Genomic DNA, 72,089 nt, shown 5'->3' with positions numbered 1-72,089 from the left:
GGGCCCGGGGCAGAGCTGAACTCTTTTTGCAGCTGCTCCTCCTGACAATCTAGGCTTCCTGTGGTGTTAGGGTCTAAATATGGTGGCACGGAGACTCTCTTCTGTGCTGCCAGGGACTCCTTCCTCAGTGAAGTAATGCAACTAGAATGTAAAGTATCTTTAGATTGTATGGAGACCAAAACAGGAGCCAGGGGCTAAAATGGAGATCGGGAGATTTGAGAGGAGGGGCTTGGACTGCAAGACAAAAGGATTCACCTCCAGGATCCAGGACAACTAAATTTCAACATTCCCAAAAATACTTGTAAAATTCACAGAAAGTCTGTTTCTGATTTTGCTCGCATGATTGTTCCACACAGAAAATAACAACCTATGACTGCAAGCAGAAATCAGAATTCTGATAACCTATTAATAGGAATAACAGAATAGGTGTTATTCTGCTGTTATTCCTTATTCTCTGTGTTTTTACCTCTTCAATTGTGATTCTTTATGTGGACCAGTCATGAGAGAAGAATAAGAAGTGTAGTAAAAAGACGTTAGCCCCCATAATTTTGCAGTAATGCTTGAGCAACAACCATATGATAGAAGTGTCTTATGACCATCTTATGACCCTTTTGTGTAAAGATCAGGAGGTCTAATGTCCAAGCTGTGGTCTGTGGTTCTTACTGCTTGCCTTGCATTTTGAAATCATCTCTGTCCAGTGCCTCAAGGTTACATTAAGATAGGAAGTTACTAAAGTTTAACTAACTTTGTTGAAATTGCTCTTTTCTTCTGAACGTGCTGCAATTCTACCTTTGAGTGTGCACGTACTAACCCTGATAAGTCACATTAACCAATAATTAGTTAAGTACAGCCTACAAGATAAGACGTCACAATTAGGAACTGGTACTGCAGCCAATAAACTTCTAATACGTCAAGACTCTGTTGAATGTAAGCTATAAAAATGTAATTCCAGGCCGGACTCATTGTCGGCCCTGATTTGAGCTCTCTGCTCCCCAGTCAAACTGTTTGCAAACAATAAACCTAAATGGACCCAGCCTGTATGTGTGACTCTCTCCTTGAGGGTAATTGAACAAGCCTCCAGGGGAACGAAACTAGCCGTTTTGGCAACAGAAGCACTTGCTGTAGGTTTTACGTATATTTTCCAATAATCATCAGAGTAATGTTGAGACATTCTATTATCACTTAACTTGAGCATCACTGGTCTATGCTTTAGATATAAAGAATTTGCTCTCTGTGACCACTGTTCCACATGATTTATTTTTCTCCAATAAAAGTACTATTTGTAATGGAAACTTAAGATTGCAAGACAAGGACCTTAAAGATAGAAAATGCCAGAATTAAGAATTCTATTGCATATCTACAGTGTCTTCTCTCAGTAGATCTCAAAGCACTTTGTATTACTCTCCCAATCACTGAGTTGAGGTAGAGGTGTTAAGTGTCATTTTAGAGACAGAGAAACTGAAGTGAAGTGATTGTTGAAGTTCAAATAACAAGACACTGGTAGAACTGGGAATGATACCTAAAAATCTTCTGTTCCCAGTCATGTACATCTCTCCTGAGACCAATATAGAACGAGATCAATACAAATTCTTCCAGTCACATGGCAATTTTTTTAAAGCTGAATTTTAAAAAGGAGGAAAATGTGTCAATAAATGTATCTAAGGGGAAAAGAGGAGCGGGCAACCCTAATGTAAAGCCAAGGCCCTTGGAAACTCCCATAGATCATATTCAGGGGATAATGTACCACTACGGTGGCTATTCAAGCAAGTTAGAGCTGCCGCTGCCGCCGCTGCCTTTTGCAAAGTTTCATTTATTGTAAACTACTGTCTAAAAAGTGAATATTTGAGTTAGCAGCCTATATGGAAAAAGTGTGGGTTGACTAGGCACAGACTTCTTCAGTGTCTTTGTTAGAGGCTATTTGTTTCTTCAGTATCTGATTGGTTGGAACCCTTCTCTTGTACATTCCACTTTAGCCCAGTGACCCACAAACAATTTGACCACAGTGACCCATAATTCATATTTACAATACATACTGAATCCTGACCTACTTTACCATATTGGATTCCAGCTGAGTTGTCCTAAGCAGCATATTTGTTTCAATACCCTCCTTATTTTCCTTTCCCAGACCAACTCTTTTATGAAATAATTACCATACATAGCATACCCAGATCCAAAGTTCAGTTAGCTACTCTACATTCCAGCTTTGCAGGATATAAAACTTGTAGTTGCCAAGTATGCTAGCTGAACACCAGTCACGGTACACAAAATTATTGAGCTGGTTAGCCCATACTTACATAATAGAAATGCACTGGATTTGGTGAAATGTGTTATACAGAAGAAGAATTAAATGGCACAATGAAGTTGTAACTAGCTTTGTAAAGTGTGCAAAAAGAGAATGGAAGAAGTCAATAAGAGGTATAAAATATTAAGTCAAAGTGGTGAAATAGTTGTATGAACAGTAACTCAAAAGTCCCTAAGGTTAGTTTTTAATAAGAAAATCTCAGAAACTGCATGGCCAATTTATTTGACAGCATGGGTTTAAATTACCTTAGCAGCTGGGTTAATAACTGTTCTTTTCTGAGAGAGAGAGAGAGAGAGAGAGATCAAGACAGCAATGAAGACAGCTGCATTTCTTCTTGAACGCTGACCACAGAGGAGGCCATGGTTTATGCAGATTTAACAATACAAACTGAAGAGGGAAAGTGACTATCTGGGCCTGGATCCTGTACTCCCTATTCAGTTCTAGCGAGCATTTACCCCTGCTATAGACCACAGGAAATAAGAATTATAGAGCAAGATATGGTTGGCACATCAGTGTATAATAATGTTTGCTATTTATATTGATATGCTTTATATTGTCAGACTTTTTTCAGCTTCATTCAACTTCTTCTGAAGCCAGGGATAATTGATTTCAATCGGAGTAAGAGCATGCCCCGTCTAAATCCTAGGGAGGATTTGGTCCCTGACCTGTCTATGAGGCATGCAGTAGAGCAGGAATTGGCCACCTACAGTCTGGATTTGTCCTAGCAAGTGATTATCTCCAGCCCACAAGGCCAGGACTTCAGGAACAATTTGGTGGTTAGAGGTGGTTAGGGGAGAAAATGAGGGCTCGCCTTTAGAGAGAGCTATGTTAATTTGCCTTGTTGCTCCTATAACACGGCCAAACCCTGTAGTGTACAAAGAAGATGCCTCTCATGTGCTCCCTACCCCCTCATAAGAGTAGGCAACACTCAATCTAACCTCCATCTTGCATGTGGAGGAACACGAGGACTGATCTCTCCTCAGGTTCTGCAGGACACAGACTTCTAAGGGGTTGGTGAACAGGAGAAGGCAAGGCCTAGACTTCAACCCTTTCCACATCCAGACGGTGGAGCTGGCAAAGTGGATAGAAGGAAACAGGATGCACCATGCTACAACACAGTGAAGAGCATGCATATTCTCCCTGCTGCCAGGCAGCTCCAAAATGGCTGCAGAAGGGTCAGTCTCTTCTGATGTGCCCCATTTAAGCTGGAGGGTTGTGCCATGCTTTCTTCATGATGCAGGTCAGTCTGCTTGGGGCTGAGTTTAGCTCCACTAAGATGGCTCTCTTCCCTGAGCATTTAAAAGCAGTTGCTAATTAAAATAACATGTAGCTCAAAATCTTGCTTTAATTCATGCTGGAGATATTTGATACAGTGGGTGCATGCATCTACATATACACTTTAATGTGCATTAGCCGATTTTAATGCACATTAAAGCATCACAAAAACAGTGCACTTTTGCTAACGTGCATTAAAATAGGCCAGCGGTTCTCAATCCCCAGGCTGCAGCGGGTTGGCTGCAGGTCTGCAGCACGGTCAGCTGCCGGACAGGAGGTGGCTGCAAACTGGCAAACCGCGGCCCACCAGAGCCAAGCAGAGAGGCTCAACTCCTTCTGCAGGGCCTGCAGCAGCCCAGGGTTTGGTAACCTAAGGGTATCCTTGGACCTGTCTTCCAGCTGGAAATTCTGGCCACGGTTGGCTGTGACTGCAGGACTGCAGTTTGCCAGGCCATGTCCACTTCTAGGCTGCGGTTTGCTGGACCGCAGCATAAAAACTTTGGGAACCTCTGAAATAAGCTGGGCGCCTTTTTCTAGTACCTCACAATGGAGGTACTAAATTTAATGCACATTGGCAAAAGCACATCAATGAACATGTAGATATGCCCAAGTGAATTCAAAATGCTAACCCTGGTGGCAAGTGTGTGGAAAAAACAGATCTCCTACATTTAATTGTTGATGAGTAAGAAGCTGTATCTTAATATTAAATAAAAATAGACTATTAGAAAAAAATCACAATACAACTGCTTTTCTTATGTGCCATTGCAAATTTGAAATCAAAATGGGGGGGAGGGGTGGGGGCAGGGGAGAGGTATAATTAATCTACCAGGATGCTGTAGCTCTCCTTTCACTTTACCACAGCAATAGCTAAATGAGAATCCAGATTGCCTATGAGCGCATGAAGAAATAAACATTTCCTGTATACTTCAGAGAACCAAGAATGCATTTAATGTTGCTTTGGGAGTTGATCATTACCTGGTTTTCCCAGTGATTGTCTTTGTCTTTAGAATAATACATTCTTGGAAGAGGAATTAGGCCTTGTAGTTTTTGCTGACGTTATTTTTTTTTAAATGACATGCCTTGATTATTATTATCCAAACAAGATTCTTACTAAAGGCTTTTTTTTTTTTTAGTATTCTACAATAAAGACAATAGCAGGACAATTGTTTAAACAAGTGAATGGTATCCTTGAGGTTGTACGCTAGTAACCAAGCATTGTATTTAGGTCACAAAGGATTTGTTGTATAGGAATGTATGGAATGGAGTTTACAACTTAGTGGGCTCCGTAAGAACTTATTGGAATCTGTGTGAATGCTGTTTAATCAACAAGTTTGTTACAACTTCAAAATGGTTTAAAAAAGATGTACAATGTCAATGGCAACTGATCCTTTCTGTTGATGGAATTCCCTGGGCACTTCCAAGAGGCAGTTACTTTGGTACTGAATATTCTGCTGTCCTAAATTCCACTCCATCTGAGACTGTACTTACCAGTAGTGGGTCTCTGGAGATAGGAATGAGTGTCTTGCACAAGCCAGCAGTGTGCCGCTTCTCATGAAATCCAATGGAAAAATGAGATTTGAAAAAGGTATTATCGATTCCAGAGGCCTTCTCCAATTCCTCTTTAGAATCTTAATCTTTTCAGTGCAAGTTTTCTGTCATTGCCTGTTACAGATATACTGGATCCTGACCTGCCCAAGTGCAGGTGGATTTCTTGCACTAAACCCAAATTACTGAAAATGATCAGTAGGAAAAGAACAGCAGAAAAGGTATAGGAGTTACCTATAGCTTTCTGGAACAAATGTTTTGTGAAATCCTAAACACTGCTTGCTTCCTTCATCTTTCACTGACTTGCCAGCGCTGGCATAGTAATAGGAGTACTAAGCACTTTTCCCTTTAAACTTACAAACTTGTATGTTAAAAAATGCATGGCTGTAGAAGATTTGGACTACTTCCTGCTTACCTTCACACACAGTAATTGAAAACATAAACAACTGATGTTTTGTTAAAGTCAGTATTCTTTAAGCTATAAATATATTAGCTGATAACATTTTTCTATATGCTTAAAAATACACCATGTTAAATTTTTTTGCATCTGAATTTTAATAAGGAAGCATATCCCTTGCTCCCTTCAAACATGTACTGCTAGGCTTTTGGCTGTTGGCTTGAAGACTAGGACTGCAAGTATAAATGCTTTAGTATTTTATCAAGGCTACTGACTGACCAGAATTTTGTTCATCTCTAATTCTAATTTTTGAGGAAATACTTGCTAAAAAGAGTTTCCCAATCATTTTATGTAGGTACATAATTCACACTTTGAGAGTATTTCTTGAAGGAAAGAGAACAACGCATATACTAAGGCTAAGTGTTCATGTCTAAGACAAATTTAACATGTAATTTATTTTCAGCCTGTTTAATAACAAAACATTTATTATACTGCACCTGAATAACTTGGTGTAGTGTGTCTGTGTGAGACCTTGTGTGTCAGTTATGTCTGTGGAAACCCAGGGTAAGGATGCATCTGCATATACTAGTGAAACAGCTATGCCATAGTGTTTGTTTTTTCATATTAAACTCTTGACATCCATTTTACAACCACTATCATATATCATGTATCTGAAGTTTACCAATTATAATCCATGCACTGTATTTTACAGAGAATGCATGAGCACTACACATAAATGTGTGAAATGTTGACAAAGTTTGGACTATCCAGGCCCTGTGCTCAAATACACATGTGCAAAATGTGCGTGTGTGGAGCAGGCTGCTGAGATGTTTCCATAAAAAAGTGTTTGTAATGGGAAACAATCTCCATAGCTGCAGTACAAGCAAACATATTCTGAAATCTGGCATATTGTTAATAGAGTCCATTTAGTTAAATTTGGGGGATGTAGTTCAGCTTTTCTGGGGCCACTAGAAATATAACTGCAATCCTGTTGTGTTCTTGGCCCTGTACTTGGCAACATTTTCTTTTCTTAAAATGGAATTAGCTTCTAAACGGAATTAAGCCTCTTAAAATTTATAGGTACTGCAGATATTGTACATTCATGCCAAATCATTACTTAGGGCTTTTGATGAAGAAGTGTCATTTTTAGTGTCATTAACACTAAATTTCCCACCTTTTACTGGGTTTGTTTGGGCCCCTCGAATTATATATAATCATAATTAATACAATAAGAGTTTACAGTGTCTTTCTTTCCCGTGGAATAAAAAAGCCTTTAAAAAACTATCAACATACTGTATTTTGAAATACAAGTACATTTTAGGACCTTGGGTTCACTCGCAAAATCTGACTATAGAAGGACTTGTCACTGTTTGTGTTAACGATCATAAAAATACAACATAGATCCCCATAGCAGCTTGCTATCCATCCATGCCACACGAGTGTCTACAGAACCAGTAATATTACAGGACTGCACCTGCTATTATTCAACCTATTTTATCTTGCATTGTTGTAGAGCCAGCAGGGTATTTAAACGGAGCTTAATTTTAATTGAGCACATGCTTACATTTCTTTGAAGGGAACCCCTGAGGTTGTTTCTAAAATGATTGCTTTTAATTGTGAGGTAAAGCATTCAAGATGACCAAAATTGCTTAACAGGCTTTAGGAGAACAATTTTCAGATGAGGTGGTCCGGGTGAATACCAATGGAGCTTCTCAGTGTGTGTAAGCATCTCAGCTCATACAGTCAGTTGAGGGATGTATGGCTATGAAAACTTGCAATGGATTTGTCCCTAAGTTATAAAAACAAATAAAAGTTCCTCATGGGTTTCTTCTGTGATCAGTCTTGCCTCTGGTTTTGTGTTCCTCTTCTCATTTATTTTTTTTGGTACTTTGTTAAGCTGCCTGCCTTAACCCATCCTATTCTAATGCTGGCTATTAGCCAGCCCAGACTAAGCTACAAAATCTGGTTATCCTGTGGTATAGTTCAGGATTGATTTAAAATCTCTCTAACACTCATAGCTGGACTGAGAGAAATTTACAGAGGAGCTGTCTGACATCTGGCCAACAGAGGAGCAAGAGAACTCATTTTTATCACCTTCCTCACTCCATGCATCTTACAGGCCAGATATTTAAAATTCCTTCATTGGTGGAACACCTGCCAATCAAAGTCTCTTCCAATCAAAGCTGTCACTTAAGCTGGAGGGAGAATCCATTACTTTATTTCATCCCAAACCTTGCAACTGAATTGATTCCCTGACTCCTTTGACTTGGCAACGTGGGCAGCAGCTGGTAATCCTGAATTCTCTATTGCGATGGTGGGACGTTCTCCTGAAACCCTCTCTGCAGGTATTAGTTGCTAGCTCCAATCTTGAGGTGTTTGGAAAAGTGGTGGCAATTTTTCCTTTTTGAGATACACCCTGGAAGTATGACTCATTAGTCATTACAATACCTTTCACTGATAGAATCATAGAAAATTAAAGTTGGAAGGGACCTCAGGATGTCATCTAGTCCAATCCATTGCTCAAAGCAGGATCATCCCCAACTAGATCATCCCAGCCAAGGCTTCGTCTAGCTAGGTCTTAATAATCTCCAGCAATGGCAATTCCATAAGAACCTCTCTGGGTAGCCTATTCCAGTGCTTTACTACCCTCCTAGTGGCAAAGTCTCCATAATATCTCACTTAAACGTCCCTTGCTGCAACTTGAGAAATTGTTTCTTGTTCTGTCATCTGTCACCACTGAGAACAGTCTAGCTCTATCTTCTTTGTCACTACCCTTCAGGTAGTTGCAGGCTACTATTAAATCCTGCCTCAGTCTTCTCTTCTCCAGACTAAATAAGCCCAGTTCCCTTAGCCTCTCCTCAGAAGTCATGTGCCCCAGACCTCTAACCATTTTCTCTGATGGACTCTCTCCAGTCTGTCCACATCTTTCTGTAGTGGGAGGGGGCCCAAAACTGGACACAATATTCCAGATGTGGCCTCACCTGTGCTGAATAGAGGGGAAGAATCTGCTGACAACATTCCTACTAATGCAGCTCAGTATGGCTTTAGCCTTCTTCTCAGCAAGGGCACACTGTTGGCTTATATTAAGTTTATTGTCCACTGTAATCCCCAGGTCCTTTTCTGAAGAGCTGCTGCTTAGGCAGTCAGTACCTAGCCTGTACCAGTGCATGGGATTGTTCTGTCCTCAGTACAGGACTTTGCATTTGTCCCTATTGAGCTTCACGAGATTTCTTTTGGTTCAATCCTCCAATTTGTTTAGGTCTTTCTGAATCCTAGCCCTACTCTCTAGTGTATCTACTACTCCCCACAGCTTGGTTTCATCAGCAGAATTGCTGAGGGTGTGGTTCATCCCATCTTCCAGAACACTGAAGAAGAAATTGAACAAAACCGACCCTTGGGGCACTCCATTTGACACCAGCTGCCAATTAGACGTTGAGCCATTGATTATACTGCCTTTTGCGCCCAGGGATCTTAGGACACTTGTACATGTGATAAAACTGGCCTTTAAAGTTGTTTAATTGCCCTTTTGCACTGCTTTAATAGTGTCACTGTTTACACCTGTGGCGGTATATTTTGTTTTAATTTCATCATGCTGTACATGTGCAGTGGTGTATTTTGCTTTAAAAGACCTTGTTATGTAGCAAGTAAAATGCATCCATTGTGTTTTTGTTTGCTACCTAACAAATTGCAGTGGTGCACAGGGCCCTGGAAGCCCAGATGTGCTCAGGGAAGCTCAGGCTTGGTGGGTTTCCAGTGTCCCATGCACCATCCTCCCTATCTTTTCCAGTTGCCAGTCCACCCAGCCATCCTCCTGCTGCCTTGCTGCACTTCCCCGGGGCAAGCAAGCCCATTCTGGGGCTGTCCCAGGCAGTGGGAGAGGTGGTGGGGATGGTGCACAGGGTGCTGGAGCCTACCTGCCTCTCCCACGGCCAGGGGGTGAGCTGCCAGCGGCCCCTGAGCTGCGAGGGGGGGGGGGTCTGGTCCTTCCCTCTGCAGCGGTGATGCCCTCTGGGCAGCACCTGCTCTCTAGCAGCCCACCCAGGTGGTCCCAGGGTATGCTACTGTGGTAAAGAGAAGGACTGAGGCCCGCCACAGCTCAGGGACCACTTGGCCCAGTTCCCTTCTTGGTGCTAGCCACCCCCAGGACTGCCAGGTGGGGTGCTAGTGGGAGGGTGCTGCCCAGGGGACACTGCCACTGCAGAGGGAAGGGCCAGGCCCCCCTGCAGCTCAGAGGCTGCGCGACCTGGTGGCAGCTTGTGTGGGCAGGCTCCACTGAGAATAAAAACCAAAAATGTGGTGAGGGGCCTTAAAATTTTTCTTTTCTTTCCTCCTGTGGCTAGGGGATGAGCTGCCAGTGGGTTGAGTGGTCCCTGAGCTTTGTAGGGGAGGGGGCGGTCCTTCCCTCTGCAGCGGCAGTGTCCCCTGGGACCACGCAGGTGGGCTGCTAGCAGGCAGGTGCTGCCCAGGGGGCGCCACTGCTGCAGAGGGAAGAACTGGGCCCCCCACCCCTCAGGGCAGGCTCTGGGGAAAAAAAAGGATTAGGCCCCTCATGCCTTTTTTTTTTCTTCGTGGAGCCTTCCTACAAGAGCAGAGGTGGAGGGGGGAGGTGGGTGAGCTGACGAGAGGGGAACCACAGTGACATGATGGAAGTCTCTAAATTGAAATGGTGGATTTTTAATCAACACAATTAAAAACCCACTAATTAAAAACCCACCATTTCAATTTAGGGACAACTAAACCCCCGTCACTTGTACAAGCAGCCTCACGGTCCATTTGTTCAATTAGCTCACTGGTGAGAATATTGTGGGAAACCGTATCAAAAGCCTTGCAAAAATCAAGTAATACTGTATCCACTGCTCTCCCTGCATCCACAGAGCCAGTTATCTCATCATCAAAGACAATCAGGCTGGTCAGGCTTGACTTGCCCCTGGTGAATCCATGCTGACTGTTCCCAATCACTTTCTCCTCTAAGTGCTTAGAAATGGATTCCTTAAGGAACTGCTCCATGATTTTTCCAGGGACTGAAGTGAGGCTGACTGGTCTGTAGTTCTCTGGATCCTCCTTCTTCCCTTTCTTAAAGATGGGCATTAATTTGCCCTTTTCTGATCATCTAGGACCTCTCCTGATCACCATGAGTTTTCAAAGATAAAGGCTAGCAGCTCTGCAGTGACATTGGCCAACTCCCTCAGCACCCTTGGGTGCATCTCATCCAGTCTCTCAGATTTGTACACATCCAACTTTTCTAACTAGTCCCTAACCTGTCTTTTTTTGCTACTGTTGGTTGCTTGTCTCCTCCCCAGACTGCTGCCAAGTGCAGTAGTCTGGGAGCTGACCATGCCTGTGAAGACTGGTGTAAAAAAGGCATTGAATACTTTAGCATTTTCTGTATTATCTGTCACCAGGTTGCCTCCCCCATTTAGTAAGGAACCCACATTTTCTCTGATCTTCCTCTTGTTGCTAACATTCTTGTAGAAACCCTTCTTGTTACCTTTCATGTCCCTTGGTAACTACAACTCTAATTGCATTTTGGCTTTCCTGATTTCATCCTTGCATGCCTGGGCAATACTTTTATACTCTTCCCTAGTCATTTGTCTGAATTACCACTTCTTGTGAGCTTCCTTTTTGTGTTTTAGCTCACTGAAGAGTTCCCTGCTAAACCAAGCTGATCTTCTGCTGTACTTGTACCATCTGCACATCAGGATGCTTCATCCCTGCACACTCAATAAGATTTCTTTAAAGCACAACCAGCTCTTCTGGATCCCTTTCCTCCTCAGACTGGCCTCCCAGGGGATGCTGCCCATCAGTTACCTGAGTGAGTTCAAGTCTGCTTTTCTGAAATCCAGGGTCCTTACTCTGCTGCTCTCCTTTCTTCCTTTCCTCAGGATCCTAAAGTCAAACATCTTGTGGTTGCTGCTTCCCAAGTTGCCATCCACTACTATGTTCCCCACCAATTCTTCCCTGTTTGTGAGCAGCAGGTCAAGAAGAGCATGGCTCCTAGTTGGCCTTTCCAACAGTTGCACCAGCAAGTTGTCCCCAACACTCTCCAAAAACTTCCTGCATTGTCTGGGTACTGTCATATTGCCCTCCCAGCCAAAGTCAGGGTGATTGAAGTCCCAAATGAGAACCAGGGCCTGTGATTGGGAAACTTCCACTAGCTGTTTGAAGAAAGCCTCATCTACCACTTCCTCCTGGTCTGGGTGGTCTATAGTAGTGCTTCTCAAAGTGGTGGTCCACGGACCGCTGCTGGTCCATGAGCCACTGGTCACCAGTCCGTAGTGAGTTGCCAGGAAAGAAAAATATATTCTCCGGTCTGCAGCAAGTTGCCAGGAAAGAAAGAAATATATTTTCAGAAGCATAACATTGATATGTCATAGTGCCACAGTTTTTACATTCCAACACTCCAGGTGACGTCACGTTGTGCAAGGTGAGGAAAGAAAAAGAAACAGCCGATCGCGCATTTTTGTAGCACTGTTACATGCAGTTGCTGCCACCAGCTGAACCGGGCACCGGTCCCTGGCCCACTGGAAAAAAAATTGCTGGTCCGCCACATCAAATAGTTTGAGAAGCACTGGTCTATAGCACACACCTACCATGACGTCACCCTTGTTGCTCTCCCCTCTGACCCTAACCCAGAGACTTTCAACAGGCCTGTCTCCAGTTTCATAGTGGAGCTCTGAGCAATCATACAGCTTTTTTACATAAAAAGCAACTTCTCCTCTTCTCTCCTGCCTGTCCTTCCTGAACAGTTTTTACCCATCCATGACAGTGCCTCAGTCATGTGAGCTCCCACCAGGTCACTGTTATTTTGATCACATCATAGTTCCAGGATGGTGCAAGGACTCCCAATTCTTCCTGTTGGTTTCCCAAATTCTGTGTATTCATGTACAGACACCTGAGATAACTAGCCAATTGCCCTACTTTCTCAGGAAAAATGAGAAGGCCTCCCCCTTTGCCCTCTCCTGCTTGTACTTCCTTCAGGTCATCCGCTTCCCCACTTACCTCAGGGCTTTGGTTTCCATCCCCTGGCAAACCTAGTTTAAAGCCCTCCTCACTAGGTTAGATGGTCTTCCCTCTTTTTGTCAGGTGGACCCTGTCTCTTCCTAGCAATCCTTCTTCCTGGAACACCATCCCATGGTTCAAGAAGCCAAAGCCCTGCTGCAACACCATCTGTGCAGCCATGCGCTGATCTGCAGGATGTGTCTTCTTCTGTCTGGGCCCTTCGCCTTGGCTATGATTAAGAAGACACCACCTGAACCTCTGTCCCCTTCAGCTTTGTACCCAGAGCCCTGTAATCATTTTTGATCTGCTCAGTCACCCCTGGCAGTATCATTGGTGCACACATGGATAAGCAGCATGGGGTAGTAGTCAGAGGGCCAGATGTGTCTTGGTAATCCTTCTGTGATGTCTCAGATCTGGGCTTTAGGCAAGCAGAAGACCTCTCGAGACAAGTCAGGTCAGCAAATGGATGCCTCTGTTCCCTGCAGAAGAGAGTCTCCAACTACGACCACCCGTCACTTCCTCTTGGTGGCAGTGGTCTCAATCCTTCCAACTTTGGGGATGCCTGGCCTGGCCTCTTCCACCAATGGAACGTGCAGCAGGGAGTCTAAGTATTTATGTGAATAATAATGGGAGGAAAGTTGGTTTGAACATGGATTACCAAAGGCATTTAGATGTAGCAAATTCCAGACAGCTTTTTAAAAGATAGCCAGGCAATGGTCAGACATTTATTTATTTATTTGTAGAAAAGATACTTGATACAAAAAATTCATCAGACTCTGACCAGATATTGTTAAATTGTGGTAAGAAGAATAAGAATCTCCTGATTCAAAATATTACTGTACCTTGAAAGGGACCAATCTAGGACAAACATAACTGTGTACCACTTATAATTTATAAATAGGTAGGTATACAAATAGTGATCATTTGGCAATTTGCAGGTTGTTTGTATAATAATCCAAGAAAAGAAAAAAGGGAACAAGAAATGCAGCATTTCAGAAGGGAACTAACTCATTCAAACCAGTTACTGCATAGAAGAAAAATACTAAAATAAATTAGGAGAAAACTTATACTTTTGTGGCTAATGTTCAGGATTCCAGGGAAAGACCTGGGTTACATGCCTAGCTGTACCAAAGACTTTGCATGAGGCCTTAGCAAGTCATTTAAATACAAGTTTTCAAAAGTGTGTGCTGATTTTGGATGGCTAACTTAAAGCACTAAGGGCTTGATTTTAGATGCTGAGCACCTATATTTCACTGCAAGATATATAACGGGGCATTCAAAATAAATGGATACTTGTAAGTAGGCCTGTGCAAAGTGGCTAGTATTCACTTCGGATTCGGCTGATTCGGGGGAGTGATTCGAATCACTGTCCCGAATTGATTTGACCAAATCTGATTGGGAGATTCGGCTGCTGCTCAGTCTCTGAATCACACAGGCCCATCCCCTCCCTGGGTCTTGCAGCCCTGGCAATGGCTGCCCCACCCACACCAGCTCCCAGCACTTTGAAGAAAAAGCCCGACTCACTGACTGCTGCCCAGCAGGGGGACAATCCCTGCAGCCCCCCACCGTCCCACGCTGCACTGGGGGCTCTGCATGAACCCCCTGACCCCCCCACTGTCCCAGCCCCAACATGGCTGCTCCGCCTACCCCAGCTCCGGCACCTTTATGGAACGCCCGCCCGCCAAGACTCCAGACTCACTGGTTCCTGCCCGGTGGGGGATGATCCCTGCTGCCCCCTGTCATGTAGAGGGCTCATCCACAAGACCCCCGAAGCTCTGAGGCCACTGCAGGAGCTGGTGAGTTCAGGGATTTTTTTCAGGGGTTTTTTTCTTAAAGGGCCAAAGCTGGGGCTGGCAGGGCAGCAATGGGGGGTGGGGCTGGGACAGCAGGGGAGGTCGGGGGGAATCATGCACAACCCCCCACGCAGCATGGGGCACTGGGGGGCAGTGGGAATCGCTCCCCTTCCTGGCAGCACCCAGTGAAGTGGGGCTTTTTTTTTTTTTAAAGCACCAGGAGCTGGGGCTGGCGGGGCAGCCATGGGGGGGGGGCGGGCTGGAAGAGCGGGCAGGGGTTGGGGGGCACTCAGGCATGTGGGGAAGCAGGCAGGGGATGGGACCTGGTGGGGGTCCCCCCATGGTTGCCTCCCCCCTCCTCCTGCCCCACTATTTACCAGCTCCAAGTCTGTCTCCAGCTCCCTGCTGCAGCGGGCAGGGACTGCCCGAATCATCAAAGCTTTCCAAATCTTTTCCAAAGATTCGGAGAGCTTCGAATTGATTTGGACCTTTTTATTGGTCCCCTGATTCAATTCGGATTTGGAGTTTCAGCCTCCGAATGAGGCCAAATCTCCTCCAAATCGAATTGGCACCTGAAGCTTCGCACAGCCCTACTTGTAAGGCTTTGATACTTGTTGAAGATGCTTGATGTCTTAAGGTAGCCTGAATTTTTCAAGAGGAAGGTGTGGAGTATATGAACACTGTCCCTAAATATATTTAGTTCCAATTTATATAAAGAACCATAAGATAAGCCCTGCCAATCTCATGGTTGAATGAGCACAGTTAAATGGTCACTGACCATATTATGTGGCTGCAGTTTCCTGTAAAATAATGGCATACAAGTGGCATTTGTCCAGTTCCTGCTGATGTCTTCAGCTTTGTCTTGAGTTTCTCCTTTCAGTTGCTCTTTATGAGAGGGGTTTGTGCATCTCTCTCTTTGTCAGGGTTTCATTTTGGTAAGGAGGGCTGTTGATTGGCCCAAAACACTGTCCAGAGAACCAAAGAGATGGAAAAATACATGTCTACTGTTGATTTGATACACCAAAAGGTAGCAGAATATCAAAATATGAAATTTCACACCTCTACAGCTTTAAGAAAGGAGGGACTGAAAATGGGACTTGAAGGTCTGGTTGAAGTGTCACCAGATAAAACGGTGCATGATAGAGCTCTAAGCTGTATCAAGTCTTAAAGTAGAATTATTATCTCAGGAATCAGGTTGAGTAGACCAAGCTGGCAGGGGAGGAGGTGGGGAATGTAGAAAGGGCAGGGAAGTTCTATAGCTCTTAATCCTGCTTCCCTCTACGCGTGGGTAATTTTTTGCACTAGCTCTGGCAAGTTGGAATTTGTAGCTGTGCCAGATTTGAAGAAACCCCCAGAGGTATAGCTATGACGTTTGGTGTGCTTGGAAAAACCCTATCAGAAGTTTGCGGGGGTGGGGAGGTCAGTTTTAGCTGCCCCAGGAACCCAGAGTTGAGTCCTCAGCTTCATCTGCCAGGGTGTGGTCTGCCTCCCTGCAATTGCTGCTGCTGCTTTCCTGGCATGAACTCCCTGGGCACGTCCAGACAAGTGCGCATGTGCCTCTTGCAGCATCTCAACCCCCTTTGAGATGCTACAAGAGGCACATGCAAGAATAAAAAAATGTTCCCTGTGCTGCAGATTTGCAGCGCAAAGGCAAAATTAGACCTTTGGATATCCAAGGGTCAAAAAATACCCCAGGGGAAAAAAGAGGGGAGAAAAAACCTGAGGCAACTGGAGGCACGGTCCTTCACAGAAATGCTCTGGTAGCTAGCCAGAGCATCTCTATGGCTGGCCCTCACCCCAATGCTGAAGCACACTGCCTGCTCTTGCAGGGCAGACAGCAGTGCAAGCTGCAGGGACATGGTTCTGGCTTCGTGCCAGGTAAGTAGGGGGCTGGGGGGAGGGAGGAGGCGGGCAAGGGAACCATGGTGGGGTCCGCCCAGCCCCAGCCCCCATTCATTTCCCCAATTCCCTGCTCGCTCTCCTGGCTGGCCCCAGCCCTTCCACATTCACTGGTAGCAGCAGCAGTCAGGGCTGCTTGGGGATTCATGGCACAGCCCCCCTGTGCAAGGGGCAGCGGGTCTTGGCCCTGGCTGCCCAGCACCCCTTCTGCCACATTGCATGGGTATGCCCAGCTTGGCAGGGTGCCCCATGCTATCTCAGAGCTCTGGGCCACTCGATGAGTGGGGCTGAGCCCCAGGTGACAGCCACAGCACCCCTGAGCTGACAAACAGTGCGTGGCACCCTGCTGACCCAGGCCACACCCACATAATGCAGCAGCTGCAGCACAGGTGCCAGGCGGTCGGGGCCAAGCCCCCTGCCCTGCACCATGAGGCCCCGAGCGGCCCCGCCTGCTGCTGCTGCTGGTAAGTTGTGGGTGGTGTGGGAGGCTGGAGCCAGGTGGGGGAGCAAGGTGGGAGCAGGAGCCAAGAGGGGGAGCAATTAGGAGTCTGGAGCCAACCAGGGGAATCCCTGAATTATCCCTAGCCTCCTGATCACTCCCCCACTCATCTCCAGCCTCCTGCTCATTTTCCTGCTCATCTCCAGCCTCCGGAGGACTGGAGACAGAGCAGGAGAATGAGCAGGGGGCTGGAGACTAGTGGGGGAATGAGCAGGGGGCTGAAGACAAGCCCCTGGAGAGGAACTGGAGACTTCCCCTGCTGTTTCCAGCCTCCTGTTTGTTCTCCTGCTTGTCTGAGGCTGGAGACAAGAAGGGGAATGAGCAGGCAGCTGGAGGTGAGCAGGAGAACAAGCTGGGGGGCTGGAGACGGGGCAGAGTTTTTTTTGGGGGGGTTGGGACCCTTTAGGCAGGGCAGTCCATGTGCTTGGGGGGGGGGGGGGCTTTGCCCTGTGGAGGGCTGGGGACCCACTCCTCCTAAGCAGCCCTCACACCCACAGTCCCCACACGCTGACCCACATCCCTCCACACCCACCCACACACCAACCCACATTCCCCTACCCCTGTCCTGCAAACCCCACATCTCCCCATCACACACCCACCATGTGATAAGGAAAACAAAAGCAAACATTAAAACATATAGATATTTAGGACTTATTTTATTATGATTCTAGAGACACTGGTAGGCTTTCAAATTGCTTTAATATTGTAAATATAGCAATAAAACATTGCCCATCTGATCAGTCGGTCTCCCCCCCCCCCTTCTCTCCCTTTTGTTCTAACTGTGGAAGAACATGGATTTTGGGGTATTTTAAAAAGTGAATTTGGGATGCTGCTTCAGCAGTCCATTTGGCACAAGGAGTAGTGTTCCCAGATATTAATTGACCAGGCTCCTGAGGACAAGTAGCCCTGAGCTGCTGGCCAGGGCAGGTTTTTATACTGATGGGGCTAGCACAGGTGCTGGCCCCAGGCTCTAGCTCTCCTTGGCTGCAGATCTGGGAGGAATCGGGCAGGGTTATTTTGCCCCAAGGGGCACAATTTGCTTCACAACAAAGTGCATGTCCAGGCATGTGCACTGAGGCAAAAAGCCCTGTCTCAAATTGGCACCACTTCTATTTGAGCTGCTGCAAGTATACATGCTTGAATGGGTGGATATGCCCCCTGTGGGCAGGGCTGCCATTCTGGCACCTCCTCTAAGTCAGCACTGCTACCCCACTTGCCTACTGCAAGTTATGCTACTGGAAACTACTGCATTCTGCACTATGCTATCCTCTCATTCCCAAGATGTTAGATTTTTAATTAAAGTTTGCAGGAACACAAACTACTACAGAATGCCTTCCCCTGCTTAAATTAAATAGCTGGTCTTGAAAGGAGTGCTTATGGGGAGCCATACCTTGGGGGGATAGAAACCAAATGCCCCGAGAATGGGGCAGGCTATCTATATAATCTACTCTAGGATTTGTAGTGTGGGGCTCTTCCTACAAGTCCTCTGTACTTAGGAAGGAAAGAACTGGGAGGCAATGCTGAGTTCTGTTACTAAATTTCCCATCCTCATATTCATTTCCATGAGCCATTTCTTTGCTGCCCAGCTTGTGGCTCTAAAAAAAGAACATGTTCATGCTAACTGAACGTACTTACAAGAATGGATTTAACTAAGAGTGAGTTATGACACTTTTCCTCATTTCTGTGAGCCTGGCTTAGGAAGTCAGTGTTTTGGAACAATATCTCCTCTAGAATGGGATTAATTAGAAGTCTTTGGAGTCTCTGACTGTTTGGACGAAACAAATCCATAGCTGGGGCGGTGTAACGGGAGCACTGCAAAATAATACAAAAATAATACATCTCTGAGTAGTGTTAGTTTAAGGCACTAAATGGACTTTTAGAGCGGCGGGCAATCCCAGGTCATGCAAGCACAACCGCAGTTGCGTCGGTGTAAACGGGAAATATTGTTCAGTCTACACACACCCTAGGTCACTAACTTAAATTGTAATTTTGCCCTTTCCTGGCCCCCACCTTCATATTTTTCTGTCTGTACAATGAAGGATTATAAATCGGCTGTGTATAGTTGAAAAGAGAGAAGCCCAGATATATCATGCCTACTTAAGCAGAGCACAGTGGCTCCATCTTGTTTAGATATGTTTTAACAGGTGCCATATAGCCATGTGTGACTACTAGTGATCAGAAATTCTATTGCATATGTCATCTGAAAGATGAACATTCTTCTCCCAGTATCTTTATTCACTTCAGATGTTTCAGTTTTGCTACCTGAATTTTTCTTTCAACCTTTTATTAATATAATCCTATTTTTCCAGAAGCATCTTTCATACTTTCCAGTAAAGTCATGAGCAGGAACTCTTTTCCAAAATTCAGACTGTAACATTGAATGATACAGACTAGCCCCATGTTACGATTAACTCAAACAACATGTTCTTGGCTGAAACAGTACTGTATTTCTCCACTTGATATTCCAATGCCTTTTTTTACATTACTTGTTAGTGCTTCCAAATTACTTGGTTAGACTGGAAGAGAGGAGTCCATTTTTGTGGATTATGGATAGTGAATAGCGTTTTCCAATTTGTTTCCTGGAGATAAAGTGCTCACTCAGGTATTAAGCCTAGGATAATTCAAACAGGTAGAAGTCTGTTTAAAGTGCAATTTGTATTGTGGTTATCAGTTTGGAAATAGGCTCCATCATTTAGCCATTCCCTGTTTGAAAACTGAGCCCTGAAGTAAGTTCTCTCTCTCAACATTCCATTGGCCATAAAGCTTGGAGGTTACAGAGGCCGACTGAGGAAATATGGATTGTTCTTCTAAGGGATGGGTAGTTCTTTCTAGTGCTTGCTTTGCTAAAAAAGATTAGATAAACACTTATCCAGGATGATTTAGTTGGGAGCAGGGGGCTGGATTTGATGACCTCCTGAATTCCCTTCCTGCCCTGTTTTTCTATTATTATAAGTTGGTTGTTTGACAGTAATGGAGTTCAGCTTTCCTCACTGATGATGGCCAAATGCTTTCCTGGAATCAGCACATTTTAATTTTCTGGTAAACTATATTTGACCTTGAGCCTTGTATCACAGGAAACAAGACGACTGTGAGGCAGTGGGGAGGAAGGAAGGAAGCACCTCTAGACTATATTTTGATTTCCAAGGATCAGTATGTGAAAGTCTGAAGGAGGTTGGATAGCAACAGCCTTAGTTGTATGTAATCTGGCAATAACTAGAATGGGTATGTTAATGTCCCAATAATGGCAGCTAGAGTTAGAACACAATTTTATTCTTGAACTTGATTTTATTCAAATTTAGTGCAGGCCACAACTTTCATTGGAGTGATTTGTGCAGAAATCCTAAATGACATCCTGTTGCGTGTCATCCTAAAAGGGGCAAAAGAGAACCGCACTGGAGCAATGTTGGTCTTGGGTACATTCAGCTATTTCCAAAATATTTTACCAACAATTTCTTTTTCTCCATTGTTCTGATTGTTGCAGGATTTTGGCATGCATTTTAGATAGTCAAAGTCATTGTGTTCAGTTAATGAGATTATGATTTTTACCAGGAAAAATTCATTATTTTGCACAGAGAGTGAATTGTCTCCTTTATAGGATGGACAAGGGAGAAGTGACTATAGCTATTCCAGTAAGAGACTGGCAGCATTTCAGAAAAGCATTCCAGGACACTTTCCTTTTTAGAAAAGGAGTTGGGAAAATGCCTATAAATTCAAAATGAGTAAATGCTCCTATGCAAAACAAATATAACTTGTGTGTGTCAACCTGCTGTGCACACAACATACAGGCTGGAGGGGGAAATGGGGCCAAACTGCTCAATTCTGTGTGTGCATATTTAAGTTGTCAACAGTATGCAATCACAGCTCCAGTGCACTGTTCATTTTATAAGCTGTCCCCTTAAAGCCAGTTATTAACTTACTAATGTGAAAAGGAAGAAAATGGATAGGAACCTGGATAAGGCACAGAAGACCAGGTAAGAAATTGAGTATCAGTGAAGAATGCAAAGTGGGGGTAGTAGAAAGGGGAACTAGTTAACTGACATAAGAAAAACCTGGTAAACTACTGTTTGCCTCTTTTACTGAGAAGAGGATGATTGTTAGAATGACTAGAGGCATGAGAAGACTTGATTAGTACCTTTTGTGCTGCCAGAGTAGAAGACTGTGGAGTATAAAAGATGATGAAAAAAATATTTGATATTTCCTAACAAGCACTCAGCTAGAGGAGGATTAGGTGGCAGGTAAAATTAGGATCCAAGCAATAAAGATAGGGTGGAGTCATTTCTTGAAGAGTTTGAATCACAGGGATGCAATTTTGCATCAGGTTGAAAGTCTGATAGGCATCCAGTGAAACAACAAAGGATGTTCCTTCTACTTGTCCCCACAAGCAAAAACAACAGACCAACTACAGCTTTCTGGACTGGCGTTAGAATGTAAGAAAGTGGTGAAATGGAACCTTGAAATGGCTGGCACAAAACTATATGTAACGATTCAGCATAAGTAAGATTACACAAAAGAATGCAATACAGGATAGAGAGGACTTCTTGGGAGGAAAACCAATCTTCAAAATGCAGTAAGTGGTAAAGAAGTATCAGGAAGTGACAGGCGGGAATCTGAAACCAATGGGAAGTAGAGGGGTAGGTAGAATTGCCTCTCAAAGTAATGATGTTCAAGGTAGCAAAGGAAAAACAATATAGAGATATAAAGATAGCAAAAGATAAAATTCTGGGGCATGCTGTAGTCAAGTGAATATGCTAAAAACCTTGCTAGAAGTTTTAAAAATACAAGCTAAGGAATACTGAGGTTAGAAATGGAAAGTAATCTGTTGTAATCTTGAGGCACTTGATTGCTACTGCTAACAAAATCCAGTTCTAGTGGCTTGTGGCTTCTACAAGGTTGATCCTGTAAATCTTTTTTCTCCTACCCAAACTTCCCTTTCTGACTATTCCAGGATTCACGGATCCTTTTTTCCTAGCAATTTATATAAGGATGCAAAAAATTAATTGCTCATTATTTGTTAGAAATAGCTAAGATTATGTCATGTAAGAAAACTTCTGATTGATGTGTTTAGATCAAATAGGTCTTCCTGTTGTAGTGTTCATGGAACAAAGACATACTTAGAGTTAAGTTTAAAATCTGACTTTTCTGAAAACCAGGAAAGAATTTTATATAAAAGGGTTATGAGCAAGATTTAACAACCCCCACCCCCTCAAAAAAGACCCACACATCCCAAATAAGGTATTTAATCTTTCTGAGGATAGAATAAACAATGCACTTGGGATATTCAGGCATGTTTACATTGGTTAACTTTTCACTTAGTACAATAAAGCATTATATAGGGATAATGTTCTTGGAGAGTCAAAAGGACATGAAAACAAAAGGTTTGGGTCATAAAGAGACAGGGGCTGCTAAAACCAGGCACAATGGTACTATTTAAAACCCCAGATAATCTGAGATGTACCCTACCCTGCCAGTTGCTTCTAGTGTTTTGGATAGCTTGAAAATCAAAGAAAATTATGAAGTGGTATGGGAGATGGCAAACAACCTGCCAATATAAAGTGGCCAAGAATGGTACTTTCTCATCATATCCTCTGCATATTGTGAACTTTGTAGAAGGAATCCCAAAATGTACTTTCTTTTTAGACATGCGATTTGGGTTCTTACCTTTATTTACTCTAAAGTATTGAAATCTTGAAAGAGAACATGTTACGGTGACCTCTGAACAAACAGTGCAGTGCTATGCATACTTACCAGATTCATAGCTGGTAATTACCCTTTTTACCATGTATCTTCCTGTAATTTCTGTTTCATGGCATTATGAAGTGGCATGCATGACCTAAAGCGATATAGTGTCTGTCTGTTATGGGTTTGGAATAGATATTGTGTGCCAACTCATATGGATGGTTCTGTTCCACACTAAAAGTTGCTTTATGTGGTTTAGCACAATACACTTAATTCAAATATTGGTGTATTTCATGACAATTTCCTTATGGAGACAAGTCTTCCATATCCCATGGTCAGTACATTAATGATACCAATCATTATACACAGACAATCACAATATGTTATGTTCAGGCCACCCTGCAAAACCCCACCAAAATAATTCACCCTAGGGGGAAATTAGCACTACCACATGGAAAAGGGTTTTCTGAAGACCACAGTACAACCTGATAAATACCAATCAATTGGATAGTCGCGCCTCCCTGATACCAAAGGCTTTTGGAATAACAAAACTATATATGCCAGCTTTTAGTAAGCAAATGACCAAAATGACAGATGAGTCTTATTTCCATCCATTGCACTCAGGCTGCCAGTTTAAATATTTACTCCCCTTTGAACTGGGCAAGCAGGAATGCAATAGTAGAATGAGCATGAACCATGTATGTACTGCTACTGATCCAGTGTATGTACTACTTTTTGGAAAAAATACAAAGGGAATTTTGAAATTGCAAAGAACATAGTGTAGTTCCATTACTAGAAAAACTTTTAAGCTGATCACACTCCAAGAAAAATTGTTGGAATATTTGAGACTAGTGTACAGAACATTGTTTGAGTAATGTCTCGGAGAAATGTCCTCTTACTACCATTCCACATGGAGACTCATCATTGTCTGGGTCTATAACTGAAGGGCTGGAAACTATAAACGCATTTAAAACTTTATTCCATTAAAAGTGTCTTCCAGGAACTTCAGTAAATGTAAAAGGAGACGCTACAAAGGAAGTGCAGAAACTGACTAAATAGAAAGCACTTTAAATGCCTACAGTAAACAAATTCAAATCCAAGAAAGTTGATTTCCTTTAATCTTTTAGTTGTCTGCAATGTTTGCACAAGAACATTGCACAAGAAAATTTCAGTAGCTTGACTCAAATTTTGTCTTTTTAATGTAAACTTTCCTCTGAATTTGTATCATCCAGTTTAGAACATGAATTTTCTCCAGACCCTGTTTGGTATATGAGAAGCCTACTGTATTTATATACAATTTTTGTAGTACTCTGAGTGTTAGAATATAATGGTCAGAAAGATGCCAGAAAAAGAAAAAAGGAAATGATCATATAGGAAATGTCATGACAAATGCCAAGCAAAAGTTATCTGCAATAAAAAGTTTCATCATAGAGCAGCAGAGAACCTCATTGTAAGTAAGGTATGACGTTTTGTTCTATACAATTAAAGTGCAGCAATTTCTAGATTTCATTTTATGCTGATCAGGACTCTTGAATACAATAAATTATTATTCTGTATTAAAATCCAAATCCAGCCTCCCTGTAACAGCATTTGGCTGGGTGTTAGGGAGATATACAAGGGAAAAGAGAACGGAATTCATATAATTCTTGTCTGCCACCCCCCAGTTCAGGAGACATCCCAGGCCTTAGCAGCAGCAGCCCCCCAAAATACATGCCTTTCTGAGGTGCTTGTGAGAAAATTAGAGGATACTTGTAACCACATGATCTTACCCTGACTCTCCTCTGCCAAGTGTGAGTACATATTGAACAGTGCAGATCATACCTCCTTCCCTTGTTCTGCACAGCAGGTTTGCACTGATTCCAACTTTCTAGCAGTGGAGAAATTGGAGTAGCCAGGAGTACAGCAGAATTGTCAAGATGCTCACGCTCACCTGCTTTCCCAGTTCATAACTTGTTTTCAGTTAAGCAGAACCTTCCATTTCCCTCTGCAGTTGCCTTGAGTGAACTGCCTTTATCCTTTCTCTCTAGTCTCAACACACACACACACACACACACACACACACACAAAATTACACTAAATCCAAAAATCTTGAATTAAGTTTTTAAATCATGTTTCTATGTCTGCATTTGTGCAGCTTTCTTTCATTGCTTTTCTTATATGGCTTGTGGTTCTCTCTAGGAATGACAGGTCTACACTTTCCTCTGGTAAACCGTGCCTACCTCCCTCCCCCAATGGTCATTATTGAGGAAAAGAAAATAGCATGAGAGTTGGGATGGAGAGATGGGAAAAGCCCAGTAGAGATCATGAATTCCTGCTTTATCCTTGCTTCATTCTGAGAATAATCCACCCCTTTCTTCTGCTGAGTGTGTTAATATTTGTAGTTCCCTATCTACTGTGGCTTTCTTTGCTCAGATTCCTTATGTTTATTTCACTCAGTCTCTCTTTACATCATGATTCCCAACTCCATGATCATTTGTGTTGCCCCGCTTTGATTCTGTTCCAATGTATTAATACTCTTTACATAGCATAGCATTTAAACTCCTCAGTATGCTAACAGTGGCCTCAATTGCTGTATATATGCTGCAGCAATGGTTCCCTTATTGCTCTTTTAATACTTACATTGAGAAAATTCAATGTAGAATAGTTTTATGACAATAGCAGTGCCCTGCAGACACATTATCTAACATCCCAAATCAAGTAACATGCTAAGGGGGTATCTTACAGCTCCCGTGTGGCTCTACAGGAAGGTTTTCTGGGTCCATTCCAAGTACGAAAGACAGGTGTCACAGTTGTCACTCCTAGTCTTTCCTAGCGTGGTCTTCTTAGCTGTTTTCTCCCCACCCTATAGCCAAACATTAGTTTTCTTTCTTTACTGTACAAACCAAGTTGCATTTGGCCTTAGGAATTAATACAGTGAAATTCATTATTTTCTGTCCTCTATTCTTCCTGTGTAAGGAACTTTGAAATCTAGCCCTGAGGAGTGCCACAAAAAGCTACCTTATCATTACCTCTTCTAGCTACTTTCTATTTATGTTCTCCATTGCATTCCCCCTAGGTTTCAAATCACTGGCTAATTAAAGTAACAAGCTGCAGCTTTCTATAGATTGTTGAATATATTGTACTTTAAATGCCAAAAGAGGTAGTGTTATGCAAAAATTTACTTTGACATAACATCATTAATAATTAAGCCCCTCCTCTCACCTTCCCTGTGTTTCTGTTAGTTCAACCAGTACAGCAAAAAATACTCCCATCACTCCCATTCAATGGCTACATAAAGCAGGAACTAGGTTTAAAAAAAACAAAAACAAAAACGAGAGCAATGTAGAAAGTTCACCATAGCTGACATTTTTGCTTGGTGTCAGCTAGTATTCTAGTAAGACCACAGACAGCATGAGTGAACGTAGGAGGAAACAATACATCTGCAGACGCTGGCAGACAGCGCTGCCTGCCAGATTTGGCCACAGTTCCCTTAGATAAATAATTTCTCAGTGACGTGCTGTGCTGAAATTACATAAACAGCAGAAATTACTAAGACCTGGGCCCCAGGGTTTTGTGGGTTTCAAAATTTTCTGCAATCAATATTCTGACATCTGCAAACATTTTTCTCTTAATAGTTGATGCCAGAAACTGTAGGAGATTACCATCACTTAGTAATTCTTAAAGATCTTGAATAAGTTTTGAGTATATTGAAATAATTGCTTTTTATCCACAGCCCTGTTTCAGACCTTTTAACACTATCATAATCAGCACCTTATATGGAAAGGATTTGTTAAAAAAAAAAAAAAAAAAAAAAAATCAAAAAAATCAGGTGGTAACCTTTTCGTATTGTCTGTACCCTTTTATAGTAGTGACTCCATTAGTATTTCAAGAAATTTATATGAAAAGATGTATTAAAGTTTCTCAATAGAAGACATCAGGTTTTTTAAAATAAATTTGTTCCTTTCTATTATGAAACTCACAATGTTTTCACAACTTCTACTTATTTTATACTTTCATTCTTTCACAACGTTAAAAGCTCTACTTTCTTCCAAAACACTGAGTATAGTTGTTGCTTTTGGCTCAATTCTGCAAGCACTAAGTAAGCATTATACTTGGTACTCCTGTGACCAGAATTGACTGATGTAATAAAGCTCTTCTTGGTGATAAGTTTTTGCAGAATCAGTCACCTAATCTATAAGGGCTATACTTGTCAATGAGGAAAAAGCCCAGTAATCAAAACTGTGAGCATTTAGCCAAAATACAATAAAGGATGCAAAAGTGCTATTACTTTAGAGAATATTTTTCACTGAGCTATCATCCCCAACGACTAGGGACCTACCAAATTTGCGATCTCCACAAAAATTGCACACTGTGAATTCAGGTAGGCTCCGTAACAACCAGCAGACTGATTTTGGCGGGCTTGCTGGGAAAAAAAAAACACCCTTCCTGGAAATAAAATGCTGGCTCCCCAGGGGGAAGCAGTAGTCTTCATAGCACTATGGCCCCGCTGCACAGCCCGCTAAGGGGGAGAAGGGGGCTGCCGGCAAGATGGCTAACACCCCTTCCCTTTGCTGCTGATTGGCTGAGGATTGTCTATTATGCAGCCTCACCCCTCTCTACCAATCAGTGGTGAGGGGCAGAGCCGTATGATGGACAGCCCTCATAACCAATTAACTGTGAGGGGCATGGCCATCTGATACAGTCCTTGCAACCAATCAGCAGCAAGTGGCAGGGCCCCACCACGCTCAGCCCACAAAAATGGCAGCAGGCCTCGGGATCTGCCTGCAAAATCAGCTGGCTGCCTCCTCAAGTTAGGTAGACCCCTACCAATAATGTAGTAGCTGCAAGGAAGATGAAGATGGAGGTTATTCAGATTTATACTAACCATTCACAAGTACCTGTCCTTGTTCTTTGCAAAGTCTACTCAATGTAAGACCATCAGCATGCCCAACCTTTTCACCCCCAGCTGGAGGGCTCAATCTGGCACACAGGGTGGGTGTAGTGGGGCCTAATAAAGCTGAATATGTGGAATGGTCTGGCCCTGATCCAAGGGGACAAGGAGTGCTCTGGCCCCAATCCAGCTGCATGGGAGGAGGGCAAGGGAAGGGAGAAGCAGCCTGGACCTGATCCAGCTGTGTGGCAATGGCCCAGGCAGGGCTGGATTCAGCCTCACAGGGCTTGGTAATTTGGCAGTGGGGGAAGGGGAGGCAGCATTGATTGTCACCACACCCCTGCTGCCAAAATTTCCTAACTCATGTAGATCACCGTGGACCAGATACCATGGTTCCATGGGCCACATCTGGCCCATGGGTTGAGCATTGAGCAGACCTGTATTACACTATTATTGCAAAGACTTGGGGCTATTGCACTTTCCTGAATTTCCCCAAGATGAAAACCAGAGCAAAGTCCAGTCTAAAATTGAAAGACTTTAAAAATATCTATAATTACACAAAATAGTTATCACACTATCAGAGTAAGCACTACCAGTGGCTAATGAAACTGTGCAAAGTCAGTAATTTTGTAACCAACAGAGGTGGGGATGTTGGAGGAAATAAAAAGCTCTCACTAGACAGTCGGGCTGTGCGAAGCTTTGGTTCCTGATTTGATGGGCAAATCTCCAAATCCAAGGATCCTTTAATCTCTCTGAATCGATTTGGAAAAATTCAGTGATTCAGACATAGAGACAGCTTTAAATGTTTTTTCTACATACCTCTAGGTAGCAGGCAGCTCGTGAACACTGCGATGCTGGGGCGCATGGAGTGTCCCACAGAAGCATGGGGGGCTCCGCAGCATGCTTGGCAGCAGACCTGGTAGTGGACCAGAAGCACTTCCAGGCCACTTCTGGGTCCTCTGGAGTGCCCCCCCCGCCGCGCATGCCCGCAGTTCGGCAACTGGTGCCTCCTGGATCTGGCGGGGGGGGCACCCAGGATCCCTCTACAGCCAATTGCTGAGCCAGGTAGGTGCTGGGGGGGTCCCTCAGCGCGCTCCCCAGTGGACCCAGAAGTGGACTGGAAGTACTTCCGGTCCACTCCTGGGTTTGCTGCTGAGTATGTGGAGGGCCCCCTCCACTCCTGTGGGACGCTCCATGCACCCCAGCATCACAGCATTCACAAGCCGCGCTGGTATCTCGAGGTATGTAGAAAAAATATTTAAAGCTGTGTCTATGTCTGAATCACTGATTCTCTCAATCAGCAACAAATATTCAGATTCGGATTCGGCCAAATTGAATCGGGGACAGCGATCCAAATCAACAAGTCGAATCACTGTCCCTGATTAGGGCTGAATCCAAATTGAATAGGGCCTGCTTCGCACACCCCTACTAGACAGGTTCTCCCATTGACCATTTGATTTGCTTGGATGTAAACTCTTTAGAGCACACACTTTTTCTGATTCAGTATTTGTATAGTGTTTTAATTAAAGTGGTTCCCAGACAGCTGCTCTAATTGAAATAGCTCACCTTTGCATGTATTAAGCACTCTTACATTTGAAAATGGATGCAGGGGTTTTTTAACTAAAGTTCATTCAACAAGGTATAATTAAAGCACCTTCGTGGCCATATTGAAATGAGGGGGGCTTAATACACACGATGGTGAGGCAATGCTGAAGCATTCTAATTGGAATGTGGAGCAGACTCAATTAATTGATTAATAGAATCTACTGCAATGCATTCCAATTAAAACATGAACGAGCACGCCTATAGGCAACTATCAGTTTTCAAGTCTTGCAAAACAAACTAGATAGCTTTACAAAATGGTTGGAGCTGTGCAAATTTGATTTTTCAGGTTAAAGTATGAATAATTAGTTGTTCTCATACAAGCCAGTTTGTGTGTGTTCAACTGACCAAAGGACAGTAATATAGTGAACTGAGAGAAACTGCTTATACAACAGCTGGTATGATTTAACATCTTCATTATGGATCTAGAAACACATTGAAATTCATAAAGGATGCTGAATTGAGGAAGGAAGGCAAGATGTGAATATTGCTGAGGACAGATTATACAAGAACTACAGGGACACATAATTGGTATAAGAAACACTGAAAAGGCCTTTGGCAGCCTCTAACTAAAAATAAGATGTCAATCCAACCTGCTAAATGGCAAAAAAAGAAAACTCAAAAGCATTATTAGTGAAAGGTAACCACAGGGCAATGAAAGACAGCATGTTAGGCACAGGTTTACTACGCAATTTACCTACCACAAAGAGAGTAGTATGCTTTTTGGACTCTGTGTGCATATTTAAACACTTTTGGTATAGGCAGCTAGGATACTATATTCATTTTGAGTGACCACACAGAGAGAGATTAATAGAGGAGTTCATAGAAAGGCAACTAAAACTAGTCACTCCTGTAGTCTGATGAATAGATTAAGAATTATACACACATACTCAACAAAAAGGTAACCAGTGCAAGGAGATGACACCAAGTTTTTTGAGGGCCATAATATCCATGAAAGTGCAGTACACAGATATTAAGGCTGTTCGAAATTTTGATGGGTGTTTCTTTCTGAAGCTGTTTCGACTCATTTTGAGCTTGAAACAGTGAAATCGAAACGAAACACTTTGAAACAGCCTTGAAAAAAAGAAACGAGGGCAATCAAAAAAGCTTTGAAAGATTCAAAATGTGTCGAGATTCCAAGCCAGCTTGGTTGCAGCTAAACAGAAATCGAGGAGAGGGAGGAGGAAGAGAAGGGAAGGACTGTTCTGATATTGACATCTAGCTCCTGCCTCGATCCCCCAGCTCTCTAATCATTTCCCCAGCTCTTCCCAGGGGGTGCAGGCCCCCCGATTTGGACATGGGGTGCCAGCAGCAGCTACTCAGTGCTGCTGCTGGCCCCAGCCTGCAGTGGCAGCCTGCTGAAACCTGGCACACAGCTCTGGGGGCCCCTGCCCCCCAGGAGCACTGGGGAATCAAACCAGGAGCTCTGGCTGGCATGTGGAACCACCCCAGCTCCAGGATAGTGTACAGCACCCTGCTGAGCTATGCTGCACCTGTGCAGCTCCTCCACAGGTGCCAGGTGGGGGGCAGGGGGAAGCAATCCCTGCTGCCCCCACACAGCACAGGGGGGCTCTGGCATGAGCCTTCAGAGGCACACAGATCTGGGGGCCTGCACCCCCCAAGAGGGCTGCAGGACTGTGCCAGACTCCTCCCAGGGGGTGCGGCCCCTGGATCTGTGTCTGGGATGACAACAGGCTGCTGCTGCTGCTGGCAAGTGATATTAGTTTTGCTTTGAACAGTTTGAGGTGCAGTTTCACAAAACCTTCTGCCCCTATCTCCCTGAAACTTGGCAGGTGTCATGGCCTCAGCAGGGGCTATCATCCCTGCAATTTTCATCCAAATCAGGCAAGAAATGACAAGGTTATTGGCATTTTCGTGATTCCCCATTATAGCCTGTGGGCAAAAAATTGAAACAGTGTCAAAACAGTTTTTATGAAACAAAACGTAACAGTGCTTCAAAACAGCAAAACCAAACACTGTCCCTTCAAAACGGAAGTCTAAACGAAACAGTGTTGTTTCGCACAGCCCTAATAGATACATAAAACATGTATAGTTTGCAATAGAAGGATGAAGTTAAGAAAAGGAGCATTTCAGCTGAATAAACAGCTTTTGATAAAGACTTGCTGTGTTCTGGAAAAGTCACACCAGAACAGCAGTGGAACCTTCAGTTTAGGGACAGACATTACATATAAACTGGTTTAAGTGATCAGAAACTAGTTTAAAGCTGTAACAGAACAGATGTTCAGTGCACATAAACCATTTTGGAAATGGCTGAAACTGGTTTGAGATAAATCTGGTTGAATGTAGCGTCAGACCTAACTGATTTGGGTCAAACCGGTTTATGCAATGTCTGTCCAAGACCCGTTCTTGGTTTAAGTTAAATCAGAGTCCCCCAGCATCCTGGCATGCTCTCTGGGCTGGGCAGTTCTCTCCCCCCTAGAGAGCTGGGTTGGCCCCTCCCCTCTGCTCCCTGTCTGCAGCTCCAGCAGAGACTGCATGTACAACAGGGTCTGTCTGGCTTCCTCCTGCTCCCCCTGACCACTCCCTGCTAAAGCAGGGATATCCCCCATCCCCTCTGCCTTACATAAGCACCTCTCAGAATTAGCTAACACACCACATGCTGGCTACAGTCCATGCTGTGGGAGGCAGGACAGTGTCAGCTTAGGGCTTTTTGGAGCTAATCAACAGGTAGCTGGTAATGTCCTTCCTTGGAAAAAGTTGTTTAAGAAGAGCTTGAACTAATAAGAAAGGCTTTTGTTTTCTTAATGGGTTGATAAACACTGAGTTAGGGGTGATAAACACTGTTATCGACTCCCTGCTGGGCTGCTGGGGAGGGAACCCCTCCCTAATCAGAGCATCCTGCTGGGGCCTGACCACGCCCCCTCTCAACTCAGCACTGTGGAAGGGAAGGGAGGGCTGCTTTAGCACCCCGCAGCTTCTAGCCTGAGCCACTGCAGGCATGTGCCTATATTTCTGGAATGAAAAGGGAATGTCTGTCCTCCTCCAAATTGGTTCAAGTTTTGCAGGTTAGATCAACTTGTGAAGATTGAATCAATTTAGGCTTTTTGAATGTCCGTCCCTGGCCTCATTGTTTGGGATCTTTAAAACTGGTGGAAAAAATATTAATGTTCTGCAGAGAACATTCAGGGTCAGTGAACAGATGTTGCATCTCTAATGTCTTAGGGGAGCCAACAGGAGTACAACCTACTTTGCTGTCAGCCCCATAGAAGGAAGAAAGGAAGGGGTCCTCAAAGGGGAGCCACATATTCCCTGCCAGAACCAGGAATAATGGTTGCTGAGGATTATTTTGTCTGTGTACTTGTTGTTCTGAGACAAAGCTTCCTGTTTGCTGCAGTGGTCATATTAAGGACTTGTCAATACTACAGCTCCTAAGATATGCACTATGCACAGGCCCCAGCAGGTGCCAACAGTTTTTCTGCCAGTATAGCTCCACCACAACCCTGAATGACATGTGCTTTTATAGGCAGAGTTGCTTCCACACCAAAGGATAATTTGACTTATCTAGCCCAATAGCATACTGGTAAAACTTCTTAGAGTAGAATAAGCCTAAAATTGTGATGTTTAGTTTCATAACCTATAATTTTCTGTCACTGGAGCTCCACCACATCCCTGAACAAAAAAAAGTTAAGCTTCTGTAGGCAGAACTGTTTATAATTAGTTGCCCAAATAAATGATATGTAAACAGGGTCTACTCTGTCTTCTGCTAACACATTGCCAAAATGTAGAGTGGGGAAAACAAAAAGACACTGTCCCTAATCCCAGAGCTGATAAATGTGTGCACATATTTAAAACAGCAGTGCTCAACCTTTTTCCCTGGGGGGAGATGAATGGGCAGTGCCTGGTTGCTCCATGGGCTGGATCCAGCAGTGGCCCCAATCCAGCTCCTGGGGTGAGTGCAGGAGGGCTCCATTCAGTCCTACAGAGGGGGATGGGGGTCTTGGCATGGCCCCAGTCCAGCTGCATGTGGGAAGAGGGTATGGCACAGCCCCAATCCAACCACATAGGGGACTAGGGATGATTTGGCCCCAATCTCGTGGGGAGGGGGGGAGGAGGGGGAAATGGGAATTTGGGAGCAGGAGAAGGTGGTGGTATTAATGGCCACTGCTCTCCCACTGCCATATTTCTCAGCACATGGAGAGCCCCTTGGACCAAATTCAATGGCTCCACAGGATGCATTTGGCCTGCAGGCCAGAGTTTGAGCACCCCTGGTTTAAAATGATCAGCAGTGAAATAATAACAAAGTGTGAGAATAATATTTTCTGATCTCAAAATACTTGTGCCCTGGGGTTCTTAAAGGCAAGCACCAAGATTCCTACAACTGAATTAGGGCTTATTTGCCTTTAACTTTTCTGTAGCAGTTTGTGGATAATTTGATTTTTTTAAAGTGATGCTCAGTTGCACTTTCTATCTCATAATACGTAAAAAAAAAAAACCACAGTTGTAACCTGTTACTGTATTCACCTAAGATAACTTTGAATTCAAGACGACCCCCAAACAAGTAGATTCTAGATGTGGAAAATGATAAATTTGACTGGAGAGTCATCTTATGTCTATTCCCTCCCCCCTTGGTGTGGCAGGGAAAGTAGCGACATGGGGCAGATCTGACTCATGCCCGTTGTTCCTCTGGCACCTGTCCCCTTACTCTTACTACCAATTCCCCTTCTCTCCCCAACCCCCACATCACTAACCCCTGGTGCCTCCCACATGGTTCTCTCCTGCCCAACAGCTACCACTTACTATGTGCAGCAACTTTGGATCCAGCCCCAGCCTTAGCCTCAGTCAAGTAGTAGTTACTATCTGGAGTTGGAGCCAGAGCCAGTCAGAGCAGCTCTCTTGCTGCTACATGGTCACCCCACACTGTACAGTCCCCTCTGAGCATCCCTCAGGCCATACATCATGCAGTCTACCCTACTGTACACTCCTTTGCCCTCTATCTTGACCCACCCTGCCCAGTATAATCCAAGATGGGGCTTTTTTCCCTTCCATGTTAAATGGAGGCTTATCTTAGATTACAACAAATACACAATATAGCACCCATAAAGCAGCAAAGTTGAAAATTAAGAGGTGGCAGGGAGGGGTATGCATAGAGATGCTCCAAGATATTTGGTGCAATAGTTTAAGTCTTCCTTTTTTCAATAAAAAGGGCAGAAAAAAATTCATGATTATTAGAAATAATTAAAAACAAAACAAACAAACAACTCCACTAAAGGGAGTACTCCATCAGAAAACTAATATAGCAAAACTAGCATGAGTAACTGACATTGACAGTGTCCTTTCAAAGTTGACATGTAAAAGGTCCAGCTTTCAAAATTAACACCTCATACTTCTTTTCTGTTTTGACTCTAATGGAACTGCTGGGGCCAAATTAATACTTCTGTGACCTTGCTATAAGGGTAGATGAGAGACATTTCTACAATCATAGCACCGTAATCTGGTATTAACTGTTTAAACTGATACTAAAAGAGAGAGAATAATGTCATCTCACTTTGACTACTGCAACATTTTTCTCTCAAGGTCCCATCTCTCCCCATTTATAGCTGCTCAAAATGCTGTGGATTTCCTCTCCCCCACTTTCGCCTCTACAACTCATTGGTTCAATCACAACATTTTCCCCTGCAGTAGCCTCAAACTACATCTCTTAACTTGTAGAGTCCATTAATTTTATATTTTCAATTATATTTTCTCCTATTTCACTTCTCAAATTAAAACCACTGAACTTTATGAAATAAAAACTAAAAACCAATACCTTTAAAATAAGGCAACATTTACCAAGAAAAAGGTAAGTCAGCTTTAGCAAATTTGAAATAATGAATGCTTGCTTTCAGGTTGAGGGAATTTAGGCATTTTTCTGTATAGAGCACTAGAGCCAGCTGTGTTGTGAAATCTGCTTGAGATTAAGACACCCTGCACTATCGCAATCCTTAGTACAGTAAAGACAACTAAAAAATGTTTTCCATGAAGGGATTTATACAGGAGAACAAAAAATTCCATTATAATATATTGCTTTCTGCAAGAAATCCCTTTATCATCTATATTTGGGCATTTTTAAAAGTAATACCTCTAACCAATCTTTGAAATAATAATAAAACCTTTATTTAATGAAAATACAATTTTTCATAGCAGTTATGTTTCAGCAAATGGCATATGACAGAATCAGCAAGGAGGTAGCTGATTCACACTGATAGTTAACTCCTGTTGCTTCACTTGAGAACAATACAGGTTGTACATTGCAGGCAACTGCAGTATTCACCACTGCCCAAACAGATGGTAGGTAGAGAGTACACATTTCCTGGAATACATGCCTTTCTGGGGGTCTACTAACCAAACAATACCTGATCCTCAATTTATACAAAGCAAAATTCTTCTCTACAGAAGTTTTGAAGAGACGACTGTGACCAGTGACAATCTAACTAGGATCTCCAGTGTGAAAAGAACAGGGTCAAGTGAGTAGACCCAAATGAACAGAACAAGGATTCTTGTGTATGGACAGAATAGTAACCAGCATGTGTTAACTAGAGTTATTTAATAATTCCTCTTGTTGCCATTACATTAAATGTGATGGCAACACATTAGTTTTAAATATTACCAGGAATTTTAAAATAAATATAGTATTTGCCTGCTCCCCTCACCCAAGCAATGCAGCCTTTCCTACACTTCCTTCACCAATGCACTTCAGCAATGGAGAGGGGTTAAAGTGTGTTGATTATAATGCATATTTAATCCTTGGCATCTGGGACTGCCAGCAGTTTCTTTTTTTTTTTTTTGTATTGTGACACTTTTCTACCAGACTTTGACTCCAACTGTAATTCACTCATGAAGCTAGAGGTTAGCAAACTTACTTAACCAGTAACAAGTAACAGAGGGTTAGGAGAATAGTTCCAAATCCAACCCTACCTGCCCTTGCTGCCAAACTTCCTTTTGTAATCTCTGGCAGTTTTTATAGCACAAGTAAAGTGATCAGTATGTGTCAGAAACTCAAAACTGAAGAGTGAGCACCTGTCAGCACCTATATTTCAATGAAAGATTTGTAGGTGTTAAAGGTGGAATGTAAAATTAAATTACTACTGTACAACTGTATATTTTCATACAAAGCAAATATCTATCAAGGCAAGAGATTTGGGTGTACTCTTACAGTCTCATGTCCTTAAAAAAAGGATGCATCAGAGCCTCTTTTGCAGTTATTCTTGTAGCGGGGTTCAGATCTAGTAGTTTATCAAGTAGGTCGTAAGCCTCATCAGGAACTCTGTCCCAGCCTTTTGTGTGTGTTAGTTTTTCTCTAATCTTTATGTCTATACCACCACCATTTTCACGATGGCTGTCCTTCAGATGGTAGATTTCTTTTCTGAATGTCTGGGAACCAAACTCCACTTTATCTGTCTCAACTGGCAAAGCAAGTTCATAGGAAGGGTTGGTGTGCATATCACCTGTTGATTTATTTGTTCCTCTCAACCTTTCACAGAGGATTCTTAAATCTTGTGCTGGGACTTCCTTGGTACACAGTATTGATTTACCTAAGAGGAAAAACAGTAAGACTTTTTTATTACACTTGATATACAACTGCAAATTAATGTCAGTGGTACATATCTCAGTGGTACTAATTCTTCTATTCTTAATATCTTGCTTGCTGACTTAGTAGTCATGACATGTTTTATGCTATGTTAAAATGAGTGATAAGGTCTACTGGTCCCATAGAAAACCATGGAGGAGTATGCTGAAGTGTGCTGTATTTCAGCTATTCTGGTCTGAGAAGGGAAGCTATTGCATATGTTCCAACATGAGCTGAAGCAGGGTATGCAGTAAAACCAGTGTTGGCAACAAGACACATCTTGATGACTTTCTGGGAGGCAGTGTTCAGAACCATAGTGGCTTAGAAAAGCTTTTCTTTAACCGTATACACAAAAGTATAAAATAATTAAAACTGAAGTCCTGACCACTTCTGGTCAAATTCACTATCAAAATTAATATATTTTGCTTTGCTTTTCTCTTGCCAACACTATCTTGGATTAATGGAACTAGAGGGAAAAAAAAAACAACTATTTTCATTGTTAATTATAGGTGTCCACAATCTACATTTCTCATTTTAGAGAATAAAAATGAGTGTTGTCAGTTTCTCCTTGTGCTATGGACAATTTCAGGATAACACTTACATTTATTTTAAGAGGTTCTGTTGAATTAAACACTTCCTAATTCTAACTTATACCCACCCCCCATACACACTTCTTTTAAAAATAAGGTTACATCTTAATTTTTGGCCAGAGTGATTTAAGATTAAGGAAATTACCTCAAACATTCTAACCAAATTCCAAGAGTAGTCATTAGAGAGTTGCTATGTTCGCCTTCCCACCCCCCGAGAAACTGATGTGCTTCTGTAAAACATGATACAGTTTGTAAGCAGTATGAGAATTCTTTATAATGAAACTTACTATAGAAGTTCAAATTAAAGATTAAATGTAGAAGAGAGGCTTTATAATCTTAAAACAAAAAATAACCGGTGTTTAGTATTTAAGTGCTTAGTATTTTCTTAAATTTATTCTATGCTAGTAGATGGGGAAATACCAAAAGTCAAGTCCCTAGCCAATATAGTGATTTTAATCAAACATGTAAACAGAAATGTATTACTTATTACAATGATTTGTAACAGACTAAACATACAGTTTTTTCTGCAATTAAAATTTACGTACCAAACGTTTTAGCAGCCTGAATGGTTTCTCTGGATCCACGAATTGTCATAATTTGTGCCAAGGCAGTTAAATCATCACTTGCTTTGTAAAATGGATACCGTCCACTGAGCAAAGAAAGGAATATGATTCCTGCTGACCACATGTCAATTGCTGCAATTGAAAGCGAGTCATAAACAACAATCCACAGCTTTCACATCTGGAGTTTAACAAACACTGAATTTACCAAAAAAGATGACAACAAAAGAAATGTCCTGAATTACCTATTGATTTTTATTTCATTCCAACAAAACACTCATGTTTTTGTATAGAGTAATTTTAGAATTTGATCCTGAAGCTTGAGAATGATGATACTCATATGAACATCCCCAATAACTTCTGGGGGCCTCTTTTTATAAATCTAAATCTACCAAACAGAACTATATACATAACTTTAACCATGAAGTCACTCTCAGCATTCAGATCTACTTCTACCTAGTACTAAGCCTTTTGGGCATGACTTAAAATTAGGCCAGCTAATTTCAGAGCTTACCTACAAAAAAGAAAGGCTATATATAAAACTAGATTAATTTCAAATTGTGACTATGATAGTTTGGCAATTTCAAATGGATTTGTGTTGAAGATGTGAAGATGTTACTCACAACATCTAAGTATGAAACCATTTGACAAGGTAACCCATTTAAGAATTGAAGCAGTTTTGAGATGGCTCATCATTTTCATAGTTTTACAAAGAGTACAAAGAGTACTCTGGGTAAGGAGCCAAAGCAGGATGGAAATTTTGCAGCTTTAAAGGAAAGTTATGAGAAGACTTGTCTGCCATGATATTTTTTTGGCTCACTATTTTTTACTTTTTGAGGGATGGTAGAGGGAGGGGTTGAAAAGTTCTCAGCCTATTTTATAGAGAAAGTTTAATATCTCTGGCTTTTTTCTATGAAGACAAAATAATTATTTTCAAAAGAGCTGGCAATTATTGTATATTTCATTAGACAAAATCTCAGCTTTAATTATTTTGCCAAAAATACTAATAGTACACTGCTTCAGAAGATATCAAGTGCCAAGTTACTTGAAACTGTTGGACTAGTTTAATGCTTTCTAATGAAGAATAAGATACTAGCTAAACTGATGCAACTGCAAACAGACAGTACCTTCCCATTACAGGATTTAAAAATATGTATTAAATCACTGTTTAATTTAGCAACACAAAACCTGGGAGAGGCAATTAAGTATTACTCTCATTTACAAGTAGGAAAGAATAGCCACAAAAGAAGGTCAGTATCTTCAAAAGATATCTGGGCATTTAACTCCCATAGATGTCAATGGAAGTTAAGTGACTACCTTAAAGTCTTGCCCAAAATCACTTAGGCCACAAACTAAGTCTGGGACCAAGTTGGCATAGAACTTGTAATTCTGTATTTTAATCTCAAGATTATAACCTCTCTCAGTGGCAGTCTCGGATTTGAGGATTTTTTTTTAACATTTCTTCATATTTCTTATCTTTCACCAGTCTTATATCTTAGTAACATCTTTAATAAGATATAAGTAGTCTTAGTAGTCTTTATTTTTTTCATATAAGCAGTCTTTTTCATTGCATTTATATTGGTGCTCAAATTATCTTTCACTTTGCATTTTATTAGGTTATCAATACTTTTATCAATCCGATTCAGACTTGTTAAACTTCAAATAGGTTGATACTTTTCCGTATACAGCACCAATAAAAACTATATTAAATCTAAATTTAACGTAAAAAAGGGTGGGGGGTTAGTCTGGGGTAGAAGAAGGAGGATGACAAATTATTTATAAGCCATCTTAACTAAGTATCAATTACAGTAGTACTAGTAATCTGACATGCATTGATTTCCAGATGTTTGCAAATATCAAATAATCAGCATTTTCTTATCATCTTACAAATCTGTTTGCAAACATACAGGCAGTCCTCAGACTTACAACACAATTGGTTCCTGAGAACCGTGTCTTAAGTCGAAATGCTGCAACTCGGAACCGATTTTCCCATAGGAAACAATATTATAAACGGGGGATTGGTTCCCGAACCAAGGCCCGATACCCTATTTTCACCAAAAATAACCCAGAATTTTGTACTTGATCAATTATAGATGAGTAATATAGCTACATTAACGTATTTATATTGTAAACAGCAATCATATTGATTTGGAAGGACTTCTTTGAGGTGACTTGGCTGGACTTTTTGAAGGGTTCCTGGTTGGACTTTTTGAAGTGTTGTTGGCTGGAGTCTTCTCAGGAGTCTTGGCTGCAGGTTTTTCTGGAGTCTTGTCTGCTTTCTTAAAGAAAGTGTCCAAGGAAGTTTGGACAGACAGGAGATGGGCGATGCAGCAAACTTGTTTGCTGGTGTGGCGTGGCATCAGATCAAGCGCAAAGTCGAAACGTCAGAAAGTTGAAACAGGGTGTCAATTTATAAACGTTGCAAGTGCAAAACGTTGCAACTCGAAACTTTATAAGTTGAGGACTGCATGTATTATGTTTAGCATATATACTCTGAAAGCAAACAGAATCTTTCTAAGAGCCTCTGAACTGCAAAATGTGTGGTTATTTCAGGATTTTTAATCTGATAGTTGGAAGACAGAGGAAGTTCAATTTAAAAAAACCCCCCAAAAACCTCATTGTTTTCTGTACCTCAAATGAATTAAAATGTATTCAAGTTTCAAAGATTTGAAAGCATTTCTAGCTTGTTCTGAGCAATAAACATTTAATAAAAAACAGGAAGTATTTCAACAGTGTTGGAAGGGACAATAAAATGAATTCCACATGTAAATAGAAAAGGCTTCCACATTTGTACATATCACTTGATTTTATGGAAAAGTCTATGATTTTGGTCATACAAGTAGTACCTGTTGTTTGAGTGGGGCACTTAGTTAACACTTCTGGTGCTCTGAATCCAGGTGTACCTGCCCTAGGGGCAACTTGCTGACGCCTGTATAATAATAAAAAGCACATTATAACAGAATACATAGATCAGAAAAATGTCATGGATACTACAGGCTAAAACATCTAACCACTTCTCTACAAAGCATGTCTAAAAACATTTAAAAACATACTTCTCTAATTAGATGTCAACAGTTTCTCGTTCCCTCTATTAAAATTTTAAACAATTCATGTTAAATGCACTGAGTGTACATAGTAGCTAGGGTGAGATAACAGTACATAGACCTAAACTTGTGTACTTTAACAATGAACTTTACAGTGTAATTCGATGAAGCATGATTTCCATTTAAAAAGTGTGTACGTAGGGATGCTTTGGAAAATTAAAATTAACCGAAGGCATGGTGTTATAGTGCGTTTAAATAACAGTGGATGCTTTCCTTCCTCAGGTTAAACTGCAGGTAAGCAAACCTGTTTTTCTTATGAACAAGGGCACTGACACAGGAATTTAATGTTTTACCTTTAGTTCATCACCTCTTGCCCTCATTACAGCGATCAGTTTTATTTTCTGAATGAATAATTTTAACCCCTTATTCTACATTCTCTGTGAAAACAGAACTTTTGAAATGCTAGAAAAATCAAGAAATAGCTCATCTGAGTGGAACTTAACCACATGTGGAATGGATTTGAACTGAAATGTCAAGTTATTTGGCCAACATAAGAGGAATATCCCTCTAGTTTCCTTAATCAGGGCTCTTGACTTCATATGTGCTCTAATTAGAAGAAAAATATAAAACCTTAACTTCTCTCCCCCTCTTAGTACTAAATTTAATTTTGAGGACCAAGTATAAACAACCACACATACAAAAACCCCATTTTCAAGCCACCTTTAAATGAGTAAAAGTCTCTGGGGAAAAAAATTAAGTTTGCTTTACCTTCAACTTTTGCCAACATTTGAATTTTTTGAGTTTGAAATTCAGTTTGAATTTTTTCATACTACTAGCAGACATACCTGTGCCAACAAAAGCCTTAGTGTAGATGCAGTTTATACCTGCAAAGAGATCCTTTTCACGATATAAAATATTCTCTTTAAGAAACGGGTTTGTGATTTACTGGTAAAAGAACTACAATAGGTAAGGGGTTGCTGGGATAGCTTTAGCAATATATTTATGACAACATAAATACACCAGTATATTTATATTTTTATGTACACACACAGGTATATAAATATACCAGTATATTTATGATAACAAAGCCTTGTAAATGTGAACAGGGTTTATCAAAAACTTCTTTCAGGGTTCTCAGAATGCAGAGAACTTTTAAGAAGCTCTTTTACCTCAAAGAAATTAGGAGAAAAATACCTAAAAGTAGGAATCTCTCCATACTAGTACCCCATGCGTTTGGCATAGGCCTATAGTTTTATTAGGCAACAAGTGTTAGAGCAAGAAAAAAAGTCAAGTGATTTTTTTTTCTTTGAGACTTGGAGTGTGGGATATTTAAATTATACATAGCATTTATCTGCAATAGGAAGTTTAGAACTGCAGAGAATGCCATACAAGATCTTTAGAACTTTGGGTAAGCTTAAAAATAACATGCATGTTTTAATGCTTGCACAATGCACAAGTCTAATGCAGTCTTTCCCTTACCTAAATCGGCTGTCTAGTAAGCCTTGAATTTATAACCTAACTTTGATAACACAGTAGTTAGTTTTACAATATCAAAGCAAATTACCTTGAAAGGCAAATACTGCAAACTCTGTCGGATGCAAAACAGTCACAGGTTAGGTTAGATGGGCAACTGCTGGCACCTTTCCTGGCTAAACTGTTGTTCGCTGTTTTTGTAGAAATTAGCTTCTTCTTTGCTGCTAACTTTCTAGATGCAACATCTATCACCTTTGGTTGCTTCATGAGCTGCAAGATGCATGTTACATTTTTAAGTGACAAATTTTTAAATACAACTTTCTTTATGCATTCACCCAATCTGCAACCAAATACTAACGATGTCAAAAGTATTTACAGCAACATGTTGCCAGTACTAGCAGATGACCAATCTTTCTAATATCCCAGTGGCTATTAAACATAGCCAGATTTAAGACGTCTGGATTTGGTGATTTTCCTGGGAAATCAGTAGTCATTGCAGGGGGAAAAAAAACCTGATTCATTAATATGTACCATGTAAATTTGTGGTATCAAAAACAAATAAGCATTTGCCAGGATAATGGTATTAGGTCAATGACAAACACTCCTCTTAAAAAAAAAGAAAGCTATGCAGAAGTTTGAGTGGAAAAATACTATATGAAATAATACTTCAAGAGACTAACATCTAATTCCATTTCATAGCTCAAACTATTACCGTTTAAATACCAACATTGGTCAAAACCCAATTTTCTTCCTAATGTCTAGTTTTCACTAGACATTATACCCATTTTTATAAACAATAGAGCAAAATGTTTAATAGACTTGTTTTTTATGCTGCAGTTGGTGAAACTAGAGAAACTAAACTAAATTTCACAAGTGTTTTAGCATAATTTCTCAATCTGTTTTTCTACCCATGCATGTTTAACTATTACCATAAATAAGATCAGTAAGGGAGACAGATGCATCATAACAGTAACAACTTCTGAACAAACACGGTTAGGGTACAATTTAACAGGTATTTAGCAAGTGTAAGATTTCTGCTAAAATTACTATCCTGTTCAGTAATCTCTAATGCTACAAGTAGCAGAATGTAGTAGTTAGGAGTTTCTAGGGTTAAATGTGTTGAAATAATTTAAAGTACCAAAATATTTAATTGATTGTTTTAATAATGGTCTGTGTTGCTTACTTTCACTGTGGGGCTCTCCTGGTGTGTAGAGCTATTAATATTGAAATTTCTCTCTCCAAAAACAGAACGCTGGATAGAATGGTGCACAGACCCTTCCTATAATACCAACAAAAAGGACAATAAGGATTCTATCTTACACACTGCAGGGCTGTAATCTGTCAGTTTGAATGTCATTTCACACTCTTAAAAATAAAAGCAGCTGCATGCAAGTAATTTTTAGGCATCAGTTTACTGTAGTTGAAGAAAACTTAGTCTAGACAACAGTAAACATACTTACAAAATAAATCATTCCTCACAAGTACCCCAAGACAGCCTTGAAGGTCATCTGTATAATAGTTGTATTCTGGTATATAACTAAAACAGACTAAAAACACTTCTGGGACTGGGAATGATGCTACGATGCCTGTTACTAAAATGTTAAATAAACCCTCTTTGGGTGTGCACAGCATGCAATGTTACATGAAAACCCCCTGATGTCAAGCCTAAATGCAAGAGACATTGAATGATGTGCAGTAATGTACAAAGCTAGTGTCGTTGTAGAGAAAGTAGCTCAATTTTTGTGAAAAGTATAATTTTTATGCAACATATTAAACTATTGTGTAAGTGCACACACATTACATGAAGATTTTGAACTGAAAACTGTTAAGTTCTGTTCTAGTATTACATCTCCCCCTGTTGGAGGAAGTAGTACATTAAAAATAAAACTTATACAGCAATATTAATGAAAGAGACTCAGAACCTTTCCTTCTCTTCCTTGTTTAATCTGTATTTGTGAAAGTGAGCCGGACCATTTATCTGATGATTTTGAGGCTGACTGTTGAGCTATCTGTTTAGGTGATGTGATATTGACAGAAACCCCACTTCCTATGTTTCTATGGGGTGTATTTTGCGAGCAACTTCCCTGCTGGCCTTCAGACTGGACAGTTTTGAGGAGCTCTATTTTTGTCTCAGGGGTTCCTTGTGCCAAACCAAAATCTACCAGGGCATACCTAGAAGGAATAAATTTAAAAAACAAATTAAATAAAAGCTTACTCAGCCTTTACAAAAAAAAAAAAAAAAAAACAGTTTACCTTCTGTTCTAAGGAAAAGGTTTATATCCCCATTCAACCCATGCAGCATAAGACACGCTTAAGGTCCACCTAATAAACAACTCAGTGGTTCTCAAATAGGGTACTATGGCACTCTGGAGTGCATCAAGGCCCCTTTAAGGGTGCTATGCAATACTAAGTGTGCAAACACCTACCTGTGACTCACAAGATAAACCCAGCAATTTTAAATAGGAATCCATAGCGTCAAAAACACTCTGAGTTCTTTGCAACAGAAAAATTACTGTTTTTTTCCTATAACCAAGAAACAAATGAAATCTAAGAGCTACCATGTTCCAAACGGTGTCTTGATTCTAATGAGGTTGAGAATCACTGGACTAACTGAATCAGAGAATTACCATCTGGCAAAGGGAGTTGTTGTTCATTAAAATGTATGCATCTCTGATACAGTTAGTCTTGAAGGTACACCTCCATCCTGCTCTCTGCCTAATTCATTCTAACATGGCTAATTACCTCTCTCCATACAGCATAGGAAGACAGGATAATACTACATACATTTAATAAAAATAAGCCTCATAGTCAGTGCTGACCAAATACAAGAAAAAATATTTCTAGATTATTTGATAAACACCAGTGAGAGCTGATTAGGATTCAGTGAATACTATTCAACCAGTACAGTTTACTGCTAACCTTGCACCTCTTCCATCTTCTGTTGTTTGTGGTAAACTGTTTCCCTCAGCTTTTCTCAGTGTCTTTGCCTTTTTTACGTACTCCTCCCCCTGAAATTTATATATACTTTTTCCCCATCACCTTCTCTCCCAAGCAAGTGTTTACAATTCCTCCCATCAACCTCACTTCTGGGTCCTTTTCCTTAGCCAACACCAGTATCTCCCACCTTCATAGCTCAGAACTATCCAAGGCAACAGTGGAGTTTAATCTGACTTGATCCTTATAGATTTCATTGCTGTCTGCAGGGTACCAAAAAGCAGTGAAGGCTGACACAACTTCTCCATTTTCAGAACACTGAATATGGGCAAAACTCAGCATCTTCACTGGAGTTGGCTGCACACTTCAAAAGGTAGGACTGCATTAGTTTAAACTTAGTTCACATTTGACAGAAGTTTTTTGCAGCCATTAGAACTACGAGATTTAAAAAAAAAATTTTTTTTTTTTTTTAAACAGACTGACTAGTTTGCGATGAACTTTTGTAGAACCACTCACCAAGAAAAGCTTATTATTTACCAAGGACGAATAATTCTGGGCCATCATTTTGTTACTTAATTGCTATAGTTGAATCACAACTTCAGAGAACATGCCACTCTTTAGAAATTAAAGAATGCTGGTCTAAAATGCCTTTTGGTAGAGTAAATGAGCAATACAGTAGGCACTTATCTTCTGAGAATTAGCAGCATCCCTTCTACAGGGTGTACACTATGCGGAGAGTTAGGAAATACTCACCAAGGCATCACGCTGCTAAGATACTTCTAATAAAGGCAAGGCAGCTATTGCGTTTTTCTACCTCAGTACCTCACAAGTATGGAAAATACAACATTAGCACAGCTTTAATTTGATTTACTTGCAGACAAAATAAAACAACCTGGCTTTGTTTGAAAAAAAAAAAAATCAGTTTAGTACAAGAGAGAAAGCTCAAGCACAATTTTGTTACTATGCACATGCTATGAATGATGCAAAATGCAAACAAGTCAATAAGTGCACTGAAAATCTATACGGTGCAAAAATATAAAGGTTAATATTAGCAATATTCAAGAACATAATGATTTTATTGAGATTAATTTCACCCTACAGCATGCAACAACTTTACAGTTTTATTCAGTGATCTTAAATTCAGTTATTTTTTTTTAAAGAACAATTTTTGCCACTTGAATCCAGACCATTTCTTTCAACCTTACTATATTATTTCTTCTCCTCCACCCTAATGAAATCCCTAAACACTAAATAAGAAAAGTTATATACATTTAGCTTTTGTGTTTATGCACATGTTGTACAGCTGGAAGGGAAAAAACCCCAAGAACTTAATTTACTATGTTCTGCCAAGGCATGCATTCCCAAATGAGATCTCAACAGTCATCTGGGCAGACTTACTCTTTCAGCCGCCTGTTGTAAAGGAAGTTACTGGGCTTGACGTCACGGTGAACAATACCAAAGTGATGAATACGTCTCAATGCTTTAAACAGATTAAACATATATTCTCGTACTTCTTCAAAAGACAATGTGTTCAAAATGTCCTGAAAGATTAATTTGAATCCTACAATTATGCAACTGTTCATAATTAAGTTTTACTGTTCAAATAAAAAGAAGACTGAGACTCACCAAAAAGGATTCATGTTCCAGATATGGCATAATAATAACCACATGATCATTTTTTCTAAAGCAGTATTTAACTCCCATGACATTATCCTGTCCCCTGTAGGAAAAAACATAATACCGTCTGTAAATGGAAAGGTAGAAAATAAGGGTTTACATTAAAGGCTTGTAGACACAATAGAAATAATGCTTTTGGTAACAGGAACTCTGTAAGATAATGGGTGTGTCTACACATGCATTCCATCTGGGAGCAATTTACTCATGAGGCATCTACACATGTAGGGAAGCAGAAGCAGATTTGCTGCTAATGGCAGCAAACTGCTTCTACTTCCTGAGGCCCTGCAATGGGCCCCTGCTGCCACCAGGGACTGGTAGGGAGCACTGGGACAGGAGATAGCTGTCTCCTGGCCAGGGCAGGGACATTGATTCCTGCCCCTGGGGGGCTGCCTGCTGCCAGGGGTGGGGGGACAATGTCCCCCTTCCCCAGAAGCAGGGAACTCCCAGCCCCAGCTTCCTGACCAGGCAGGGGACCTGGAAAGAGCTGCAGTGAAGGGGCAGGTCCCAGCCCCCTACTCCAATCTGCTGGTGGGGCAGCTAATAGCAAGAATCCCCACCCAGCCAGGGTGCTAACTGCCCCACCAGCGGATCAGGGCAGAGGGCTGGGACCTGCCCCACTCCTGCAGCACTTTCCAAGCCCCATGCCTCAATCACCCAGTGGGTCTGGGACTTGACCCTGACTGACACAGTTTCCAGGCCAAGCTCTATGACCACAGGGCTTGGGCTGAGAGATCCTTTTCTCCCAGCACCAGCACTGCAACTGAAGCCTGTTCCCCACCCAGCTCCATGATTATGAAGCTGAGCAGGGAACAAGCTCCCCAGCCTTTCCTTACTGAGCTCTGTGATCAGAGTAGAGTGGGGAACAGGCTCCCCAGCCCCTGCCAGCAGGGAGCTGTCGGCTCCAGCTCTGCAACTGCAGGGCCAGTTATCTCCTAGTGCCAGCTCTGTGACTATCCGTATCCCCCCAGCACTGACCCTAGGGTTGCAGAGCTAGCACTGGGAGATAAGGATCTCTCAGACCAAGTCTTGAAGTTGCAGGGCTTGGAGCTCACTGCTGTTGGGCAGGGGGACAGAGTCCTGGCCCAGGTTCTGGTGACTGAGCCTGCCCCCAGGAGCTATCTCCCGCTCCCTGGTGGCTGGCTGATTGGGAGTAGATTTGCCCCTGGTCAGGCATCTACATAAGTGCTACTGTGCAGTAGCAAATTGCAACTGAATTTGCTACTTGCATTTGCAGGTAGCAAATTTACTCGTGATTAGTGAGGTTTACTGCACAGTAAGCATGTGCAGATGTACGTGCTTACTTAACTATGCTATTGAGTCGTAAAGAATCTCATCTAGATGTACCCACTGTAACTTATTTTGAACAGCAGTTTCTTGACTGCTTTGCTCAGATTTTGGTCTTCATTTTGCAATGAAGGCTTCAGCAGACCACTTGGGGTTCACAGCCTACAGTTGAGCATGTCTTGAGTAGCACAGAACGGAGCCCATAGGAAGCAACTGGTTTAGAACAAGCTTAGTAAAGACTTGCAGCTATCAAATATCTGTGTTCCCAAACCAGTAAAGAGAACTCTGTGCCACGTAAACGATGAGTAAGCGTTGAGAGTGGAGGGAGGGTACAACTGTACACCACTGCTGCCACCGCCCCCACTGCTTCTGGGCACTGGCTTCAGCCAGGCTGTAGCCCCATTCCTATGTCCTGCCATTGGTGCAGAAGTCTGGGGGGCACATGCCCCTCCTCCCCAGCGTGTTGCCAGTGTTGTGCCAGGTGCCTATAATTTTGCATTAGTAAACTTCTATCATTGCCATTCCCCAGCTAAAACACTTTTATGCGTGCACATATTTATTGTGCAAGTCTTTTCTAGCCAGTACAAAATAAGCTGCAAATTGATATAATCATAAAGCCACAAGGGCAATGTAACTAACATGTTTCATTTCTGGTTTGCCCTTAATAAAGTTTTTTTTCTTTTGTTGTGGTCAAATATCTCAGTGAAGTGGCAAAGCTAAAAACTAATTAGATACAAATTTAGAGCCTCCGACAATGTTCAGAAACTGCAATTACATTCCTAAATCCTTTGCTAACTCTTAGGTACTGTATTTTGGTTTACCTACCCGGCTATTGTAAGGCACTGAAGTTCAGCAGCAATTCGTAGAGGATGACTAGTTGGAATCAAATGTTTCAAAGCCATTTTTTCCTCATATCCTGCTTTCAGCTGTGCAGTGGCCAAGTAAACAGAACTAAAAGTACCTGTAAAAACGTTATTTTTCAACTTATAAAGTGTATAAATTAATACTTTCATCTTATGAAGTGTATACATTAAAACTTTTAGATTAGTTCTGTTTTCATTGTTCAACTGATAGTATTTTTCCAACTCACATTAGTATTCTGACTGCTATAGCTGCAGAGAAAGATGTCAAGTCACATTAAAACTGTACTATAAAAAACTGGCATTAAAATCTATACCAATTCTTCACTATAAACTTGCCATATTGTGGGGGTAGGAGACAGATGAGAGCAAATAAAGTTACTTAAGTATGCGCTTACATTTTGAACGCAAAAAGTTTAAACATTCAGAGGCAGCCATTAAAACTGAAACAAATCTCAAAGAGACTAGACAGTATGTTATTTTGGCATGTAAACACAGAAGTAATCATCAAAAGGTGGTTTCTGCACTGATGATAGTTGCCCTCTTTTATTCTAGAAATCTGAAGGTACAAAATAAAGAGCTTTTCAGATGAGTAAAACGTAAAATAAAATCTACAATAATTATGCAAGTCTTCAACTGTATACGAAGATCAGTTGTTAGCAGATTCAACCTAGTACCTTTTCCCACAAGAACACAGTCTTTATCACTTGAGTTAAAAAAGTATCTCTAATACCTGTTAATAACTAGTAAGCAGTTTATTGGGCAGGGAATGCTGCTGAAAGGAAATGATCTGCGGGCAAACTCAGCAAAAATAGAAACTTATCTTTACAGAAGATGCAGAGCTGCCAATGTTACTTTCTAGCAACATATTCACTCCCAGTAATAGGGTCATAAATGAAACCAAAAACCTTATTTAAATATGGTGTATAGTTTATTCAGAAGACAAGATTCTGTATTCTTTTGAACATTATCAAGTTAAATATGGAATTTTCTTTTAATTAATTTTGCAGATTAAGAAGTTTAAACGTCATCAGTTATCTCACGTAATACAATCTCAAAGACCTGTTACAACAAATTTCTAGTTAAATTCTTTAAAATTGAAAATAAAAGAATTTTTTATGTAAATTCTGGAGTGAAATTTTCTAAGCTGTCTGTGGCTCTAATCTTGCAAACATTTATCTTACCATGTATTATTGACAGTCAAATATAGGTAGATAAAATGTTATATGGCTACACTGAGTCAATTACTCCAAAAGAACCTGTAGTAGATACTGAACATGATTGTTACTGCGCATTAAGTTTAGTGCTTTTAATGAGAGCTACTAACTAAATGCACAGTAACTGGCCCTACTACACATTAGCCCGGTGCATGGTCTTTGTGACACAATGCACAGTAGACTAATTCTACTGCACATTAGCGCATTAGCACATTGTGGCAAAAGCCATGCTAATATACAGTAGAATTAGTCTACTGCACATTAAGTGTCTTGTGTATACACACCCACTGTGTTTTAAAGTATATGGCAGTCTGTATCAAGCAGGTTCTTTAAAAGCGTATTTATACCAGAGGTTTCAAGCATCTGGTATGAAAATCTCTAAATGTTGTAATTAAAGATATTTCATACTTGCAGTTGAGTATTAGAATTCATCTACTTCTAACAATACTAAAAAGCAAACCAAAGCCACCATATAAAAATCTGCAAATATTGGACTACACTGGATAGTTTTATAACTTGTCAAGTTAGATGCATGTAAGTTTAAGATATACAAATGTTAAGCCAAAACAAAAATACACATTTACCTTCTCCAATTTTCTCCTTAATTTTGAAAACATTTACAAGCTGTGGCACTACTTCATAAAGTTTTTCAATATCCTTTTTTACTCCTGTTGAGAAAATAAAGGAAGCAGTTGGAAAATGTTTGGCTTAACTCAGTTTGCTGTTTATATTTCAGACCACAAATTATTCTTTAACTAACGTAAATAAGACTGAAGTTCACTTTACAAGTAGCACAACACAGACTATAGCCACATGCCAATAGCCCTGTTGATGCTAATAAGACTTGAGTTCATGAAGGTAAGCATGAGTTTTTGGGGTTCACAATTGCAGATGGAAGTGGTAAAACTGTTCCAATTAAACTTGTGCAAGGCACCCGAGGCATTTCTGTAAATGTTTGTAACACACATATTCAAAGACCATACAAAAGCTTAAAGGGTGAATGGAAAAGCAATTTAGTTAGGCTTCAATTAAATAAAATTAACAGTCCACAAATATTATTTTTGCTTTCTTTTGGTCTAAACCTTTATTTCATGGCTATGATACACTCTCAATATTAAGTCTCATTTCAGATTACTTAAATTCTGCCTCTGTTGACATCACTGCTATTTGCACGGTTATTCATAGTATTGCTATCTCTTGTCTTTAAAATCTGTACTATGACAGCCACGTCACATTGAACGGGTAAGGGAAGAAAACCACAGATAATAATACCTCAGTAACAGCTTACTGACATGTTCATGGAGTTTGTGATTGTCACCATTTCAGAGGCAATACCACAATAACTGCAGAGAGCAAAATATTATGTCCAAGAGGCAAACTTAGAGGAATTGAAGACAGACACTGGAAGCCTTTAAAATTAAACTATTAGGAACGCTTAAATATATTTGCTAACATCCAAAGGATGTTAGATATAGCAAAGAATTATGTAAGTATTTTAAGTTGCTGCATTCTGTACTCCAAGCACTAGATGGCATGGCAAGGATGTTATACTGCCTTCCTTCTGATAAACTCTGAAATTTCACTCAGTTAATGAGTCCTTGTTATTTAAGGCCCATATCACACATTTATGTTAAGGTGCCATGGGATCCGATCCTAGATCCCAACAAGCACACCTTCTCCTGCCTTGTTCCATGTACACAGCAGGAGGCAGAATTGTCAGGGATCAGATCTCAATTGCTCCCTTTTTACTTGCCAGTGCAGGGGGAGCTTGGGATCCAGACCCCAGACTCCCCTTGCACTGGCATGTTGAAAGCTGGGTGCCTGCAACCCAGCCTGACCAGGTGTGGTCCCAGGGCCTGGGCTGACAATCAGCTGATTGCTGGCCCTAGCCCTAACCCAGGGGCAGCCCCAGACATGCCACACATTCAATTTAAGGTGCCATGCAAATCAGTCATAAAAATGTTCTACAGTCTATGCAGAACATTTTTGACTAGTCTGACATTTTAAAACACCTGAAATTGGGTGCATGTGTAGCAACTTTGCCATTTATGTCATGGTTAACACCTTACTTTGCCGCATAAATATAATGTATACAGGGCCATAAGTGTTCCTTATTAGAGCACATGTGGATGCCTTGTCCAGAGGCATACTTTTTGAGGTCTGCAGAATTATCCTCATGCAATCTTTGGTGCATTCTAAGTTTTAAGAGTTTGGTCTTGCATGACAGTACTTATACTGCTACTAAAATATTAATCTTTAAAACAAAAACTATAAAAATGCAGATGAAAATGTATATTCAAAACTGAAATCTCTCTATAAAATTTGGGCTCAAATGGTGTCACTCTTTACTGCTGTTGGCGTCTTAAGTCCATATTTAAGCAACAAGATTTAATAATAATATTTCAAAAGCAGAGAAAAACCAAAAAGCTCCTAACTGGTCATTGTCTCTGAATTCTATGGAATTTATGCTAGTTTTCTGTAGTTAGAGTAAGAGGTTTTTATCATAGATCTTTTTTTCAAGAATGCTTTATTGCTTACATGTAATAAAAATAAACCATGTGAAATTATGTTGTGAAGCAAAAGAAAAAAAACAAGCATGAATCTATTGTGCATGAAGGAAAAAGGAATACCCTTTTCTAAATTCAATTAATGGATATCATTCAAAAAAAAGCACTTAAATACGACTCAAGAATGCTCTTCTTCCCATCAAGAACCTGAGAGTTGAGCTGTTAGACCTCTCAATTTACATTTTCAAAATGTAGCTAAAGGCATTGGAGCTTTTAAAAATAACTGTATATACTAAAAAGCCTCACTGTTCTTAAAATGCTGCTTCCCACACTGGGCATGTCTGCACCACCTGAAGACCATGCATGGTGCTGCAGGAAAGCAATTACATTACATCTGTTTTGATGGCATGGCATGTTTTATTTCTGTGACCTCCTGAGACTGTATACTTTAACCAGTCATTCTCTCATGGTTTTCCTTAACAACCAAGATGTTTCCTTCCTTTCTTTTAAAAGGTCCTTGTTAACAGCTGTTACCTTAAGCTTTGGTCTGCATTACACAAGAAATCTATGTGAAACTGAGTTAATTTGTGTGGTGTGTGTTTGTTTGTTTGAACTAACGTTCATTGCCTGATCAATGATGAAAAGGCAATGTGTTGATTCCATTTTGGAAAACATATTGTATCATTATTACTTTAACGAAACGTTTAAATAAATATGTTAAACATGACTGAACTGTCCATATAGTTTGTAGGATCTAAGCCTAATAATAACCAACCTTCCTGGTTGCAGCAAGGGAGGTTTAAGTTGGATATTAGGAAAAACTCTCACTAGGAGGGTGGTGAAGCACTAAAACAGGTTACTTACAAGGTGGTGGAGTCTTGGAGTTGTTTAAGGAGGTTTTTAAAGCCTGGCTTGACAAAGCCCTGGCTAGAATGACCTAGTTGGGGATGGTCCTGTTTTGAGCAGGAGGTTTGACTAGATGACCTCTCCTGAAGTCCCTTCTAACCTTAATTTTCTATGGCTCCATTAATACGAGAGGCAAAGTTGTTAAGTAAAGCAGCTCAGCAATGCTGCCATTCTACAAAGTCACATTAAACTAAGTACAATAGCCATTTTAGAATTGATAAAAGTTCTGTCAGTGTTGTTAGTCAAAACTAAAACTTTAGACATTAAGACTGAACAATTGAGGACTTACTCCACTGATGCCCTACACAACTAACAATGAAGTGTTAACACCACAGATGTTAAACTCGTGTTAGAAAATTTGAGTAAAAAGAAGAAAAAAAAAAACTTAAGCCGAGCAGAACACAAACAATGCCTTCCCTCTTCATTTACATTTTGTTTTTTATATTTGTACATAATCCAAGTTCTTTACAGCAAACAGATGCTTATCATTTTGTGACAAGAAATCTTAAAACATAAAGAGAGTTTTCTAAAGTCTTCAAAAGTTTGATTTTAAAAAATAAGTTAGGGCAATACATATCTTGGAAATGTCTGTCTAATGTAAGACAAATATAAGAGATATAGTTTCACTCTTTGTGGCACTACTTATTTTTCAGTTAAAATGCACACTCAATCTCCTAGAGACTCAATTCTTTGGCTACAAGTGATAAAAAGATGTATTTCTCATCACAATCCTTTTCATCTACCACCTCCTTGCTTTAAAGCAAAGTAAATATTTAAACTTCCAGCTAGTTACATATCAGATTGCTTTGCCATCAGAGATAAATTAACAATTCAAAGACTAGAAGAGTACATTATTCTTCAAAATAATATGGTTCAGGTTTAGAATTAAGTTGCTGTAAACCCTACTGCAGTTGAAACAAGTACCTAAAGTTTTGTTCTGCATGCTGAATCTTACTGTGCCTAGGAATTAGAATCTTTAAAGTTTTTACTAAAAAAAGATAAACTTCCTACAGGAAACCTCTTTTGTTAATGGAATCCCTTCAGAAAAGTCTGGAGCTTGGACAAATGAACTCCCCAACACTGGCACAATGTACAGGTTGTTTATTACCTGTGTTCCCACCCCAAATAACAGTTTAGCTTTAGCCTATGAACAGATGACACAGCAACTTTAACATCTCTGAAAACAACAGCCTTCAACCTCTTCACAAGGTTTCAGACTCCTTTTATGACCAACCTAATAGTCTCAAGGTAACTTTTCAGGCTTTTTTAAAGAAATGGTAGATAAATAGTCCACTCAGTTCGACTTCACCAAATGTCTAAGCCAAAAGTCTGTCCAGACACAGCTTATGCTACTAGAGCATGCAGAGGCACTACACTGGCAGGCTGTAGCCTAGGGGTGGGCAAAATTCGGTCTGTATGCAGCCCACCAATTAACATGCAGCTCACCAATCACTGCCAGGATCCTGAGGAGGGAGGGCTTCACCCTGTGCCCTAACTGGGTCTGGAATGAGCCATGCAGAGCACAGACTCCTCCACCCCCTTTTCCCCCCCGGCAGCTTCCTGTTGGCACTGCGGCTGCTGGGGCTGCATGGAATGAGGTACAATGCAACATGCTGAGTAGTTGTCCTGCTTGCCCACCCACTGTAATGAGCTGCTGCCACTGCCACAGCACTAGTAGGAAGCAAGTCTGTGCTGGCCTGGTGGGGTGTTCTCAGCTGAGGGTAGCCACCCCCAACTTTCCTAGTGCCGTGTGATGGCAGTGGCTCATCACAGTGGGCGGGTGGGATAGCTACTCAGCGCCCTGCATTGTGCCCTCTGCTTTGCGAGCCTGGCTGTCAGCAGCTGCAGTGCCAGGACTACACCAGTGTCAACAGGAACTGGAGCAGGGGCAATGAATGTGGGGAGCGAGAAGTCTGTGCTGCATGGCCTGGCCCAGCCCCAGATGCATCAGGGTGGAGTGGCCCAGGGTGTAGCCAGCCCCCCCTTCTCAGGCTCCCAGTGGGTTGGACAGGATCAAGTGGCATCTTCCCCCATGCCTCCCGGCCCTCAGCAGCTCACTAGAACTTGTTAAGTGGCCTTCCAGTCCAAATAATTGCCCACCCTTGTTCTAGCCAGAGAAGAGGAAATAGACGGCAAGTACTTGTAAAATGTGCTGAATCAATATAGCCCTTGCTATCATGGATCCTTCAGGGTTGTGGCCACAAACTGAAATTCACGCTTTGTGACAGAGCAGTAGAGCAACCTCTACCTGTCTTCTTTTTGCATTCCATGCCCATTTAGCATGGAACTTGCTCCTGTTACAAAGAGATGGAAATGACAACCACAGCATTAGCACCATATAATCTAAAGAGTCCTGGAAGAAGTTTCCTGAGGTTAGATTTTAAAGACATTTCCTTTTCTTACTAAAATGAACTATATATGCATTAATTTGTGAAACAGAATGGGGTTGGAGAATATTCTCCTTCAATTCTAGAAGCTGCTGGAAATGATTGAGCAGCGGACTGACAATGCCTTTGACTTTTAGTTATTGTTTTCAGTTTTTAAATCAAGCTCAAGCCAGTAGTAACCAGAAGTCATTGTTGTAATAGAGGCTAGCCAGTTTATAAGAAACAAGTGGGGGCTGAACCTAGTTTTAATAGTGTTCTTATTAAACAACAACAAGAACACTATTGACATTTTTACGGAAGCGGGAGACTGAGAACAGGAATGGGATTTCAGCCAGCCTGGCACTTCCATAGGTATATAAAGGACAAGGCTGAGAAGTGTTATGAGGAGGAATGGAGAAGTAGCTCTCTCAGTTTTTTTCACTAGGAGACTGAAGTAAAGAGCCACCAGTATTGAAGTCACCAAAGAAAACGGTTATTTGAAAAATCCTCTTATAATGATCTATTATGAAATAAATATTTAAAAAGGATGAGGGCATTGATTCTGCAAGGCACTTTATAGTCTGCATGTTGTGCAGAATCAGACCTGGAAATAAGCGTGAAAAGTTTCATTCGAAAACTGTTACATGAAGAATTCATATAAACTAGAGGTGCACTGATACATTGGTTCGATATCGGATCAGTACCAATATAAACAAAAAAAATTGTCTACATCGGATACAGGCTTGATGGGGCCGATAATTTGGCCAATAAATGCCCCAGCAAAGAGCAGAGCTGGCAGCATGGAGAGCTGCCTCCAGCTGGTAAGTCGGAAGGTGAGGGGTGTAGTGGGGGCAGATCAAGGCCCCCACAGTGAGGGAAGGGACAAGGGCAGGTGTTGCCCAGCCAGGGTTGTGAGGGGGTGCAGGATGGAGGCGTGGCTCATGGGGTGGGGGCAGCTCTTCCCATTGCTTGCACCCAGGTAGGGCTGGGTGGGGCGTGTGCTTCCGGATCTGTGCAGTGCAGGGCGGGCAGCAGCTGCAGGGTGGAGCTGAAGCCGGCACTGCATGGGGCTCTTCTTGGTGAGGGCTGGGCTTGGAGCGGGCTCCAGCGGCGCTGAGAGGAGGCTGCAGCCACCCCAAATTTTGCTGCAGCTCCACTCTCAGCCCCAAGGCACCACCCAGCACAGCCCGCCTGAACGCCCCACCTCCACCGAAATGCCGGGAAAACCAGGGCTGCGCTGGGTGGCAGTGCAGGGCGGGGAGCGGAGCTGTGGTGAAATAAGGGGTGGCTGTAGCCTCCTCCCAGCACTGACAGAGCCTGCTTCCAGACCAGCCTCTGCCAAGAAGAGTCCCGCGCAGCACCAGGTCCATCCCACAGCTGCAGCATGCGCTGAGCTATGCAGATCCAGGGGCGCCCCCCTAGGGGTGCAAGCAGTGGAGGGAGCTGCCCCCACCCCATGAGCTGCACCTGTCCCACACCGCCCCCTCCCCCCCCCCCGCCCAGCAGTGCCTGCCCCTGCCTCCTCTCTCACTGTAGCGGGCATTGATCTGCCCCCCCCACGCCCCTTCTACTACACAGGATTTACCATTTGATGGCAGCTGTATCAGATATTAGATCGGTATCAGCTGATATAGCTCTTTAAATATCGGCTATCAGTATCAACCCCCCAAACCTCTATCAGTGCACCCCTAGTATAAGTCCTACAGGACTGTATCTAACAACAACATACCATACATTACTGTTGATCTTGAGAGTTACCAAAAGGAAAGGAAGGAGAGATTAGAATAGTCTAATCGATTGCCTATTGTTCAAATATATACCTGACAGTTTACTATTCTGTTCACGTTTCTTTTGGAAGTCTTCAGCATGCTGAGGGTGCTGCTCATTCTGATGAGCCTTCAGTGCTGTTTCCATCACAAAGGTATCTGAAAGTAAAATGTCAGGAGCTGAGGGCAGTGGCTAAAGACTCCAGAAAAAATGGGAACAAACAGATATGAGGGATAGTACTCTCCACTCTCCAGTGAGATTTGGGGGAAGGTGACCTGGGTAAGTCTTTCACTGCTCACTGACATCATAATCGCCTCTGATGTGGTCAGAAAGGGGAACACTAACACATGCAGCCAAATCCACCTCTTCTACAGCAAAAGGGAGGATGAACAGCCAAATTATGCCTTTATATGTTCCTAACAGCATTTAACAGGCATCAGTATCCTTCCATAGAAAGGATACTTACACTTCAGGTACTTCAGGATGGATAAAAATCAACAATTTCTAAGAAACAAAAAAAACACCAACCAACCAACCAAAAAAAACCTGGATTTTTAAAAATTTAAATAAGATTTTTTATTTAATTGTATTTTTGGTTAAGATGCTTTAAAAAAAAATATATTTAAAATTAAAAATATATATATGTTAAAGCTCAAAGATATAATCATGGAATAGGGATTATAATTTATATACTATTTGAGACAATATATTCATGTAACCTTTTAAAAAGTTTTATAAATAGGTAACAACAGGCCATGGACTACAATAGGGGCCCAATCTTTTGGGGCTCCCAGAGGCTCCTCTATAGATTAGTAAAGATTAAAGAAAATCACTCTACCTAGTGGGACTCAGTGCTCAGTCTAAAACAGTGATCCATTGGTTGGTGACCTTGATCTACCAGTAGATCTCAGAGTCTCTTGTGGTAGATCTTGGAGCCTCCTGGAGTCCATACAAGGCACGAAGGGGGGCGGGTTGAGTGCCCGTGTGCGTGCATGTGCACGTCCCAGCCCAGCAGGTCAGTCTGTGGGGGAGGGAAGGGGCGAGGGCTAGATCAAGGCCCCCTGCAGTGAGGGACAGTGCCACAGAGGCAGGAGCAGGGGTAAGTTGAGTGGGCCCCAGGTAGGTGGGACTTAGCTGCTGGGGAGGCATACTCCCAAATAATTTTTTCCTCTCTCTGCCTCAGTATGCCCCCCCTTCCCTCCCCACAGACTTAGCTGCTGGGCAGGGGGCAGTACACAGATCTTGTATTGCTTTTAAATGCCAAAAGTGATTACTTAAAAAGGTTGGAGACCACTGGTCTAGAAGATCCCATTAGCTATCTCTGTGATGCTTAGTTTCAGTTCTCAAGCTGTGGATTTGTATCTCCAGAGATCATAAGTAAACAAGGTTTTTTGGGTAGATGTGGTATCTTTTATTAGACCAACTAAATAGTTGTAAAAAGTGTTCTTTGCAAGGTTTTGGGCACAAACTCACTTCTTCAGGCATAGGGAGCATTTGTTGACCCCAGAAATAACATCCTTGTTAACAGCAGTATATAGAGATGATAGACAACAAACCTGATTCCCCACTCATCAGCCTGTCTCTGTGTAAGTTTGTGTACACACAGTCAAGTCCTTACCTTTCTCTAAAAGTGCAAAGTTTCAAGAAATTAAATGAATAAAGGATATCAAACAACCAGAATGCACTTTTTTGTAGAAAACGATTAAATCTAAGCTTCCTGACCAGTGATTTAAATCAAATTCACCCTAGTAGATAGCCCTGCACTTTCTGCCAGCAATGAGGGCCCCTTTAGTGGCTGTGCCTATCCAGGGCAGCCCTTTGCACTCTGCCAGCACAGATGAGTTGATGGAACCACCTAGACTTGGGAGGTGCCGCACAGCTGAGCGCCGGCCCTGCAGCAGCTGCTGTCGGGTGCTGGATGGTCCAGGGGCTGAGCAGCCTGGTGTAGAAATGTCCTGACACTGGATGAGGAGCTTGGACAAGAAGATGGGAGCCAGGAGAGACAGCAAACAGGCAGGGAACAGATATGACTTGGAGTAGACCAGACACCCTGCTCGAACACAACCTCCAATGGCGGGATAAGGAGACAGGGAGCCTGACAAAGCAAAGTTGGGAGTTGCTGGGCAGAGACTGAGCACCTGAAGGGCTGGAGACAAGGAGGAGCTGGGAGAAGAAGCACAATTTGAAGAGGAAACCAGGGAGTGTTCCGCGGGAGGGGAGCGCACCAGCTGCACGAGGGAAAGAGGGCTGCTGCTTATTGGGGCTAACAAGAAAAGCAAACCGCACAAAGGGGGACGAGGCTGGGGCAGAGGCTGCGAGTGCCCGGCTCAAACACGCTGGGGCTGGCACTACTGACATCTTCATCCCGGAAGGGGAAACACCTGTTTGATCTCAGACTATTTCCTCTCACCTCCATCCCGGGCCTGGCCAGCGCCGCACGGACACGGGAAGGCACTTCGCGTGGGGCAACAAGGCTCAGCTGCACCCGGAGGCCAGAGCGGGGGGCCGGATCCTGCGCACAGCCCAGCCGGGAGCGAGCAGAGCAGACGCCAGCAGCGCAGGAGGCTCCCAGCATAGGGCCGGGCCAGACCCCCGTCCCCGCGGGCGGACCGCACCGCACCGCACCGCACACAACGCGCCCGGCCTGTCCCCAGCCCAGCGTCCTCCCCCTAACTCGCCAGATCTGGGCCCCTGCGGCGCCGCGCCCGCTTCCCCGGGGCAGGGGCAGGGGCAGGGGCAGGGGCGGGCACGGGACTCACGGAGGCTCCGCGACGCGCTCAGCTACCTGCCGCTGCTTCTTTTTCCGTTTGCCTGCTGCCGCCTTTTGCCGGAGGACCTCCAGCAGCCAATCCCTGCGCTTATTAGAAGCGACTGGCCGGAATGGTGGTAACGGCCCTAAGGAAGCAGGGCTGCTATTGGCCAAGGCTCGCGGGAAGGGGCGGGAGCTCGGAAAGCGCGGCTCGCGCTCAGTGCTTCCTCGCCTGACTTTAGCGGCTGCGCGCTTCCTTACTATGGGAGTGCCGCGAGAGTCTCTCGGCTGCAGCTCGGGGTCTTCGCGGCAGGGTCTCCTCCTGCGTGCTCCGTTGCAGCTTTGCACGTGGGCGACTGGTATCGCCTTAGTCGGGGGGCCACGTACCTCCCCCCGCAATCAGTCCTGCCAACCTGGGGGGGTCTGCCCCTGGCCGATCCTGCCAACCGGGGCGGGGTCTCTTGCTGCCGATTCTGCCACCCAGGGGGGCCCCCCCGCAGCCAATCCCGCGAGGGCCGATTGCTGTAGCTGCTTCTGAGAGCAGCTGCAGCGGTCAGCCGGCGCTTGGTGGGGGGCACCAGCGCTCCCTCCTGCCCGCTGCCGAAGCGGGGAGCGTGGTCGGTCAGGGGGTGCACTGGCACTCGGGGTGCGGGAGCACCCGCTACGCGTCGCCACTGGCTGCAGAAAAGGACCTGGGGGTTATAGTGGACATTAAGCTGTATATGAGCCGAGCAGTGTGCCCTTGTTGCGAAGAAGGTTTATCAGCGATCCCTCACGGTCAAGGATGATCACTCCCACCGGTCACGTAAAGGGTTATAGATCAATGTTGGTAATGTTCTCCTACTGGCCTTAACCCACTGGGAGAAGCCTGTGCCTGACCCCTTTTATGTGAGGAGGCTGTTGCTCGTTGACAACCACAGGGAACTCGGTGGAGGAGAAACCTGTGATGAGAAGATCCAAGACAGCGGGGGTTACTCTTCCACTGCAGCCTACATCTACCTTCGCAGCTGTTGAGACGTATGCCTTCTGCATGTGCCTGCTCCACAGCTGAGGTCTTTCTGTTGTGTTGGACTGCTCTTTGTCTGATACCTCACCTTTGACCTTAGTGCCATAGGTGACCCTATCAGGAGTACAGGACTCCTGACAGTGTTGTTCTTAGTCATCCATACATACAAGCCTCTCCACCCCATCAAGGTGGCCCTCCATGGAGAGGAACAACGAGGCTGATGACCATCTGTCAATCTCTAGGGAGGGGTGGGACTTCTGGGGCCTCTTGGCCAATCAAAGGCATGGGGGGCCTACTGCCCTCTGCTGTGAAAATGGTGCTGCGTGCTGCACTCAGCCTGTGAAATAAGAGCGCATGGCCCTGAATTTGGTAGGTCCCTACTTATGAGGAGAAGCTGAGGGAACTGGGTTTATTTAGTCTGGAGAAGAGAAGACTGAGGGGGGATTTAATAGCACCCTTCAACTACCTGTAGCGAGGTTCCAAAGAGGATGGAGCGGGACTGTTCTCAGTGGTGGCAGATGACACAACAAGGAACTATGGTCTCAAGTTGCAGCAAGGGAAGTTTAGGTTAGATGTAAGGGAAAATTTTCCCACCGGAAGTGTAGTAAAGCACTGAAACAGGCTACCCAGAGAGGTTGTGGAATCTCTGTCCTTGGAGGTTTTAAGACCTGGCTAGATAAAACCTTGGCCTGGGATGATATGGTTAGGGATTGTCCTGCTTTGAGCAGGGGGGTTGACTAGATGACCTCCAGATGTCCCTAATTTTCTGATTCCAGGATCCAAGAGAGAATGTACATAGGCTGTCCATAATCTGAAGCTATGTTCTGTGCAAGCCTGAAGCTCTTAATTCCAGGCAGATTTTGCTATATACAACAGGACAGCACCCTTACAGCTTTTATTCCTTATGTGCAGTGACTGGAAGATAATCACAACCTGTGCATCAGATTGTGCCTTCACTTGCACTGATGTATAATCCTTAGACAACCCCTGTGATGCTGAATTTATTCCAGATTTACTCCAGTAAATTTTGCTTCCTGTCTTATTTTACTATTTAATTATATAGCAGAGAACATTGCAGAGAACAAAGAATCAAAAAATACCAAAAAATTAAACAGCTTTAGACTTTGGTGTATACAGTAGCCACTAGCCAGCATCCAGAGCATAAGCAGATACAGGAGGATCATCCTAGCAGTAGGAGGTTTTTATAGTTGTAGAGAGTGTATCTATACAACCATTTATCTGCTGTTAGTGTAAAGGACATAACTGGAGGGAAGGGTACATACCCAGGATATGTTTATACCTAATGAATGATTGCTATTGATCACCTGCATGTTAGATTTAAGAGTATAGTTAGCTGTGAAAGTGATTAAATACTTCAGCATTGTGCTATGTATTCTTTAACCCTGGCGGTAATTTTGGGCCTGTATATTCTGTTTTGTCAGTGACCAGGACCAGGAAGAGAGATTGAAATAAAAATACAAAATTTAAAAATTCTAATCTTATTTGCATTGATGCATTCTAGCTGAAGTCAGTGGAGAGGTACATTGTAAATGAAAGAAGTATTTGGCGCTTAGATTTCTTTTATCTATAACTTTTTTTTTTTTACCATAGCCTTTTTTTTTTTGTACTTGTAATCAAAACTGTGTGTCCTGCAGAGGATTAGGCCGCCAGCAGTTTGATACACAATTCTCCTGCTCCCTAGACCGTGAAATGGAATATTCTGTTTATTGTCTATACCATACAGAGGACATTAATTTTATCTAGTGTAACCTGTTCAAAGGTTGAACCTGGAAAAGTTCCTTGAGCAACTTTTGTAGCACAGTCGTTACAGTATGGCAAGCTTAAACTAAAAAAATTCGAAAATTAATAAAAAAAACCCCCATATTCTACCACCTATTCATACTGAGTAATCCCTTGCTCTAGAAATAGAATCATAGAAAATAAGGATTGGAAGGGACCTCAGGAGGTCATCTAGTCCAACCCCCTGTTCAAAGCAGGAGGATCCCCAACTAGATCATTGTTGAGCCAGGCCTTCAAACCTCCAAGAATGGAGATTCCACCACCTCCCTAGGTGTTACCTGTTTTAGTGCTTCACTACCCTCCTAGTGAGCGTTTTTTCCTAATATCCAACCTAAACCTCCCTTGCTACAACTTGAGACCATTGCTCCTTGTTTTGTCATCTGTCACCACAAACAAATAGTTTCTTTGCGGTTCAGGAAGGGAGGATGGAGAGTGCCTTTAAACCTTTACTGTGTTCCCCAGTTTTGGCCTATTGCTTTAACTCATACTACCTGCCTACAGTCCTAAAGAACTGTTACAGCAGGTAGGGATCAACAGAACAAGAATAAAGATCATTATATCTCAATTGTCTGAACTAAGGGTGAAAGTATTCAAAAACAAATTATAGGAAAAGTTAATAAAATGAAGAATAACATGAAAGAAAATAAATCACAGGCCAATCTGTTCTCTCTTACATTGATATAATCGTATGAGAGTTAGTTGGGTTGCATAGTTGTAAGCAAGAGCAGGATTTGTTTCAGTGTTTTTATTTTAATAGATAAAAAGTGGTATTTAAAATCATATCTATAAGACAGCCCTCCCATATCTGTGTCTAAGGAGTGCACTATCACAGTGTGTTATCCTGCTAAAGTAATGATTGTTGAAAACTACTTCAAGTATTATCTCTGTCTGATTACTTTTATCTACCCCTTCACTCCAGTCTTTTCTTCTGGTCATTCCAAATCTCAGCCAATTTCTCTGATCTGTCCTCCTGGACAGCTTCAAAACAATTTTAATTACTATGGCCAAAAATGAACTCCCTGCCACTCAAGATTTATAGATAATCTCAGACTCCCAAGGTATAATAAATTCCTTCTTTTCATTTACCTTCCTGTTCAGGCCATATCTAAATTTTCTGTGTTTTCCAGCACAATACATTAATTTGTTCTGTCCCAGTGCCTAAAATCCCTGATCATCTCCCATTTTGACTCTTCATGTTCATGATGACTGGCTTTCACATCATCTCCTTGAGGTTCATCCTGTTGACATCCAGCCAGAAGTTAGCTGCTGAAATGGTCTTGTCTACTGATCTAATCATATCACTCTCTTGGAATCTCTCTACTGGTTCCTCCTTCCCCAGCACATCACATTTAAACCTGTCTTCATCCTCAAGCTCCTGGAAAATTGCATCTCTGTTTTATCTAATGTCATTTCATTTTACCACCTACCACTTCCTGCTTTGCCAAAAGTCTTGGTATCCTTTTCCTGTGTTCTGCAATTGGTATTTCCCATGCTTCTGGGCTTTGCTGATCTTTCCCTGCCTTTCTGCTATGTATGTCAGGGTGTTTTTAAACCTTCTTCAGAGGCACTGGGTGTTGGCTGCAGCCAAGGCTGGGAATTTTGACTGGGGTGTGCCAGTGGAGGTTCTTGGCTAAAGCGTCTTACCCCTACACTCAAGGTCAGACCAATAGTCATATTTGGGGTTAGGAAGGAATTTTACCCAGTGGTCAGATCTGTATGGACTGTGGGGGTTTTCTCTTCCTCTGTAGCAGGGGGTGTGCCCTTCTATCTGAGATCTCTTAAGCAGGTATTAATAATCCTGCTTTTATAGAAGCAGGATGTTGGCTGCTGCAGTTCTCCTGCTTTACCTGTGGCAGAATAGGGCAAATCTTCGCTAAAACTAGAAGGAGCCCCCCTGTCCTTTTCTTTATGCTTAGACAATGGACCAGACTACCAGAGCTCTACCAGCTAAGGACTACTGCTCCTTAGCTGGTATTGAGAAAACTCCAGTTTCTGTTTAAATCCCTCAGACTTAACTGTCCATATTAGCTAGGAGCTCAGAAAAAAGAAATTGTACCATCCAGGTATGATAAAAAGGCAACGTGTTCAGCATTTCTCAACCTGTGGGTTGCGACCCAAAACTGGGTTGTAAGAATATATGAAAGGGTCTCAGACAAACTTTAAAAATGGATTCTTCTTTAAAGGACAAAAACGTGGAGGAACGTGGCTTTTCCCTTGCAGGGTGGCAGAGTTCCAGCCTGCGAGGGGCTGCTTGGGCCCCCCCCTCCCCCATACCCCACCTGCTGCCTCACACACAGGGGAAGAGGGCAGGGGACAGTGGTTCAGGAGTGAGGGCACTGGGTCAGGACTGGTCATCAATGTTTACAAATGGGTCCTGGAACAAAAGAGGTTGAAAGCTACTCTAAAGGGGGAAAATGAAGTTTCTGAAGTGTGGTTGTGTGAGGTGAATCAAAAAATGAGTGCAGGTTCCCTGCTTGTGAAGTACACAGGCCTGAAATCTCCTAAATAGATTTTCCATGAAAAAGGAAGATTATAGTTGGGAGCATAGGTGATGTGTAGTGGGGGGTAATGTGCCCCCCCCCCAAGATTGGCCCTTGCTGGTCAGGGAGTAGGGGGTAACAGTTTGTGCCCCCTCCCTCCCAAGATTGTGGGAGCACCAAGAGAAGTTCCGGCAGCACTTCTGGGTTTGCCACCTGCACTTCCAGTCGGCGATCGGCTGCTGGTGCCCCCCTCCGCAGTATCAGGAGGCACCAGTCGCCCATGGTTGGGAGATAGTTGACAAACTTATCTGTCATTGGCAGAGGTACAGGAGCCTAATTTCCTTCCTATATCGTGTGGAACACCTGGCAATATGTTATTGCTTTGGCAGTATGTCAAACACGTTATATCTATGAAAATGCACTTCAGTGATTAATAAGTGACGTTATTCATCTTCCATTAGCCCAAAACGCAAATATAACAAGGAAACTTTGGTATGTGTTTATATTTTTGTTTGTTGTTTGGAACTACTGTCTAGTGACAAGTCTTGCCCATCTTTAACAGCAGCTTGGGGCAAATCTCAGTCATACAAAACTCACGCGTAAAAATTAGATTGGTTTAAAAGCCATTAGAGTTTTTTTTTAAATGGTTTGCCTTGTAATTTGTTTCATATTTTTCTCAGTGCAAATGGGGGCTAGGTATTTATTTAAATGAAATCTGAGATTGTTAAGTACAGGCTTCCCTCACTAACCACAGGGGTTAGGTTCCTGAAAATTCCCGTGGTTGGCAAAACCAGCAGGGCTGGGGGAACAGGAGCTGTGGGTGGGGGGTGAGGGGCACCAGCAAGGCTGTGGGGGCTGTGGGTGTGGGGAGTGAGAGGCATGAGCAGGGCCAGTGGGGCTGTAGGGGGGATTTTCCAAGTGGTACTCCCCCCACCCGCCTTCTCTAAAGCATGGATACTCAAGACCGTGGTTGACAAAGCCATGGTTGGTGAGGGAAACCTGTATTTCCTTGCATCTGGGAATTTGTGCTTTAAGAAAAACAGCAAGCATCATAAGATTCACAATAAATTCAGTAAAGTTGTCAGTAGGCCCTAAAATAATACGTCCTCAGGTGTGGATGTGATTATATGGACCATCATTTTTCCAGTCTGCGTGTTACTATCCCCAGCTGGGTAATAAGGGGGTTACCTGTGATGTCACAGGAAAATTACCAAAACTCAGCATCCTTTATGACTCAGGTGGAATGAATTAGGGGAAACAAGGTTATATGGAGCAATCACATATTTGATTCGCTGTGCCTATTTAAAATTTGTTTTAATAAAAGCAATTTCAGTAAGTTTAAAAAGTATAGAGGGGTCATAATGGACACGCACCTGCATGCAAGTGCGGTGCAATTATGTAATAATGATGGCTATTGCAATCCTTGGCTATGTAAAGAGGATAGCCCAGAGCATGGGTAGGCAACCCCTGTACAGGTGCCAGTGTGTGGCTCTCGAAAGCATTTTGCTTGGCATGCGTGCCTCAGGGTGAACGGCGTGGAAGGGGCCAGAGCTGTGCTACCACAATAAGGATTGGGCCCCTTGCAGCTTCCTCACCATCGACCCCTGGCATGCCAGCATCTTACAAGTTGAGGTTGCAGGTGTTTTTGGCACTCTGCCCAAAACCATTGCTGACCCCTGATTCGGAGTATGATTTGTGAAATTGTTTGTTCTCTGTATATGACATGAAAGAGGCCAATATAGAAATACTCCTTACAGTTTTGGAATTTTTCTTTCCGTTGTTTGTTTTATTTGAGATTGTTCTTTGAGCCTACAGAGTTGCAGTTTTCTTTCTTTATTCTCCAAATTTTTCTCAGTTTGTCATTTTTCCCCCCTTGCCAATCTTCAATTTCTATTCCCCTAATGGGTACGTGGATAGCTTTTAGTTCTTGCTTCAATATATGACATAAGGCTGAATCTAGTAACCTTATTTACTTGGCAATTTCACTCTCAGTGGGAAAATTAACATGTGCAAAATGAGCAGAATTTGGCCCCTCAGTCATATCTTTTATAATAAAAGATAAAATGAGATTTTAGGAAGCTGCAACTTATGGCCTTAATATTTATGACAGTGTCAGGATTGCTCTGTAAAAATTCATATTATTTAATTCTCCACTCTGACACTAAAGCATCATTTCATTTATATGCAAATAAGACTGTACTCTACTGCTGATTCTCTACTATAGAAACAGTTTGAATTATTCACATTTTATTACCAAAGCTTCATAAATAAGTATTTTTCCGCTCAATTGGTAGTGCCCAGAGGGGGAGAATCTATTTATTAGACCTTTGCTATTATGAGCTTCATAACAAAATACGATGATTTATGGAGTATGTAATTAGTTGTTCTGTGATTGTAATGTAATGGAAACATTAAGTTATCCAGATGAACTATTCTTTGTACTATCTCCTTAGTAGAGGTGTTATTTGGAAAATGGGCTAAAAATGTAACAATATTTTGCAAACTGTGTTTTGAAAGAGATTTTACCATCTGCAACAATATATGATGACATAATTTTATATGACCTGTCTTTCAGTCTGTGGGTCTGATTTTCAAATATAAGTCTGATGGCTACCACCCTAGCTTACCCCATAGCAGAAACCTGCAGAGCTGAAAGCATGATTACAGCTTAAGCCAGGCTTTCAAGCTGATGGCTGCCTCAGATCTATCTTCAACAGAACAGTTTCTCAAGACGCACTCACCAAGAGGTAGCTTAAAAAGATACTCGAGTCCTGTATTTTTGCCCTTCAGTTGGCAGTTAGCAATACACAGTAAACATTTGGGATAGTGCAACCAGGACTGAGATGGGTGTCTTAGATATCCTAGACAATCATACTTTGGGATAGTTTGCAAAGCTCTGATGTTATAAAGGAATTAGATGTAATGTAATTGAAGTTTTTTGAAAGGTGCTTTTGTATATTGTGTGCCTTCATGATCTGCAAGAACCTAGCACAGCTAGTTTCTGGCTCAAGTACTATTCCAGGACATTCTCTGGGTCTTGTTGTTGGGTTTGATAATAAAGATGTATAATGTTAATGTCCTGATCATCAATATTTCCTCCAAGCTAATATCTAAGTGTTTCCTCATTCTTTTTGGTATCATAGACCACTTTTTGTGGCCCACCCTTTGATACTGAAGGAGTGGGGCAGAAGGGGTTTTTAGTTCAGCCTCTGTCTGGGACATTATTAGTGGCTAAGTGTATAGTGGAATAGCATAATTGTGTCCACAGCCAATGAAGAGTAGCAGGTGGATGGCTAATTATGAGTAACTGATTAGGTCGTAAGGGTTTTGTCATCCAAATTATAGTAATTTGATGTGGTTCCACCACACAGAACTTTCTTCTTGCTGTCTCTAAAATCCAAAGCAATGAAGTGGTATAAGTTGGGAACGGTGTCCTAAACCAGACTGGTTAAGCATGGAAACAGACTAGATTATGCCTCACTGCGAAATCTGGATAAGACCAATTGGGCATTCACTGATTTGAATGTATCTACAGGAGTGAAGGTGGCAGAAAGCTTTCAATACCTCCCAGTTTTTAGAGAATAAGAAATGAAGTTTTAGGGTACTAACATTCTGATTGTATAAATATTATTTTTCAAGGTAAAATTATTTTTATACCGACTTCTTAAAATGAAATAAGGCAAGCAATTCTGCAAGCAGCCAAGTACTCTGGCTCTGATCCAGTTTAGCACTTAATTATGCATTTAACTTTAAACATGCATGTAACCTTATTGAAGATGCTGAACTAGCCTGTGCACTGCTGTCAGCAGCAAGTACTAGCAGGGACATGGTACACCTGCATGGAAGAGCAGAAAAGAACATTCCACAGTGATATTACAGAGCCCCCGCTTTGAAGAACCCTGTGCTGCTTGCAGAATTATTGTAGCAGAGGATGTAGTGGAAAGTTTCAATTACACATAGGCACACTATATGCATCTATTCTATGCTCATCAGCTAGAACAGACAGTCCTTTCTGTCGTAAGATAATGTAGAATTTATTAACAGATATTTAGAACTCTGAAGTGCTTTAAAAACAGTGACTGACTGTCCTTGTATTTTATATAACTTCATATTTGTTTATTTCCAGGTATTTAATTTATTTTGGTAACACTGAACATACAAGCACTTGGTTTGGATTAACACTCTTTACTAGTCTTACTTGCATTTCCAACTTTCATTTAAAGAATTTAAAAACAAGTTCAGTGCTAGTTTGTTTCTGGAAACTCTTTCACTCATGTATGAGGAGAAAAAGTGGAATCCACTGTCAACAAAAGAAGACTGTTGCTGTTATCTTGTGGGTGAGTAACTGTTGCACTCCATGTGATCTATACAGAATAGACTGAGATTGAAACACAAAATGAAAAAAATATATATATATATTTCTTTGGGTTGTCTCTTAACAGCATTATACTATAAAATGGCCACCATTTACAGTCTAGAAAATATTTATTATGGCATAAAATTTATGTTTGATTATAGATTCAGGTTCCAAATATTAAAACATTTATGATGCTTTCCTTGGCAGAAAGGCACTAACGTTATGGTTTAAAGGTAAAGAACACCATAAAAGCATGAGGGATCCGAGAAATGTAACAAAGTATATTTGAAAAGCATACCAAATATGGTCTGCTTAATTCTCTTTGGCTGAAAGTGGAATAAAAGAAACAAACCTCAAATCATCTAGAAAAAAATGTTGCAGATGGTTTTACAGTGTCCCGGCAAATAATTGGGATTACAGGTTAGGAGAAATTCAGAAAATATACACATTCTGTAGTTACATAATTTGACTTACAGAAATAGCTAGAGTAAATCTAGACTCTTGAGGCAACTAGTTTGTTCTATATGGTAAAGTAGGGAACTAGTAGTATTTATTGAGCATGAACTATGTAATAATTTTTTTTTTTCTTGGTAAATGCCGGCAGCTAATACTTTTTCTTTGAAATCAGTGGGAATTTTGCATGGAAATTTGCGCTGGATATATGTATCCAGTAGGTTGAATCAGGGATATTATTTATTATGTTTTGTTGCTACTATGGAAAATATTTCTTTAGAACATTCAATTGCTTTTTGTGATGTGGGCGAATCTTTTAAGGCTGTTATGAAAGACAGAACCAAGACGTGATAGTTAGGGACCTACTTAATTTGCAGCAAGACAAAGGAGTATTTACAGCTTGGTCACGTCGCAAACAGCCAATTTCATGGGCATTTCCCGGTGGCCCTATGCCTCCCTGCTGACTGGCAGAGAGGCCCCAGGGGGCAGCCACCATCTTGGCTGCTGGCTGCCCTTTGTGTGGCCCCGCCCCTTGCTGCTGATTGGGGGAAAGGCGGGGTGGGGGGATTAGGAACAAGGGGGTGGCCATTGTCTTGACTCCTGGCTGCTCTTCATGCTACCCTGACGGCCAGCACCTTCCCTTCCTGAGTGGGCTGTGAGGCAGCATTTGATTTCTATTAAGTTTTTTTTTTAAGTTGACTTTGTGGACAGTCTCAGATTTCACAGTTTCCACAAAATCTGCAAAATCACAAATTAAATAGGTCCCTAGTCATAGTCTTAACTCTCCTTTGTTTTCTGTTCTTTACATGTTGGACACACACCTGACACGGGTGGTTCAAATAAGGAGGCGTTTGATCTATACCTTTCTGCACAGGCAGGGCCAGTAAGAGATTGTCTGAGGGGAGAACAGAAATTGTGTCTGGTCCTTAGGTAGAAAGTGCAAGGTTAAGGAGAGCTTTTTGGCTGTAACATCTTTCTCTCCCTGTTAAGTCACCTTTTGTTTCTGCATTACTATGACTTTATAAATAAATTGGGCCTTGCTGCTTTTTGTAGCAACATTGTCAGGAAAGTTCATAATCTGTAGTAATATAATACAAATACAGAATGCACAAATGTCAATTAAAGTACTATAAATTATCAATCATACATGGCATGCCACTATTCAGGAAAAAAACAGTAATGACAGACAGCATCTGTCTGAAAATGCATGTTATATAGAGCTCAGAAGACCATGTTCCCTGAGCCAAATGACTGTTCCAGTGGAGAAATCCACGGATAGAGAATGAACCTCCTGGAATATGTGGTAGCTACCTGGCAAGGTTTCTTTCCCATTGTCCCCTTTGAGAGGTTCTGAAGGTCGGGTTTCTGTATCTGAGAACTCACATGGCAACCAAGAGAGCCCAGGTAAATAGAGAGTGGCTCTTCCATGAATCATACTTTCTCCCTCATTATCTACTTCTGCTGCCCCGCAAAGGCCAACTACAAAGTATGCATGCAGAACAGGCTTTCTGGAGAATAGAGTATAAGTGGAGACATTGCACCCTTGACTTCAATGCTGCACTTCCATTTTTCATTTATTCTAGTCCCCTGTCACTTGCACTGGCAGTCAGGCACATCTGTCCCCTCACTGAGGCA

General features: G+C 42.1%; 1 protein-coding gene across 4 annotated transcripts; it reads right to left on the bottom strand.

Moving 5' to 3' along the window:
* Nucleotides 1-34,948: 34,948 nt before the first annotated feature.
* CDC7 (cell division cycle 7) lies at nt 34,949-60,495 on the bottom strand. 4 transcript variants are annotated; one of them, XM_019479132.2, is made up of 13 exons: nt 60,369-60,471; nt 57,663-57,767; nt 50,648-50,731; nt 48,812-48,947; nt 46,652-46,745; nt 46,424-46,566; nt 44,014-44,263; nt 43,275-43,370; nt 42,183-42,361; nt 40,421-40,503; nt 37,560-37,709; nt 37,160-37,244; nt 36,302-36,389 (listed from the first exon to the last, which is right to left on the bottom strand). In XM_019479132.2, exons 2-13 carry the CDS (start codon nt 57,754-57,756, stop codon nt 36,386-36,388), a joined length of 1,398 nt encoding a protein of 465 aa, XP_019334677.1. In that variant the 5' UTR covers nt 57,757-57,767; nt 60,369-60,471; the 3' UTR covers nt 36,302-36,385. The 4 variants fall into 4 exon arrangements, with proteins under 4 accessions (XP_019334674.1, XP_014455199.1, XP_019334675.1 ...); XM_019479129.2 differs by lacking the exon at nt 37,160-37,244 and having other exon boundaries at nt 34,949-36,389; nt 60,395-60,495; XM_014599713.3 differs by lacking the exon at nt 37,160-37,244 and having other exon boundaries at nt 34,949-36,389.
* Between the last annotated feature and the right edge of the window lie 11,594 nt (nt 60,496-72,089).

This window comes from Alligator mississippiensis, chromosome 5 (assembly GCF_030867095.1).
Source record: "Alligator mississippiensis isolate rAllMis1 chromosome 5, rAllMis1, whole genome shotgun sequence".
NCBI lineage: Eukaryota > Metazoa > Chordata > Crocodylia > Alligatoridae > Alligator > Alligator mississippiensis.
This window is presented reverse-complemented; position numbering and strand designations above follow the sequence as displayed.

Bases quoted from the DNA above. Each gene is read 5' to 3' on its own strand.
- CDC7 (XM_019479129.2), bottom strand. From the start codon at position 57,756: ATGGAAACAGCACTGAAGGCTCATCAGAATGAGCAGCACCCTCAGCAT. The intron at 48,948-50,647 runs GTAAATGTGTAT...ACGTTTTTACAG, and splicing joins TAAGGAGAAAATTGGAGAAG to GTACTTTTAGTTCTGTTTAC. The intron at 42,362-43,274 runs GTAAGCAACACA...TGCATCTTGCAG, and splicing joins AGGAGAGCCCCACAGTGAAA to CTCATGAAGCAACCAAAGGT.